The sequence below is a fragment of the Rattus norvegicus genome, chromosome X (assembly GCF_036323735.1).
Source record: "Rattus norvegicus strain BN/NHsdMcwi chromosome X, GRCr8, whole genome shotgun sequence".
NCBI classification, from domain to species: Eukaryota; Metazoa; Chordata; class Mammalia; order Rodentia; family Muridae; genus Rattus; species Rattus norvegicus.
The window spans coordinates 46183884-46247278 of record NC_086039.1 but is presented as its reverse complement, the minus strand read 5'-3'; the positions used below and the strand labels follow the sequence as shown (position 1 = coordinate 46247278).

At 40.1% G+C, this 63395-nt stretch overlaps 1 protein-coding gene and 2 pseudogenes across 9 annotated transcripts; 2 read left to right on the top strand and 1 right to left on the bottom strand.

Annotated features, from left to right (window-relative positions):
• The first annotated feature begins 6227 nt into the window (after positions 1-6227).
• LOC134484124 (prostaglandin E2 receptor EP2 subtype-like) lies at positions 6228-16295 on the top strand (annotated as a pseudogene).
• Positions 16296-16426: 131 nt separating this feature from the next.
• Positions 16427-17574, bottom strand: Ptp4a1-ps4 (protein tyrosine phosphatase 4A1, pseudogene 4; annotated as a pseudogene).
• Positions 17575-41761: 24187 nt separating this feature from the next.
• On the top strand, positions 41762-46928 carry Pnpla4 (patatin like phospholipase domain containing 4). 9 transcript variants are annotated; one of them, XM_006256968.4, is made up of 8 exons: positions 41771-42297; positions 42450-42638; positions 42886-43073; positions 43710-43804; positions 44048-44180; positions 44637-44702; positions 44804-44956; positions 45590-46928. In XM_006256968.4, the coding sequence occupies exons 3-8, from the start codon at positions 42894-42896 to the stop codon at positions 45719-45721; spliced, it is 759 nt and encodes a 252-aa protein (XP_006257030.1). In that variant the 5' UTR covers positions 41771-42297; positions 42450-42638; positions 42886-42893; the 3' UTR covers positions 45722-46928. The 9 variants fall into 9 exon arrangements, with proteins under 9 accessions (XP_038956157.1, XP_006257030.1, XP_008771463.1 ...); NM_001401183.1 differs by having other exon boundaries at positions 42250-42297; positions 42480-42638; positions 42886-42936; positions 45590-45741; NM_001401181.1 differs by having other exon boundaries at positions 42250-42297; positions 42480-42638; positions 45590-45741.
• The last annotated feature ends 16467 nt before the right edge of the window (positions 46929-63395 follow it).

Genomic DNA, 63395 nt, shown 5'->3' with positions numbered 1-63395 from the left:
TGCACACCCAGATACCACTCATACAATGGGGACTAGTATAGAATAAAGTTTATTTAGAAGCATGGGAAGCAGAGTTGAGAAGGGAGTACAGGCAGAGAAAAGGAGGAGACAGAGAGAGAGGGAGAGGGGAAGAAGCTGGCTGGGAACGTGGGAACATGTGAAGAGAGACAGGGGAGGGGAATGGAAGAAAAGGGAAAGGGGTCAAAGGGAGCAAGGGGGTTAGAGAGTCAGAGAAAGTAAGAGAGTCCCTTTTATAGCAAGCCAGGCCTACCTGGTTGTTGCAAGGTAACTGTTGGGTGGAGTGTAGAATTAATGCCAACATTAACAATAATTCTGGTCCAAATGCCAATGTCTGCATCAAGTTCTCAAAAAATCCTTTTATGGTCCATTTGTTCGGACACAACCTGGTTCCAGACCTTGTTTTGCCTCAGGACCCACCTTCTTAGAAACATGCTAGCTTGCTGAAGACTTGGCCTGCTGCACCTGCTGAATGGCCTGCTTCTGTCTTCTGTTCTGCAACAGTCACTGGATGGAAAGATTCATTCTTGGGCAGTGTTATGTTTGAACCTTTACAAAATATATTATGTTTATTCACCTCTCTCTCTCTCTCTCTCTCTCTCTCTCTGTGTGTGTGTGTGTGTGTGTGTGTGTGTGTGTGTGTATACACTTGTCCACATGAATGCCACTGTGCACTGTGTGGCAGCAGTGGGTAACTTTTGGGAGAAGTTCTCTCCTTTGCAAGGATCACACTCAACCTGATGAGCTTGTTGGTCCAGTTTGAGCTTTCACAGAACCCCTACCTCCTCTTTCACCACTGGCCATAAGAAAGAAATCTCTGCAGTGTTACTTTTGGTCCTGTGTGATTTTCTAGGTCCCAACAAACAAACATTTTAATTATAATTCAACATAGTAACTAAATTGCTAAATTTAATAGAAATTACACAATGTGGGCTTTTCTGATTTTGTCTTGCTCCATATTCTTAGTTAACAGTCTTCTATACAGTAGAACAGTCATTATTTGGACCTATTTGGTTTTCTTAAGATACATTTTTAGGAAGATTTTAGGAAGTTTGGATGTTTAATTTGCTCCTCAAATATCAATTTTCAAAGTAGGAAGTGAGTATACTATGAACTTCAAATGAGAACTCAATAGATTTTTTAAAAATGCCTTTGAGTAATTCAAAAGTTATTTCTACCTCCTTCTTGGCAGGCCTCAGAATTCCTGGGAGGCCTATTGTTTTCCTAATGAGAAAGCAGACTATGGTGGAGCAGTGGATGTACTGACACTGTCTCTTCTTTTACTGTGCCTTCAATGCAGATGCCTGAAGCTTGGCAGAGCTGAATGGTAGTTTCCTGTGTCTTCCAGAGGAGAAGAAAATACCATCTAGAATCCTTGCTCAATTACAGGCGAGTGCTTGTCACAAGTTGAAGGGAGCGGCTAAAGATGGCGCCGACATCCGGTGGTCGTTTGTGGTAAACACCTACAGCGCATGTGTTGGCAGACCCCCAGCACCTACAAGGCCAGGGTGATATTTATGCTAAATAGGTATTTCATACTCCACCAATCCCCAGTGGACAAATTTACAGCCACAGTCTGTTTTGTATATAAGGCAAGTGTCTTTGTTGTCCGGGGTCCCCGTATCATCAACTAGGTGTTCCTACAATAAAGGCTGATTGAGAAGGATCCAACGGTGTTGCGTCTTCCTTGCCGGTCGAGGTGGGCGCGACAACAAGTGTCATATTGCCTGTCATCTGAAAGGCAGCAGAGAAGCATCATCATGGTGTCCCCAATCTAAAGACAAAATGCAAATCTCTGGGCATGCTGGTGGCATCCCACACTCCCCCTAATATACTGGCTTATCCTACTGCATAGGACATCATCTGTACTTGGAAATCCTTGGTCTCCATCAACAGTTCTTCAAGTCTCACATCATGTACATTTTCAGATCATCGAGGTCCTTTGCAGTATACTGGTGCTACTAAGGCTGGAGATTGTAAGACATGTGCACATCCAGTGTATCCTCAAAGGCTGCAGTCTTTCATGAGTCCTAGATTACCTTCATGGTTCGGATCTGGTCTGGCTATCTTCTGTGACCGGAGTTCTACTCTGAGTGCCATTCTAGCAGGTGCTCAATGAGGTTCAGATTCAAAACAAGAACCAAGGAACTGATGGTGCTGGAGGATAGCAAATATCCAATAGCCATCAACATAGAAACATAGGTCTCTGTGGACTGTGTTGATGACAGTGAACATCCTTTAAATTTAATCTCCAGGTTTCAGCAACTTCTGCTTGCTACTGTAAATGGTGTGAGCTTTGTCTGGTTGATTAACAGGCACAGATGGAGTTCTTAGAACTCTCTTTGAGAACATTTAGACATGTGTAGAAATCAAGAAGTAAAGATTGAGTGTTTTGGAAGACACAAGTCCTGCAATGGAACCATGCAAGCCCAGTGTTAGCTTCTTCCATGATGTTCTTCTTTCCTTCACGTTTATCTTTGCCGTCTTTTTAAGAATGACCTACAGCAAGTAATTTGCCTTCCAAAGCCTCTGAGTTACAGATCCATAAAGGAAAACTATGAATTTTAGATTTCAAGTAATAAGTATTAGTCAGAGTTCTTCAAAGAAATAGAGCCAAATATATATCTCTCTCAGTATGTGTGTTCTGTGTACAGAGTCATATGATGCAATGTTTTTGTCAATAGTGTATTTCACACTCAAGCTACAAAATGCCTAGGAACAGCTTTCTCAGTCTGTATTTGTGCCCTTGATTTACATGTGCCTCTCTATGTGTACCTACTTGTAAAGCTAGTGTTATGTTTGAAAGAAGTCTCAAAACTGAAGAGCTCACAGTTGAGATTCTTGTCAGCCTCACAGCCTGAGAATCAAAAATGTCACTGAGAGATCAATCCCCCAAATCAAGCTAGGAATCAACCTTCATCTATATTCCTCATTCTATTCAGCTAGCAACTGGCCAGCGGTCTCTCTCTCTCTCTCTCTCTCTCTCTCTCTCTCTCTCTCTCTCTCTCTCTCTCTCTCTCTCTCTCTCTCTCTCTCTCTCTCTCTCTCTCTCTCTCTCTCACACACACACACACACACACACACACATGATCAGTTATATGCTTTAGTCAGGCACATGTAAATCAAGGGCACAAATACAGACTGAGAAAGCTGTTCCTAGGCATTTTGTAGCTTTAGTGTGGATGCTAAGCTCTTTAGGACACTCTTTCATATATAGTCAGACATACTGTTTAGTCAGCTCCTGGGAATCCCATGCCTGACCAAGTTGACATACAATTACTAATCACATATATTCCAAACACAATGGCCTCAAGAACAGGACATGAAAATTAGCAAAACTTTATGTCTCAATTCTAAAACTGATGGTATCAATATATTTTTTGTTAAGAAATCCTACACTGTGTATAAACTAAACTTGTACTGGGATGCTGATGCTACAATTAGAAGAGGGAAGAAGTCACTTTTGAGCTACAAAATGAGGATTTCAATTTACTAAGTCAACCAAATCGTCAAACTGTGGAAGTAGAAACAGAAAATAACCATCCAGTCATAGGTCTGAAACACAGAACACAATTGAACTGCTACCTCCCTCTGTCCAATACTGGAAACAAACAAATAAACAAACAAAAATGGTAACTTGAATATGTGGCAACTGAAAGCACACAGTCCAGAACTGTAAGTGGTAAGATATGAAGTCCTAAGAATTTTAAGACTCAGCTCTGGTCTCTTTCTTGTGACAAGTCCACCTTTAATAGGGATTACTCACAGAGACCAAAAGCCACCTGCCCCATAGACAAACTTCCCTGCACCTGAGATGAGGGGACTCCCTGATTAAATGTTTGCCCTAAACAAAGGTCTGTGGCTTCATACTGGCTGTCTCACATTACTAGGATGCATATCCTAGGGTTTGAGGGGTTGTCATTGAGGAAGTGATATAGACAGAGCTTGTTCACCAGAAACTAAACTGTCCACACACCTCTGTGACAAACCTCTCACAATGCACTATTGAGTTGGGGTAGAGACTAACAAGATAAAGGCAGAGGGGGTTGGAATGTGGATCTCAAATTTTCTCTGGTATCTATTAAAGTCATCAGAGTCTGGCCACCATGTACTCATGTAGTGAAGAGCTAGAGACAATTACATAGAAATAGTGCCACAGAGGCTTTTGCTATAAGGGGAACATGAAAACAGAAAGGGTATAAAACCATTTGGAAAGTAAACACAGTGGAAAGAGCATCAAAGCCTGCATGTCCTTCTCATTCCACCAACCACGTGGGATGAGATGGCACAAGATGGAGATGGCACTTTGGGTGGCAGCATTGAGGGTGCTACTGGCCTTCAGTTTTTGGCTTGAAAGAAAACTAGAACAGTTTCACACACACTCCACCCATGCTCTACAGAGTTTAGCAGTGGAGTGGATAGCTACTGCTGTGGGAAATGAGCCTATAGGCTTCACAAATAAGCTATAGTTGCCTTATTTTACTAGAAAACCCTCGGTCCTCCGGTCCCCAAGCCAGAAGGATGGTGAGCTAAGTTATCAGAAGCAAGATGTATTCCATAAATAATCTTTTCATTGCTTTTTCCTTTTATCAGACTCCTGTGCAAATCTTTCCAGGACAGTCTTTTTGTCCTGCATGAAATACGCTTTTTCTAGTAGATATCATTGCATACATTGTTTATCATGCTGGACATAGGAAATTTAGGAACATTGGTACAGTTTTAATACTCTGTAACTATGACAACAGATGATAAGCAACTATTTCTGTCAGCTCCATTGTGAAACTGGTCAGTTCACAACACACTCTCAGAATAAATCCTTCTGGTGGGCCCTCATGGTTGACTGACTGTGGAGAGATGAATGTGAACAAGCTATCAACAGTTTCTTCCAGACTGAGCTTCAGGAGAGAACACTTGAATGCAGTTTTTTTCCATCTGGGGCTACAAACATGACTGTAGAGGATTACAAGAATTATTCCTATATTTTTTTCTTAAGATTGCTTAAGCAAGTTGTTATTTGTTATAGTATTGACATAGAAAGACAAAATATTGATAACAAAATCAAAGCACTCCAACAACAGTCCACTCGGTGATGTACATGATTGCATTCCTTGGATGGAAAGGTTTGTTTTTCACTTCCTTCCTGTTTTTGTCCCTCCTTTGTTGGGTATCTTCCTGGAAAAGAAATATTCTTAAAGGAAAACAGCAACCTCCCTCATATTCTTACTTCAAGTTGTTTTGATGTCTTTGTCCCTCTGTCCTTAACTTCTTGCAGGGATGGACTTGTAGGACTCGATCAGCCCTACATCCTGGAGGTCCCACTCATGAAAACACGGAGATGGAAATATATGCGATAAGCAAGAGGTTTAATAAATCCAGTACACTGGGGTGACCCTGTACCTGGGACACAGGTGACCCGGAAGAACAAAGTCTCACACCCTTTACACTGTTTCAAGGTATAGGCTTTAGGTTACAGCATGAGTTGGTTATTTCTCATTGGTGGGGCCTATTGTGTTTTTAATTCTTTGCTGTTTATTGTCCTTTGAATTCCCTGGAGGCCCGGGATGGAGAAATATCTTTGGCATGCAGAGGGGGTGGTGAAGGACCCCTGCTAAAGGTGGCTATCTCATTTACTGGAACAGGGTGTTATCCTAAATTCCACCTGGTGTTTGACTAAGGCAGCCTTTGTCCTTAAGTTTGAATCTTACACACTCTTAACTTCAGTTTGGTGAGTTAGTTTGCTTTCCTGTTACTCCAGATTTATTATTCTGTGCTGATTCCCAACCTTCTGCTAGGGCTAAAGACTTCAGAGCTGAAGCAGAGGGCACTGGTTCCACTCCGTCCTGCCTGGGCCCCTGCAACAGCTCTCAGGCAAACTAAATTGCTTGTCCTGATGATACTACTGAACCTGACTTGGGAAGGCTATAGGAGGAATAGCTGCTCCTCCATGCTCTAGCAAACAGCCTTGGCTATGGCAGGTGAGGCACAAGAAAATAGAGGGTAATAGGATGTTGTAGAAAAGAGGTCACCATGCACACCAGCAGAAAACCTAAGCAAGATTGCACTTGGTGAGAATTGGGGGCTGGAAGGGAGCTCTGGATTTCAGTCACTCTCATTTCCATACTGTGCCTTGGAGCACGGGGGCCCCAAGACCCTCCTACATTCTGATACCTGCCTGGAGGAGAGATCATCTCTCCTCCACACCCTAGACCATGGGCAATTCTTTCAATGACTCTAGTCAAGTGTAAGATTACAACAGTCCTCAGTGGTTCTACTCAGACAAGAGAGCGCCATCAGCTCAGCGTTGTTCTCTGCAGAGGGCTCTGGAAAACCTCACTCGCACTTGTTCCACATGCTGGTAACAGAACTGGTGCTTGCCAACCTGCTGGGGACCTGCCTTATCAGCATGGTGGTGGTGGCTTCTTATTTGAGAAACAAGACCCTGGTGGCCCTGGCGCCTGAGAGTCTCACTCATGCCTATTTCCCCTTTGCTACAACCTTCTTTAGTTTGGCCATAATGCTCATACTCTTTGCCATGGCCCTGGAACACTACCTCTCCATCAGGCACCCTTTTGCAAGCTATGCTTCTCACACTGCAGGGGCTTGGCAATGCTGCCTGTTCATCTATGGGGTCTCCTTGCTCTTTTGTTCCCTGACAATGTTCAAATACAAGGGTATGTCCAGTATTGTCCAGGATAAATCCAGACTCCCTAGCAAGCAGAGTAGAGTCAAAAATGAAGATTAACCAGTTCAGTGACTCTGTTCCAGGAACTTGACTGACCACAGAACTGATGATTACTCCAGCCAGTTCAGTGACTCTGTTCCAGGAACTGGCTGACCACAAAAATTGGATTAAAATCTTGAGAACAGTGTTGAGAAACAAGGAGTTTCCCCTTGTGATTTTTCACTGGTATTCTCGACATTTTCCAATGACGCCCTCCGTATCCCCTTGGGTTGCGGTTTCTTTCTTTAAACACCCCTTCTTCCAGCTACTCGGGGTTGAACTCCTCTACCCCTGCGTGGGATATGAGTCTCAGCCCCAGCATGCTGATTCCTGTCAATAAACCTCATGTGACTATAGCAAGGACGGTCTCTCGTGAGTTCTTGGGGGGTCGCAACATCCTGAGCCTTGAGTGAGGGTCCCCCTGCTTTGGGGGTCTTTCATTTGGGGGCTCGTCCTGAATCGGCGACCACACTCATCTCCTAAGACCCACTTGGAGGTGAGATATTGTCTGTGTCTTTGTATTTCTGTGCTGGCTGAATTCTGATTCTGTACTTTCAGTTTTGCAGTCACTCACATCTCAGGAAGAAATGGTGGATGTAAGTCTTGGGAGGAAATTCAGAGTGTGATCGGTAGAAGTGCCAGAAGATCATCGACTGCTGCCTTGGGAGATGTCCCAGGAGGTCAGGAGGGACCCCAGGGACACCTGGGAGATTCCTGTCTGGGTGCTGGTGAGGATACGGTAGTTCTCCTGGATTGGAAAAACTATACACCCTCCCAGCTGTCTGTATTTCTGGAGTGGTTTTGTCTGTCTAGGTGGAGATGGACATCCATTAGCCTGTGTCTGTGTGTGCCAGGTTCGGAGGTATGCTCGAGCAAAGTTTGTGTTTTGTGTTTTGTGTTCTGTGTTACTTTCTGTCTTGAGCTTTACCGGTTTGTTTCTGGGGCCTGGAGAGAGGTTGGAGCCCCCTCATTGGTCACTGTGGGTCCTGTGAGGGGCTTACAGCTGTGATGAGCAGACATGCTGGACGTCACAGGCCACAGCCCTGGAAGACAGTCCAGGAGGAGAAGGTTCATAGGGGACACCCTAGAATGCTGTTGGAAGGAGGAATGATGTGGAATCAACTCCCCTTCATCTGTCTCTGGCTGGGAAGGAGGAGAGAAGTGGAATCCGTTCCCCTTCATCTGTCTTTGGTGAGCTCACAGAAGCTCCCATCTGAATCAGTTCAGTTTTATGGTGATCTCGCAGCATCCACTTGTGTTTTGTTTTTGTGCGCACTTCTGTTTTTGTCTGTTAATCTTTTGATTGTCTTTCTGTGTGACAAACAGATGATGGGAACAGTTACTGTTGGACTGAAGTTAGAACAAGGGCTCACAATCTATCTGTGGAGGTAGAAAGATCTAAGTGGCAGACCTTAGAGCAGGTGAGACGAGTTGAGAGTAAGGTTTTTCAACAGGGACCTTCTGGCCAACCCAACCAGATTGCCTACATCCTGGTTTGGGAAGATCTGATTCTCTCTCCCCCTCTGTGGGTTCGGCACTTTGTTTCACTCTCAGGAATCCACAAGATTGAGGTCTTGGCCCTTCGCAGAACATCTGGAGATGAAATGCGCAACAAGATGGATAAGCCTGATAAAAAGAAGATCTACCCGCACCTCCAGTCTGACCTGCTTCTCTTGGGTCCCCCACCTCCTTACCCTCCCACATTTGCTCCCCAGCCAGCTGTGATGCCCCAGGCAGGGCCTGCTAATGCCCCACCTTCCTCCTTGGCCCCAGTTGAGACTGTTATGGAAGTGGAAGTAGAAGGGGGCGGCCTTGGGTACACCATCGGGCAGGGAAACTAGACACCACTTCCATGCTACCCCTTGTTTAGCTGTGTGACTGAATGCTATTTGTCCTCTTTGAAGGACTACTATTTTCTGGACTCACTTCTTTTATTCTCACCAGCCCACTTGAGATGCTTGTTAGTAGCTGTTACAGGTCCTCTTTACTACTGAGGAAATACAGAATCCTACTAGAGCCCAGAAAGAATGTTCCAGACTCAGATGGAAGGCCCTCACTCCTGCCTGTGGACTTCAATATGCCTGATGGTAGGGAGCGCCAGGTCTATTGCCAGGCTCCAATGGTGGGTCTCCCAGGGGCTGGAAAACGCCCCACCAATTTGGCTAAGGTAAGGGAAATGCTCTAGGGGCAGACAGAATCCCCCTCAGAGTTCTTGGAACGTTTGATGGAGGCTTTCCGTCAGTTCATGCCCTATGATCCTACAGCAAAAAAAAAAAAAAAAAAACACAAGGCCCCATTACTGTGGCCTTCATAGACCAGTTAGCTAAATATATAAAGAGAAAGATAAACTTGAGGGGTTAAGCTAAGTTGCTAAGAGAGTTAGTCTGAGTTGCAGAGAATGTAAGGTTGAAGTGTAGTTCAGGGTGAAAAAGAAAGAAGGCAAAAAGGGCAAGAAGCTAGGAAAGAAAAGACACAGAAAGAAGAAGAAGCTAGAAAGCTAAAAGACAGGAGAGGAACTTATACTGGCCACAGTAGTTAGAGAGACTAGGAAAACAGTACCTGGCAACAGAAGAGAATTCCTGGCTAAAGATCAGTGTGCCTATTGTAAGGAAAAAGGGCACTGGGTCAGAGACTGCCCCAGGATAGAGGGGAAGTCCACCCAGTGTTTTGTGGATACAGGGGCCCAATACTCTGTGCTCCTATGCCCAAGTGGTCCATTGTCCATCAAAAGACTTTGAGTACAGGAAGCTACCGGCAACAAACAATATTCATGGAATACCCAAAGAACAGTGGACCTTGGTGTGGGCCAGGTAACCCACTATTTCATGGTCATTCCTGACTGCCCCTATCCCTTGCTCATGAGAAATTTGCTCTCCAAAATGGCTTGCGTGGGCTGAAATGGCTGGATGAGGTCATGTGTATGCATATCTGCAGACTGTGTATGTGGAGCTTAAGACCCAGGCTGACCCTGTCTCAGTGCACTGGTACCTGATGCTGAGAGATGTGTGGCTTAGTGCCATTCTGCCTGGAACATACTGCTCCTGCCAGTTGGGCACTAACAATTATCACCCAATCCAGGACTTAAACTATGGTAGAGTGGCTGATTTCTGCACTACTGAGCTTAAATCTTACACTTTGAGCTCTTTGCCACCTTCTAGATTTTGGCACACCATTTTAGATTTAAAAGGTACTTTCTTCTGCCTGAGCTGGGTACCCCAAAGTCAAAACTGCTTTGCCTTTGAATGGAATGTCCCAGAGGATGGGACCACTGGTCAGCTGACATGGACTAGATTCTCCATCGGTTGGGGGCAATCTGGTCACCTTGCTGCCCAATCCTGACCTGGAGCCACCACAGCATGAGTGTCATGTACTGGCAGAAGCCCATGGGTGAGGAAAGACCTCTGCCACTGACTGATCGACCCCTGCTGAAAGCAGAGGCTACCTTTTCTACAGACAGGAATAGTTCTCTTCATGAATGTCAGAGATGAGTGGGTGCTGCTATGGTGAACAACACAAATGTCATCTGGGATGGACAAACTTCTATCCCCCAGCACATCAGTGCAGATGCCTTTGCCATCTCTTAGATGCCCTGATGAAGCCAGCAACTGTGAATATTATTCATTGCCCAGGACATCAGGAGGGAAGAGATTCAGTGGCATGGGGCAATAACAAAGCAGATCAAGTGGCTCAAGAAATGGCTATGCAGGACCCTATCCTGGTTGGAGGCCTGCAAGAGACAGCCACTGAGAACTGGAATTGGACTAAGGGATGCCCTCACTTAGAATGTACAACAGAAGAAAAGGCCCAAATTGCTTAGAAGAGGAAGGACAATGGCACACGTGAGGGGAAAACTATACTCCCCAGAGAACAAACAAAAGACTCACGTTGCCAAATACACAAATGGACTCATTTAGGGGATAAGAAGATTATCCAAGTAGTTAAGGTATATGTAATAGAGACAGTAGAAAAAGTGTAAGGTATGTCAGAAAGTGAATGCTTAGCAAACAAACAGGGCAAAGAGACCTAAAGAGTTTAGTGGGAAGTTGAAGTGAACTTCACTGAGATAAAACCAGGAAAATATGGTTACAAGTATCTCCTAGTACTTATAGATACCTTTTCAGGAATAGATAGAAGCTTTCCCCACCAAGCAAAAGATGGCCTTGGTAATCATCAAGAAGATACTAGAAGAAATCTTACCCCGCTTTGGAGTGCCCAAGGAAATTGGATCAGACAACGGCCCTGCTTTCATTGCCAAGGTAAGCCATGGTATTGCCAGGAACTTAGAGGTCGATTGGAAATTACATTGCATCTATAGACCTCAAAGCTCAGTACAGGGAGAAAGAATGAATAGAACTCTAAGAGACCCTGACCAAATTGACCATGGAGACTGGTGCGGATTGGGTGGCACTCCTCTCTTGCTTTCTTCAGAGCAAAATGATATCCCTTCTAGATTCAGTTTTACCCACTTTGAGATCTTATATGGGGCTTCGGCTCCTCTTACTGTATTAGATGATGTTATTGAACCAATATGTCATAGTAATAATGATTTGTATGCCAGGCTAAAAGACCTATAGGTGATAAAGAAAGAAGTCTGATTACAGCTGCCAGCAGCCTATGCCCCGTTGACCTCTGAGACATCTCACCAGTTCCAGGTCGGAGACTTGGTCTATATACGATGACACTGAGCCCAGACACTGGAGCCTCGCTGGAAAGGACCAAACCTGGTGCTGCTGACTATCCCGACATCCGTTAAGTCTCAGCCCTCACCAGCCAAGTACTAGCTGTTAGGACTGGGAGTTCAGACCTAGAGGGACACTCAGATCTTCAAAAAGCTCCCTGGATCTGCATGTCAGATAAGTGGGTACATCAGAGATGTGACTGGGGGTTTGCTGTAATGCCCACTTGAGGAATGTGCTTTGGAAACAAGCATTTTATTCTTGCTCTGGGTTCCATGGAGATAGGTCCCCCAATCGTAAGTGTGGGGTAGGCTTGATTTCTATTGCACATGATGTACCATACCCTTACTATGAAGGCATTGCATATGTTAGTACTCCTAACACTTCTTGGGCCTGTGCCACAAGGATCACAATCTGTATAAGTTTAGAAGTTCTAAAAGGTAGTTATGAGTTTTGTGTGTTGGTTCAGATAGTGTCCAGATTGGAATCCTGATGCTAAAAACATAGTAAGACACAAAAGAGAGTTGGGAATTACTCTGGCAATTATCTTAGGGCTGAGTTTAGGTGCTACGGGGGCAGCTACTGGACATCTGCTATTGCCCTGCAACACAAGTCTTATGGGAAATAGAGAGCTGCCATTGACTTAGATATAGAAAGAGTAAAAAAGACTTTTTAGCTGAATTCCAAGAATCCCTAACCTCCTTCTCAGAGGTAGTCCTTCAGAATAGGAGAAGATTAGACCTGATATTCCTTAAGAAGGAGGTCTGTGTGCTACACTAAAAGAAGAATGTTGCTTTTATGTAGACCATTCAGGAGTAATTAAAGACTCCATGAGTAAATTTAGAGAAAGGTTAGACAAAAGACAGAGAGACAGAGAAGTGCATCAGGGATGGTTGGATGGTTTGAGAGCTGGTTTAGTAGATCTCCTTGAATGACTACTCTGATATCTTCCCTTATGGGACCCTTCTTGAATTGGCTTCTGCTTCTGATTATAGGTCCGTGTGTATTAAATAATCTAGTTACCTTTATTAGAGAAAGAGTGAGTGCTGTTCAGATTTTGATGTTACACCAGCAATATCATGCTTTACAAGGTAAAAAAAATCAATACTATGAAGATACTGAAATCTAGTTCTATGATTAGAACTAGGTACTAGAAGAAGTGGGGAGATGAAAGACCAGGATAAATCCAGACCCCCTAGCAAACAGTGTAGAGCCCAAAATGTAGGTTAGCAAGTTTAGTGACTCTATTCCAGGAACCTGACTGACCACAGAACTGATAATTATAGCAGCTGGTTCAGTGACTCTGTTCCAGGAACTGGCTGACCACAAAAGTTAGATTAAAATCTTGAAAATCATCTTGAGAAACAGGGAGTTTCCCCTTGTGATTTTTCACTGGTATTCTTGACATTTTCCAATGACGCCCTCCCAACCCCCTTTGGGTTGCAGTTTCTTCCTTTAAATACCCCTTCTCCCAGCTACTCGGGGTTGAACTCCTCTACCCCTGCGTGGGATATGAGTCTCGGCCCCAGCATGCTGTTTCCTCTCAATAAATCTTGTATGATTACAGCAAGAACGGTCTCTCATGAGTTCTTGGGGGGTCAGGTCATCCCGAGACTTGTGTGAGGGTCTCCCCACTTTGGGAATTTTTCACTGGGACGTGGTTCTTTATCTAGCACAAGAGGACTGCCTACCTTCAGCAGTACACAAAGGTGCTCCTGCTGCTCATCGTGGCTGTGCTTGCCTGCAACATCAGCATCATCCTCAACCTTATTCGCATGCACCGTTGGAGCAGAAGAAGCCACTGCAGATTGTCTGCCAGTAGCCTGAGAGGTCCTAGGTCTCACTGGAGAAGAGAAAGGACTTCGGTGGCAGAGGAGATGGACCACCTTATTCTCCTGGCCATTTTGACCAACACCTTCGCCATATGCTCCCTGCCTTTCACAGTAAGTCACATTTGTTTCCATGCCCAGCATCCTGCACCCTGTTAAAACTCTTCTCACACCACCCTTTCCTCCTCCAGGCACACACTGACAGCCTGGCTGGTAAATGCCCTCAGGGACAAAAGGTTATTGCCTTCCCCTTTCCTTTTCACCTTACCCACTTCCTTCCTTTTTGTCTTTGCACATGAATGTTTCTACCTTAGCACTTTTTAAAATACTTTTGTTTTTCTTGGATATTTTATATATTTACATTTCAAATGTTATCACCTTTTCCCTCTCTCCCATACCTCCACCCTGTTATCCCTTCTTCTATAAGGATGCTCCCACTCCAACCCACCCACTCCAACCTAAGCGCCCTGGAATTACCCTACATTGGGGAAACAAGCCTTCACAGGACCAAGGGTTTTTCTCTTATTAATGCTGGACAATGCTATCCTCTGTCACATATGTGGCTAGAGTCATGGGTCCCTCCATGTGTACTCATTGGTTGGTGGTTTAGTCCTTGGAAACTCTGCAAGGGTTTGGTTAGTTGATACTGCTGTTTTTGCTATGGTGTTGCAAACCCCTCAGTACCCTCTCTCTTTTCTCTAACTCCTCTATTGGAATCCCCTTGTTCAGTCCAATGTTTAGCTACAACCATCTTCATCTGTATCAGTAGCGCTCTGGCAGAACCTCTCAGTAGACACCCATATCTGGCTCCTGTCAGCAAGCACTTCTTGGCACTTTTAAGGACATTCTACATGGTCCCTTCTTTGGGTTGGCAACTGAACGGGGAGTCCCTTCCAAGATAGGACTCTTGTCATTGTTATAAACTGACCCCTGGGGTCCACTTTGCTATCCTTGAAGTCCAGTCCCTTAGTGCATTCCTTTGTCCCTAGTAAAATGTAGTTGTCAACCCACAGCATTCAGAGGGTACTTGAAGTTTACAGCTTCTTTCACTTGCCTTTAGGAACAACAAGTTACAAAATACTCTCTTGACATCACTGTCAGGAGCACACATACATGCTCCTCCTTCTGTAGCTGTGTGCTTCGGGAGCACAAAGATCAATCCAGTAACTGCTGGAACATCTCAGGGATGAGGGAAAAGCTGCTTGGGGAACTGAGGCAGGGCCAAGATAGAAACATGGGTGTTGTCAATGCAGCATTGACAGTGAATTCTGAAATGACTCTTGAGCTTCTGAGTTAATGAAAAAGTTGTAAACTTCTGGTCTCTCATGAAGAGCCATGGAAGCGGGACATGGGAAAGGATGACATGAATACCTGCTAGTCAAAGATCTGACTTGTAGAAGCCGTAGATGTAGAATGAGGGAACCAAGCAGACAAAAGCCATCTTAGAAAACATCAGGTGACTAGGATTCCCTCCTCATTCGCTGGGGAGCTCCACAAGAATTTGCTGAGTAAGCACCCTATTCAAGAAGTGTTGCAACCACAGTAGGGGTAGGACTCTCCATCACCCCTTCTGCAGTGCCAAAGATATTTCCCTGTCAGGAGCCACCTCCCTGATGGAGCTTGAATGTATGTCATGTACTTACTTGCCCACAGATTTAAAGGTCAATATGATTAGCCAATAAGTTTAAACTGTAACTTTGCTGATGTAATTTGTACCCCTAAAAGGTATGAAAAGGAGGAGGGCAGCAATGGGGGGAGGATGAGGAGGGGAACACCCATAAAGAAGGGTTAGGGGGATGTTAGCCCGGAAACTGGGAAAGGGAATAACACTCGAAATGTAAATAAGAAATACTCAAGTTAATAAAAAAAATTAAAAAAAAAAGGTATAAAAAGGGTGTGCCTTTTTTCTTGGGCATTGCCTCTGCCCCGACTGCAGAATGACATCAGTGCACTGGATCAGTAAACCTCTTGTTTATTATATTGATCTCCTTCTCTGTGTCTCTGTGAATGGGACATCCCGAATGTAGGACTTGGAGGGCTTTTCTCGAGTCTAACAGTGAGGAACCTATCTTAGTTCACTGATAGAAGACTAAGTGCAGAACACTGTGCCTGACATTTTTTGGACAATGTAGAGTTGGAAACAATAGTGATATTGTCCAGTGGTCCCAAGTTTGATAAGTGGTACATTGACCACTGGATACAGATGTCCCATTAGTAAATAAATATCTTAGTCCCGTTTTTGAGTTAAGTATAATATGGTTTTTTTTCTGATGATTTACCAGCCTGTTAAGTTAAAATACTTAAGTTACGTGGCCTTATTTATTTTTAGTAACAGAGTTAGACATTTATTTTGGCTTATGGATTATATTTTAAAAATTATTAATCCACTATTCGTAGGAACAGAAGGAGTTCGGGAAACCCAGTCAGTAGGATAGTCACTGTATTAGAATTAAGCATGTTGGGTGATATTCATACTTTTTCTTTTCATTTCATCATTTATTTAGATGTTGAAGCTCTCATACTAGGTTTTTACAAGCTGGTGAACACTGACAACCTTTTTCTCCCATAGAACTATAACCACACATTCCTAGACCATATAAATATATGGTTGGGCTAACATTAATACACATACACAACCATTTTATTGAGTATATAATAAAACAAATGATCAAGTGTCCAATTATTAAGTTACATACTCAAAAGTCGTATGAAATATCTCTCCTCAGTTCATTAGTAGATTCCCCCTTTTTCTTCTTTGCAGCAGATTTGGAAGAGAAGGAAAAATCCATAATTCAAACAAATTGGAAAACTTCTGATGGATATGGAAAATACAAGAATTCCAGAAATTTTGATTAAGAATTGGTTAGCTACAGCAATGTAGCTACATGAAAACATATCTCTATGTATTAAAAATATTTACTCAATTAAAGAGCATATTCTACATGTTTTACACAAGACAAAGGCAACATATTACTAAAAATATTTAATAGCCTCCTCTCCTTTCTTTTTCAGGCCATCCCTGTAGGTTGTACCTCTGAGTGCAAACATTAAATTGACTATAAGGCATATAAGATTTGTGCTTCTGTAACAAAGTTGATTTTCCCAAACAGGACAAAATAAGAGACAGACATTAAATAATCACTGCAAGACTTAGTTTAAGAAATAGAATGATGACAAAGCAAACCTGATGTATTCTGGTGTAAGTGTGGGAGATGTAAACATAGAGTGAGCAGGCAGAAAACAAGAGAAGCCCTATGGTGTTTGAAATGACTGAAGGAATACACCATGGAAGGTCTAGAGAGGTCTTAGTTCTTGGAATTTTGGTTTTGTGTGATGCTAAAAAGATACAAATACTGTACTGGGTATTTTGGCACCTAATCCTTCTAAATTCCTTATAGACTTATAATTTTCTGGCACAGGAGTACATTTAATGATATTACTCAATTGGTACAAATAATGAGCACATTTTAAATTCTGACCAGCAATGATCTTTTGCTAAGTATACGAACATGCTGATCATAGCCCAAATATAGAGGTTACAATTCTATCGAGCTTGGGGTCTGGTAGAACTGTTTTTCAATATTCCCGTGGAGCTTCAGTAGACTTACTCGGTAAGCCAACACATTGGGTAATTACATATGACAAATCAGCTCCCATCTGAAATTCCACTTCCAAGGCAATGGCATCAGGCACCCCAGTTTTATTGAGTCCAACTGTTGTTTCTATGATCAGGTTGGAATCCTTAAAGCAGAGCCGCATTTTAGGATGGCACTTCTCCAGATACAACAGTTGCTTGCTGTTAAAAGCTCTGTGCTGCTATTGTCTTATAAATTGTACTATACATTCATATTTCATTCCACCTTCAATTAATGCCAGGGCAACAAGCCCCAGAGCCCGGCCAAAGCCTGCAACACAATGGACTGCAATAGAGCAACCAGGTTCTTCATGAAACTTAATCTTTACAAGACTTAACCAGTCATCAACAATCTGGTTGTATGGTGATGCACCATCATCAAAAGGCCAGTCAAGAACACGAATGCCTTCTTTCTGCACAAGAGCAGTGTTATAGGTTGCTTCACATATTCTTCCTATTGGGGTAGTGGCATAATTCTTAACTTCCTCTATACATTTGTTTAAGGTTGCATTGGTTGGATTGTATGTAATAAGAACTCTCATGTGTATGTGACTTCTACAGGAGCATGGTGGTTCATTCAAGCCATGTGAATTTAGTTTAAAAAAAACAGGGAATAGGGTTATGAAATAATAAAAAAATGAATACAGAGATGATTCCAAACCAAAAAAAAGCAAAAGAAAACTGAGAGAGAGAGAGAGAGAGAGAGAGAGAGAGAGAGAGAGAGAGAGAGAAGCTGAAATCTACTACAATATTCAATATACTCCACTTGAAATTCTAAATCGTTGAGCACAGGAAATTAATGTATTTGTCCACTGGCACAAAAAATGTGATATAGTGAGTAGTGGACAGAATGTATTCTATGACTAATTACAATGATTACAATGTTACAATGATCTCATGAACCGCATTGTAACATATGCATTTTTAGGTCTCAAAAATAAAGTTTTGTCATTTGTCTTGGTGGAAATAACTGCTGCACAGAGAGAATTTAAAAAATACAAAATAAAACATTTCCCCAAACTTCAGTTTCTTTTTTTCTCCCACTGTGGCATTTCAGGACAGGACCTCCTGGGGGTGCAGCTGGGTAGGAGCTCTGTCTGTAGCTCCTGAAATAAAGCTGTATCTATCTTTTCATCTTTTCAGATGTGTGTCCAGAGAAACATGCAACTTTCTAGGGCTAGGAAGGGAATAGTGAAGAGGAGAACTTTTTCCTGTTTGGAAGCACATCCTTCTTGTGGCTGGTTTGGAAATCCTGGGCATCCTGTAGGAAGTTCCTTAATTGTTTACAAAACAGTACAGGTGATACATATCTAGAACTTTGCTGTTTTTCTTGGGCAAGGTGCAACCAAGAATTACCATTCTATCAATCTGCTCTATCACACTGAGAGGGCTTTGCCCTGGGAAATGCTGGTAGAATACCCTTTGTGCCCTTCCAGTGCTTCGGTGTGGACGGACACTTAGAAACTTACCTGAAGCTCTCCATTCAGAAATTCAGTCTACCTGAGTGCACTCAGGTTACTGATTAGCCTAGTTATTGGCCATTTTTCCTGAATTACTCTGTTTTCTTCTTTGTGTCGGTATGTACAACTTTGTGTACATTGTTGTGAAACTTCTTTTTATGACGAGTATCTGTTCATTTTTTTAAAAGTTGGGATTCATTTTGAATTAATTGCTATGTTGTCTCAGATAGAAATATACTAATTTTCAAAGATAATGTGATTAAATATATAACTCCATTCCCTTAACCCCAATTGAAAACTAATAAACTACAAAGGAAAACAACCTCTTCTCAATAACCAATCACACTTAATAAGTGCCAATGACTATAAATACCTATAAAGACAAACATACATTACTCAATGACTTTTGAGGTAGAAAGGTAGAAACTTTAAATATGGGTTTGTTTGAATCTGACTGTATGACCTTGGCCAAGGTTTACCTTCATAGTTTGAATATAACATTCTCTATTAGTTCTTAAAAAGGCATTTGCTAGGACTATGAATCTACAGTTACTACTTAAGTGTTTTCCATGGAATGCGCTTATAGCAATATACTAAAAAGGACCAGATATGTTAGAGATAATGCCACGAGAAGAAAACTAATCACAGGAGACCTTAGGTAGTACCTACTGTCTACAAGTGAACAGACTCTGAAGGTTATTACTATTTTTCTTTTCACTAGATTGCTAAGGGCTTGTAAATCATAGTATAAACTGGGCTTGGTTACTTTCAGCACTAGGTAGGCAGAGGCAGGGGGAGTCTCTGGTAGTTTGAAGCCAGTCTGATCTACATAGTGAGATACAGACCAATTAGGGCCTGCATAATTAGACGCTATCAAAAATAAAGACCAAAATAAATCTTAGGGTAAGGTAAACAGAATTTGAATTACAAACAACCAATGTCAACTGAAACATTAGTATGGATATTAGTAGATATTTTAAAAATGTAATTTTCGTTGAACACAACTTGAGAGTATGAGAAAAGTGGTTAAGTGGCAGGTTGTTTTAGTATCTCATCTCCTTGTAAACCATTCACAGATGCAAGTTTTAAGTTCTAGTGTTATCTTTCTTAGGTTGTTGGATTAGTGCCCTCCCTGGTGTCCTTATTTTGCTTAGTGTTCCTCACATTCCAATCAGTATGTTCTTTTGAAATAGAACTTGGATTGAACCTTTTGTGCTCTAAATCCTTGAATAGCTCTGGGTTACATAAAGAATTGTATCTAAGCTCCTCCCTGCCATCAGGGCAGCTGCCAACTTAACTTAGCCTTACCCCATGACTGTCACTATTAGGCTTCAGGATGCTACCCAGGCAGATAGACTGGACACCTCTTCTGGCTGGTGGCATTTGTTCTTGTCTTCTATTGCTGTTCTTTACTTGAGGGAGCTTCTCCTGCTTCCTAAAATAGGAGCAAGTCTGTTTCTCACTGTTGTTTGACTCTTTTGTTTGGTATTAAATTAGACATTTTTTCTTTTACTCTTTTGTATTTATTATCAGACACACTTTCCACTTGTTAATTATTCCCATTACACTCTTTGACTCTCTCTTCCTAACTACAGGGTAGAAATCACATTAGATTTGTTCATAAATTTATCCTTTGTACTTAGAAGTGTGCCTGCTACCTAATAGGGTCTTTGTAAAAATTTCTAAGTGAATGATATTGATTTAACCTTTTGACATCTTGAGTCTAGATCCTGCCTGCTACCATTTACTGATTGCATGACCTTGGACAGGTTAATGAATTCTGGTGCTCATATATATATATATATATATATATATATATATATATATATTAGGAATGGATTATATAGATTAGGAATATAAGCCCAATAATTCACATTGGACTCAGCAGAAGATGCTGTAAGTAAAGCACACATTGCTAAAAATAAATGCTCAGCAGTAAAGGACTTTCTCATTAGAGACAACAATTTTTGTCCTTGTGAAGACCCTGCCTTGAGGAATAAAGTTGGGGAACCATCAAGGATAATTCTTACCATTAGTGTCAGGCCTGCTTATGCAGAAGTCACATGTGAAGACAGGTTTTGGGAATTGGAATTTTATCGTGGAGGGCAGTTGTAGGAAAGGGGCAGGTGCTAAAAGAGGGAGAGGGTGAGCAGCAGGTGAATTAAGGCTGTATGTTTACTTGGGCACTCCTGGGAAACCTTCTGAAGGGTGAGCATCCATGGTCTAAAGGGGAAGGCTGTTAATCCCAGCACAGCAGGGACAAGCAAGAGCTGGGAGACACATTGCTCAGGGCTCTCAGGTGAAGAAGTTTTGCTGAAATGGAGCCTATGTCCTAGACAGGAAATAAAGAATTACCAGATGGTTGGCCAGCCTGTTTCAATCACATATTGAGGCTGCATTTGGAGCAACGCATAGGACAGAGGACAGGTGACTTTTAGAGAAGGAACACAGAATCGACTCTTCACAAGCTGCCCTTGGTGTTCTGGCATTGTATCTTTGATATGTCTTGCCCTCTGCAACTTCTAGCCCCAGGTCTCCACATTTTCCTTTTAAATCAAGCTTTAACTCTATTACCTCAGCCTGTTGGGCAAATTGCCCAATAGAATTGTTTCTAAACTCAAATTTGGCTCTCTAAAGTCTAAGGCTTTGTTTGAGCAATTCACTTCTTGTGAAATTCTTTCTGAAAGATATTTATTCTTCTTGTCAGTTAATTCAGTTGATTACTTCAGAAATACCATCCTCCCTTTTCCCACCATGAATTCATGATGTGCATATATACGTATATATGTATGTGTATATACATATGTATATATGCATGTGTGTATATATATATGCATATGAAAGCTTGCATGTGTGTGCACTTGAATGTGCATAGGCAGGCCTGAAACTGGTGGTACGAATTATCCTGATGGCTCCCCTACTTTATTCATTGAGGCAGGTTCTCTCAATCCAAACCAGAACAGGCTCATACAGCTTGTCCTATTGGTCAGCTTTTCTGTCTCTTCCAAAGCTAGAAGAATTACAGGCAGGTTATCAGGTTACCAGGACCAGTCAGCATTAAATGAGAAATAAGCCTGGATACCATCTTCCAGAAGCCCCTGATGGCCCATGCTGTAACTAGACTTACTCTAGATGCAAGAATTTACAAGTAGGACATATCCAGTGTGCTTATTTGGTATTAAGTTCCTGGCTTGATGTGGAGTCATTAGCATTTAAGAAGGTTGTTTTCCAGAACACCTGGCTGGGAGTTAAGAAAGAGGGCTGGTGTGTGTGTGTGTGTGTGTGTGTGTGTGTGTGTGTGTGTGTACCTGTGCCCTCTCCCAGAACTGCAGAAACCATTCTTCTTCCTGTGCCTCTCAGTTCATGAAGTTCCCTTGGATGCCTCAGCCATCCCTCAAGTCCTGCCTCTATGCATATTCTGGAAGTAGAGCATAGTAGCTCAAGCCTGTGTGTGTAAAGGGTGCCCTCGGATGTGTGTAAAAGTTCTGTATTCCACGACAAAAGTAAGGAAGTAAGACCAGTTTTAAAAAAAACAGTATGGCCCGAACACCAAACATTTTGTGTGTCTCTGTGTGTGTGAGCATGTGTGATGCATATACATCCAAATCTTTGCACACATGAATGGAAGAAGAAAGTTGATATTGAGTATCTCCCTCCATCCATCTCCACTTTCCTCATGAACCTTCAGCTCACCGATTCAATCTAGTTAGCCAGTTTGTTCCCGAATTCTATTATCTACAAATGCTGAGGTTATTGGTGGGCTGCTGTGCCCCCCTACTTTTGTGTGGGTTACAGGGCTCCAAACGCCATTCTTCTCTCTTGTGAGGTAAGCAGCATATCTGTTGAGCCAACTCTCTGGGTTTGATATATTTTTTGGTCATTTCTTTGTTGTTGTTGTTGTTTTTAAATGTTGTCTTATGTATGTGTATGGTGTGCACGCATGTTTAAGTGTGTGTGTGAATATGTGTATGTGTTAGTGTAAATATTTGTGTTAGCATGGAGAAGCCTGAGCTTCATGTCAGGAATCATTTTCATTTGGTCTTCTAGTGTATTCTCTGAACCAAAGTCTCTAATTCAAACCTGGAGATCACAAACAGGGCCAGTCTACCAAGCCAACTTGCCCTGGATATCCCATTTCTAACCTTCCAAGACTAGAATTACAAGTGAAATTCACCCCAAGTCCACCCGTTATTTATATAGGTTCTAGCGACTTGAACTCTGGTACTCTTGTTTGTTTGGTAAGCATTTTAATAGCAGTCATCTTTCCTGAGACTGGAGGTACCAATAATTCTGAGCCATTATGTGTGTGCTGGGAATTTAAACCGAGTCCTCTGGAAGAGCAGCCAATGTTCTTTGCTACTGATCTATCTCTCCAGCACTCCACAGACATATTTGAAAAAATCTGTGGCAGATTCTAAATATAGAAACAAGAGTACTTATGGTCAAGATGATGGAATTTCAATACAAGGTAGTGGGAACACAATGCCAGAACATGCTTTGAACTCGGGTATGCATGAAAGAAAGAGGGCTCCATTTAACATATCTGTTATATGTTAAATGAGGTGAGTCCAGAGATTCAGAATGCTTCATTGAAACAGATTCCAAAGCATTGAGTACATCTGTAGGAGTCAGACTAACAGAAGGTTAGCCCACGGGAAACAATGCAACAATGAAACAACAATGTAACAATAACGACCAGAGGATCTCAAAACAGGCTGGCATTGAAGAACTGCAAGAGTCTATCCTGGCTGAAGGGATAGCAATGACAGAGGCCCAGCAGAGGCATGCTAGTGCTGGCTCATTGCTAGTTCTGGGAGCCAGTTATGAAATAGCCAGTAATTGTTTAAGCTGGTAGTTATACCATTGGCAGCTCGAATGTACAAGGAAGACAATATTTACATCATGACAATTGGTAGATTCTACATTCAGTGCAGTCTCCTCTCCTCCCTAAATGGGAGGCTGGCATGCATGATCACAGCAGTATGCAATCCTTTCTCAGGGCCCTTCCCAGTAGGGGATGGCTAGTCAGCACAGAATGCCTGATAAGCAACATGGACAGGTTTCCAAATAAGGTAGTCACCACTGTTCTGGGTCCTGCTCTTCAGAAAACAATCCAGGGAGGGAGATCTGCTAGCAGGAAGTATAGCCAAGAGCATTTCTGAGACTAGAGTTTGAAGGGCTGCTGAGGAAGCAGTTTGGGGAGGGACAAAGGGTTGAATCATGATGCAGGTGTGTCAAATTCCTCCAGAAAGCTGCATGGCCAATCAGAGCCCAGTATGGCACACAGGCTGCCCTTGGTGGGGGGTGGTGGTTAGTGGAATGATAGTGAAGTCTTTCCCACCATGGTCCAACCCAGCCCAGTACTGCACAGAGGCTGTCCTTGGAGTAGGGGTGGGGGCAGTGGAATGATAGTGAAGTCTCTCCCACCAGGGTTTCTGAAGGAGGATCAGTACCCAAAGGAGAGAATGGTCAGGTTAAAGGATATCCTTGCAGGTGGTGGGAGAGTTATCCCCAGATCTGGTATGAGTGAAGAGATGTGAGACCCTTGGGTATAAGAAACTGTGATGAAGGAACAGGCCTGAACCCTAAGACCATGATGAGGATTCAGAAGGGGTTTCCATATTGCAATGGCTGTCAACTGTACAGGGTTTTCCCCTGGCTATATTAGGCAATGTCTGGAGACTTGACAGGGAGATTTGTTCCTACTAGTTAACAGTTACTGGGGGGAAGGGAAGTCATTTTTGTTTAGTGGGTGAGCCATTGGGAAGTTGCCCCTTTCCCATAAATAAAGCTCTATCCACTCTCAGGCCAATAACCTTAATTAAACTCAGTGGGTTACAATCAAAACCAGGGGAAAAAAGGATATGAGAGTAGATGGGGAGCAGTGTTAAGGAAAAGAAGACAGGAGGAGGAGGAGGAGGAAGAGGAGGAGGAGGAGGAAGAGGAGGAAGAGGAGGAAGAGGAGGAAGAGGAGGAAGAGGTTGTTTAAATGGAGACAGAGAAAGGTGACAGGGATGGAACTTACTCAAGGACATGTACTGCCAAACAGCTTTTAAATGGGGCTGGAGAGATGGCTCAACATTTAAAAGTACTGACTATTCTTCTAGAGGTCCTGAGTTCCATTCCCAGCAACCACATGGTGGTTTACAACCATCTGTAATGGGGATCTGATGCCCTCTTTTGGTGTGTCTGAAAGCAACAAGAGTATACCCACATACATGAAATAAACACATTTTTAAAAAAAAGTTTAAATGTCTTCACTGAGTGCAATAAAGAAACTTTGTGTGCGTGTATGTGTGTGTGTGTGTGTGTGTGTGTGTGTGTGTGTGTGTGTGAGAGAGAGAGAGAGAGAGAGAGAGAGAGAGAGAGAGAGAGAGAGAAATTAAGAGATGATGTTTTGGAAGTAGACATAGCTCTGAACTCCCTCCCCATTTATAGGTCAGGGTTTACCAAGAAATAGAAGTAAAAGGATAAATTATAAAAGACACCACCACTGGGGCTGAAGTCTTGGTCAGAGTTTGATGAGTGCTTAGCATACAGAAAGCCCTGTAGCCCCAAATGAGTAGACAAAGAAATTATTGAAAAAGCTTTAGCAGGACAGGGGAAGCAAAGAAGACAGGGCAATGAGGTTTGGTAATCCCAAAAGGTGAATGGGGAGTTGGAATTTAAGTCCCTGGGAAGCACCATGCACAAAGCATGCACTGTCTTCTTTTTAACTGTTTGACCAGGAATGACATGCTTCAGTCTAGAAGTGACTTGACAAACTTTTCTCTACAGGACTCCATAGGAAATGCTGCTGGTTTTGGAGGCCAGAGGGTCTGGGCTGCACTTCCTACACAGTAATGTGAAAGCAGGTTGATGACCGGCAAATGAATTTGACAGCATTATTCTGATATGTTTTTACTTTGCAAAAGAAGTGGGATGGATTTGTGTCTTAGTGGTACTTGGCTAAGCTTGGGCCAAAATCATGAGGAAAAGAGTATGAGAAATGAGTACTAGGATTAAAGGCTTAAGACACCATAGCCAACTCTATCATCTGGAACAAAGGTAGGTGCTAGAGGCTGTGGATGAGTGATGTGAACATCAGTGGCTGGGTGAGTGTGAGCGCTGAGATGATGGACTGTGGGTGTGTGCTACAGTGAGCTCTCTCATGCCAGCCAGAGATGAGTCTCAGCTTTTGTGGAATGTGAGCTTGCTTTGTTGGACCAAACTTAAATGAAAACTTTTGAGTTGTTTTGTCCTGCTTGCTCGATTGCTTCCATGGTTTGCCTTCCTCTCTGTGAAGGATACCCAGAATGCCCTGGAGAATCAGAATAGTGCGAAAATCAAAGAACTTTTTGATAAAGTGCAAGGACTACAAAACAGCCCATCTGGACTGACTGCCTTCCTTCCCAAGAAATGGATAATCACAGCAGAGTTAGTTGACCCTCCCTCCTGACCAAAGATGTTACCCTAAGTAATGCCCAGGTCATTTTCCTCTTCCATTGCATACTCAATAAAATCAAATAAATGAATGAAGTTTCTGGTTATATATTTGTCAGTGCAAGGTGAATTCTCCCTCAACATCTCTACCTGCCACCCTACCCCAACATACCTCTCCCTATAGTTATGTTGGGGTCTGCAGGTCTGTGTCTGTCTATGAATTATTTTAGCAAGCCTGGTGCCCACAGAGACAATGAGAATTGTGTCAGTTGTCCTGGGACTAAAAGAGCAGCCAGTATTTTTAAGTCTCTCCAGTGGCTATTTTTCTTCCTGAAAACAGACATGATATTAGTGTGAATGTTTTACAATTCACTGTCCTTTCAGGTCATTTTATAATGACCCACACATTGCTCTCATCTCAGGATAGCCCTACCTTGTGGCAACTAACTAAATAAAACAATACACTCATATCTAGGCCTTTGGAAATGGTGGAATTGTTAACACAACCTAACAGAATGAGGAATCCACTCATTCACTCTTATCCAGCCTCCTGCCACCACAGCAATTTCCAGGCTGATCACTATTTACATGATTTGGTGTTTTTAATTTATGTTGAATGTTTAGGTAAGTAAAACTGCCACAGAAATGATGTATCTTAAAATCCTAGGCAGTTCTGTTCATATATATATATATATATATATATATATATATATATATATATATATATATATCCTAGCACTGATGATAGCTTCACATAACCATATAGGTGGCTCAACTTTTTCCTTAACCTTGACAGTCCAATTAGGACAGAGCTGCACCTACCTAGCTAGCTGGGAGTGATTGGCTGTTGAGGTAAATTTTAAAAAGCTCACATGGCCTGGTCTTGCAAGTTCCCACTCCACGCACCAGTGGAAGGGGAAGCCCTTGGTCCTGCCAAGACTGAACACCTAGTGAACATGATTGTTGGGGGGAGGGTGGTAATGGGGGGAGCATGGGGAGGGGAAGCCAATATAGAAGGGGAGGGGGAGGGGTTAGGGGGATGTTGGCCCAGAAACTGGGAAGGGGAATAACAATCGAAATGTAAATAAGAAATACTCAAGTTAATAAAAATTTTAAAAAATCAGTATGGTGGTTTCTCAGAAAATTGGGAATTCCACTATCTTAGGGTCCAGGAGGCATATACCCACAAATGCTCTATCATACCACAAGGACACTTACTCAACTCAAAGCCATCAACTATGTACACTGTGGCTTTATTCATAATAGCCAGAAACTGGAACCAACCTAGATGTCTCTCAGTCAAAGAATGCATAAATAAAATGTACATTTACACAAGGGAATATTAGTCTGCTATTAAATAACATCTTACAATTTGCAGGCAAATTAGGGGAACTAGAAATAAATCATTCTGAATGAGATAACTCATACCCAGAAAGACACACATAGTATGAATTCGCTTGTAATTGGATATTAGCTGTAAAGTAACAGATAATCATGCAACTTGATATGCCACGTATGCTTGATATTCCTAGGCCGTCCCATTTCTAAAGGGGAATGGAAGAGGAATGGATAAGGGTAAGAAGGGGCATGGACTGGGAAGAAAGGAGGGAGAGGAATCAGTTCCTCATAGGTATATTATTGAATAAATTACTAAATAAAAACAATGACAGCTGTAACTCTTGAAAAAATGTTTTAAGCTGCTAAAACTTTGAACAGTGTGGATTATTAATAAAATATGTTCCAATAAAAAATAAATCCACCAAATTGGAACTGTTATGGGCGGATGTATCTCAACAAAAGATAAACAACTTTAAATTTCATATTTTGTGGATTTCCGATGTTTTTGAAAACCATCTATCTATATAAGGTAATAGGGACTGTTGTCCATTAACTATTCTAATATATTATTTTGAAATAAATAAAATATATTATCTATCAATAAACTTAGAGCCATGAATTTGCTATTTGACCCTTAACTCATATGTTTAATCAACTCAGAAGTTTATAATGGCATCAATAGAAGGACTGGGTCCAAACCTTGTACATTTAAAATTTTGTAACCAAAAAAGAACCAAAAAAAAAGAACTAAAATTTTGTAACCAATAAATTCTATACCAAAGTAAAGATATGATTTTAGCTTAGTTATCAAATGAAATTATGACTTTACAAATCAATCTAGCTAATTCCTCCCTGTTAAATTATGGCCGTTTCTAAATTCCTCATAAAAACAACCTTAGAATAACCACTTTCAGCCCCCCACCCCAATCTACAGAATCAGAGCACTGACTCTTCAATAGTTTCTTTAAGTTTTACATAGGCTTTGAGACATCCTAGGACTGAAGGAGTGGTAGGGAAAATGGAGTAAATGTTGTAGCCTGATGTGTCTGTCTTGATTGAACCCAGCTAAAAGTCCTAGAGATCAGGAATCCAAGCAGGTATGTTCTCCAAAATGTAATTCTCAAAACAAATGTTTAGAATTGAGATATCTTTTTGTTTGATTCTCTTGAATTTAGTTCTTCAACAGTCTCTATCAAATCTAATCCATATGACTGTGGAAGGTGTCCAGAGCCTAATCACCCTTTTTAAAAAACACAAAGACAAAACCTTTCCCCAAAATACTGTGTTCCTTAGTCTTTAACCAGAAAAGTTTGCATCTTGCAGTATCTTCCAGATCAATAATATAACCAAAAAAATCAAAGTCACGCCCATTATGAAGATTAAACAGTTAAAAAAAAAGAAGTAAGCTAAACAATACTGTATGAGCCTGTTTAGGACTTTCTAGTCTGTCATATCAGGAAATTAACCCAAAATTCCCATGGAGCCAACTTTAAGAGAACCTGCACTTCTGTTGTGGTAAATATCAAAAAGAATCACGAACCCTCGCTAGCTGGCATCATCCAGCCATATAGCCTTTAGCAGGATAATTTATAAAAAAATTAAACACCTTCTATCAATTCCAGTACCAATAACAAATAAGCAACTTATCAAACTAGAACTTTAGCCCAAAATACATTAATTTGTCAACCCCTCTACCTGGAGCCTCAGATTTTTATTTATTTTTATTTTTATTTATTAACAATTTCCATAATATATGTCTGTATTTACTGTGCCTGGGGTACAGACTTCTATTTTTTAATAACCATATTAACTTATAAATATCACAAGTCTCTACTTGGATTCAGTGACTAATTTTCCCTGAGTTTCGAACTATGTGTGAAAATCCCCAGGTGATTCAATTAACCTCTACTCTCTTCTTCTAAAAACAAACTTAATCTGCTTTCAATGACACCTGTCATTAAGAAGTAGGCAGCTTGTCTAACTAGGATTTTAACCCAGATTTCCTGTGGATCCCGTATTAGAAAGAAAATTAGTATCTTGTAAGACTTATCAGTGTCCCTAACCAACACCTGCTAAGGAAGCAGGCAGCTTCCATTTTGTAGTGCTTATAGGAGCAGCCCAGGTGACCTAGAGTCTGTGAGCAGACCCCATTCTATTCCTTTGTTTAAGGTTCCTTTGTTTAAGGTTCCTGTGTTTGGGCCACCCTGTGACTCAACATAGCACTGGTACCCTCTTACTTAGAAAATAAAACTTTCTTTCAACCCTTAGGGTGATAGCCTTAACTTACAAGTGGATTCTTGACCCACACGTTGTTTTACCACCTGTTGCAGTATAAATAATAAAGGAATTTCTTTTATCCTGCACTAGTGCTGGCACCATAGGGCCACATGGCATCTGTGGGATATTTTCATCTCTATGAACAAAGCTTCTCACCTGCTAGGCTCCATCCCATATCACACTGTCAATTAAAGGTGAATAAAATGTATAGATGTAACCCTTCACTGTGCATGCAGATATCAGAGTTCTGGTCACATGCAAATAAAGAAAAGGACATTAAAGGAAACAGTACAAAACTCTCATTTGTGTTCAAGAAAAGGTGTATAGGCCTCCTACTTACCTTGGACCTATTTTACTCCATACATGGAGGGAAACATCCATATAATTTTATGTTTGAAATACCTCCTTCATTGTTTCTCAGGCTCAGAAATCAGTAGTTGGCTAAAATCTCTAAACGATTCTTTTCCATTATCCAGGCCCTCTAGTTCTCCATAAAAGCTATTCATTGAACTATCTCAGAGTTCCATTGGCCTTCTGACTTCTCCAACATCCCCTCAGTTCCCATTTTGAGTCTTGTCATTGTGACACTACCTGCTCAAAGGGATAGCCAAAGGTAATGAAATCAATTTGGAAAGGATTTACATGATTTTCCCACTCTTACACCTATCTGGTTAGGCAGCATTTTACTATGGATTCTGCAGACACTTATCCAGAGGCAGAAGCTCCAGAAGATAGTGTATAAGGGATTCACTCAGGCACTTAAGAACACATGAAAATTGAGGTTTCACTAGATCTAAGGCTTTTTCATTCCCTATCTATCCTTGATATTCTTAGCAATATTGTGAATGCAGGATCAGGGTCCAATTACCAACTAACTTGGGCCTGGAACTGGGAATTCAGGAAGGTAGGTATTGGAAAAGTGATAGTTGATGAGACGACAGAGAAGCAAATGACAGTGCCTGTTGAACTTTGCTTGCTGATGTCTACTTTAATTTTCTGGTTGTATGGAAGATTGTGAAGATGTAGGAAATTAACTTTTTTGACTTATACAGAGATAAGTTTATTAAGAGAAAAAAAGAAAATGAAACAGAAAAACATCTAAGACAGAAAGTAACATGGCATCTGGTAGGTGTGGCTGCTCATTTATTTTTTTCTCTCCATCTTTATAAACTTGGGTATTTCTTATTTACATTTCAATTGTTATTCCCTTTCCCGGTTTCCAGGCCAACATCCCCCTAACACCTCCCCCCTTACTATATGGGTGTTTCCCTCCCATCCTCCCCCCATTACCGCCCTCCCCCCAACAATCCCGTTCACTGGGGGTTCAGTCTTGGCAGGACCAAGGGCTTCCCCTTCCACTGGTGCCCTTACTAGGCTATTCATTGTTACCTATGCAGTTGGAGCCCAGGGTGAGTCCATGTATAGTCTTTGGGTAGTGGCTTAGTAGTGGCTTAGTCTCTAGAAGCTCTGGTTGGTTGGCGTTGTTCATATGAGGTCTCAAGCCCCTTCAAGCTTTTTCAGTCCTTTCTACAAATTCCTTCAACAGGGATCCTGTTCTAAGTTCAGTGGTTTGCTGCTGGCATTCGCCTATGTATCTGCTATATTCTGGCTGTGTCTCTCAGGAGAGATCTACATCCGGTTCCTGTCGGCCTGCTCTTCTTTGTTTCATCCATCTTATCTAGTTGGGTGGCTGTATATGTATGGGCCACATGTGGGGCAGGCTCTGAATGGGTGTTCCTTCTGTCTCTGTTTTAATCTTTGCCTCCCTATTCCCTGCCAAGGGTATTCTTGTTCCCCTTTTAAAGAAGGAGTGAAGCATTCACATTTTGGTCATCCTTCCTGAGTTTCATGTGTTCTGTGCATCTAGGATAATTCGAGCATTTGGGCTAATAGCCAATTATCAATGAGTGCATACCATGTGAGTTTTTCTGTGAATGGGTTACCTAACTCAGGATATTTTCCAGTTCCATCCATTTGCCTATGAATTTCATAGAGTCATTGTTTTTGATAGCTGAGTAACATTCTGTTGTGTAAATGTACCACATATTCTGTATCCATTCTTCTGTTGAAGGGCATCTGGGTTCTTTCCAGCTTCTGGCTATTATAAATAAGGCTGATATGAACATAGTGGAGCACGTGTCTTTGATATATGTTGGGGCATCTTTTGGGTATATGCCCAAGAGAGGTATAGCTGGGTCCTCAGGTAATTCAATGTCCAATATTCTGAGGAATCTCCAGACTGATTTCCAGAATGGTCATACCAGTTTGAAATCCCACCAACAATGGAGGAGTGTTCCTCTTTCTCCGCATCCTCGCCGGCATTTGCTGTCACCTGAGTTGTTGAGCTTAGCCATTCTCACTGCTGTGAGGTGAAATCTCAGGATTGTTTTGATTTGCATTTCCCTTATGACTAAAGATAGCTGTTTCTCAGAAATTCGGCATTCCTCAGCTGTGAATTCTTTGTTTAGCTCTGAACCCCATTTTTTATTAGGGTTATTTGTCTCCTTGCAGTCTAACTTCTTGAGTTCTTTTTATATTTTGGATATAAGCCCTCTATCAGTTGTAAGAATGGTAAAGATCTTTTCCCAATCTGTTGGTTGTCACTTTGTTCTAACAACAGTGTCCTTTGCCTTACAGAAGCTTTGCAATTTTATGAGATCCTATTTGTCAATTCTTGATCTTAGAGCACAAGCCATTGTTGTTTTGTTCAGGAAATTTTCTCCAGTGCCCATGTGTTCGAGATGCTTCCCCACTTCTTCTTCTATTAGTTTGAGTGTATCTGGTTTGATGTGGAAGTCCTTGATCCCCTTGGACTTAATCTTTGTACAGGGTAATAAGCATGGATCGATCTGCAATCCTCTACATGCTGACCTCCAGTTGAACCACCACCATTTGCTGTAAATGCTATCTCTTTTCCATTGAATGGTTTTGGCTCCTTTGTCAAAAATCAAGTGACCATGGGTGTGAGGGTTCATTTCTGGGTCTTCAATTCTATTCCATTGGTCTATCTGTCTGTCTCTGTACCAATACCATGCAGTTTTATCAGTGTTGCTCTGTAATACCGCTTGAGTTCAGGGATAGTGATTCCCCCGGAAGTCCTTCTTTGTTGAGGATAGTTTTAGCTATCCGGGGGTTTTTTGTTATTCCAGATGAATTTGCAAATTGTTCTGTCTAACTCTCTGAAGAATTGGATTGGTATTTTGATGGGGATTGCATTGAATCTGTAGATTGCTTTTGGTAAAATGGCCATTTTGACTATGTTAATCCTGCCAATCCATGAGCATGGGGGTTCTTTCCATCTTCTGTGGTCTTCTTCAATTTCTTTCTTCAGAGGCTTGAAGTTCTCATCATACAGATCTTTTACTTGCTTGGTTGAAGCCACACCAAGGTACTTTATATTATTTGGGACTATTATGAAGGGTCTCATTTCATTTCCCTAATTTCTTTCTCGGCTTGTTTCTCTTTTGTGTAGAGGAAGGCTACTGATTTATTTGAATTAATTTTATACCAAGCCACTTTGATGAAGGTGTTTATCAGGTTTAGTAGTTCTCTGGTGGAACTTTTGAGTTCACTTAAATATACTATCATATCATCTGCAAATAGTGATATTTTGACTTCTTCTTTTCCAATCTATATCCCTTTGGTATCCTTTTGTTGTCTGATTCCTCTGTCTAGAACTTCAAGAAGTATATTGAATAAGTAGGGAGAGAGTGGACAGCCTTGTCTATTCTCTGATTTTAGTGGGATTGCTTCAAGTTTCTCTCCACTTAGTTTAATGTTATCTACTGGTTTGCTGTATATGGCTTTAACTATGTTTAGGTATGGGCCTTGAATTCATATTCTTTCCAGGACTTTTATCATGAAGGGGTGTTGTATTTTGTCAAATGCTTTCTCAACATCTTATGAAATGATCATGTGGTTTTTATCTTTGAGTTTGTTTATATAATGGATTACGTTGATAGTTTTCCATATATTAAACCATCCCGGCATGCCTGACTTCTTAATGTGTAAATGTCACCCAGGTGGTACTGGTTTTGAAGGCATGAAGGGTCATGAAGAGCAGTTGAGGCTTGGTGTTGTGAAAGGCCATGAAAGGCTATTGGTGGAGCTGCAGTCTCAGTTGTAGTTGATGGCCAAGGACTAAAGGAGTCCTGTAAAGGAGTTGAGGCTTGGCACTATGAAGACAGCCTATGAGAGGCTATTGTTGAATCTTAATTGCAGTGGAAGATTTCAGCTATTTAGAGATGGTAGTACCATTTCATGATCACCAAGAACTGCAACAGGAATGTAGTGTAGTCAATGAGAGACTAGAGTACTACAGACAGCAAAGCTGGAGAAATGCCCTGGGCCATTTGGAGGACCCCAAAATAACATGTGTAGATTCCAGGCACTGAAGCAAGAGGCTGTAATGTTGAAACTGCCTTGAATACCCAAAGATGTTAAATATCAGAGCTATGGAATACCTACACAGGAAAACTGCTAACAGGTGGAGCATCAGCCCAGGAGAAAGAAGTTTCCTGCTGTCATCCAAGATGAAAGGAGTTGTATATCTGAAGAACAGTTTAACATTAGACATGGAGATTCAGAGTTTCGAGTCTGCCCAGCTGGTTTTTGGTTTTGTTTGGTTCAGTTTTTCCTCCCTGTGACATTTTGGAATTGTAATGTATATTTGGTGATGTTTAATGTATGTGATCTGCTTCATGATTTTTTTAATCTATAGTAGTATCCAGTTAAGTCATTAAATGAACCCCTAAAAATACTTTCGACTTTGGACTTTTATCATTGTTGAGAATGCTATAGACTATGAAACTTTTGAAATTGGAGTAAATGCATTTCATATTATGCTAGCCTAGGTATGGCCCCCCCATAGACTTATATGTTTGAACCACCTGATAGGAGAAGAGGAAAATGAATGTGGTGGTATGAATATGCTTGGCCCAGGGAGTGGCACTATTTGGAGATGTGTTCTTGTAGTTGGTGTGTCTTTGTTGCAAGATGTGTGTCACTGTGGGGATGGGCTTTGAGATGTCTTATTCCTTTGTGTCTGAAAGTCAGTCTTCTCCTGTCTGCCTTTGGATCAAGATATAGAACTCTCAGGTACATCAGCAAAATTTCTGCCTCCATCCTTCAATGCTTCCTGTCAAGGTAAAAATTGACTGAAACTCTGAAAGTATAAGTAAAACTTAATTAAATGTTTTCCTTTATATGAGTCGCCTTGGTTATGAGGTGTCTTCACAGCCATGGAAATTCTAAGATAGAACACAATGTAACTATGTAAGTAAGTGTAAATTCATACTCGGAAGGATACAAGGTCATTAATGTAAATATAACACATCATAATTTGAAGGGTATAAACTAACAAGTGCCTTGCACAACTTCATTATAGGAAGTAGCAGGATATGAGATCATCAATGTGAATATAGAACACCACAGTAATCTGAAGAGTATTTGATTATTAATATCAATGTATGACACCATAATTGAAAGTAAAATGTCATCATGTAAATATATGAAGTCATGAAAATATATGTATATAATCATGAATACATGATTGAAATCAAAATACCTTTTTTATTATATTGTAATTGTATTGAAAGAAAGACATATACTTTCTTCTGTGATATCATAATGATTTTGATGTTACAGTTTGATAATTATGATGGCATTGAATTCTATTTATACTGTCATGATCTTCTTTATGTATTGTGATATATTTATCTTGTAGATATCCTATCATTTTAATTATAAATCATGTCCTACCAAATGTGAAATTCTAGTCAATCTATTATGAGGCCATGACATTCCATTGTTTCTCTCATAGTTTTTGAAGTATGATTTCAGATATTTATATTGATGTCCCATTGGTTCTGCTTAAGATGCCATACTGAGCCAATTAGTATATCAAAGCTTATTCATATGTATATCACTTCAACCTATGTTGTCATATATTTAAATTGATGATATCATATCCTCCAAATTATGATGTCATATTCTGCCACATGTGATGAGGATATTTTAATTAATGATACCATGTCATTATATTGATTGTGTCATATCCCTCTACTGGGAGCCTGCCTATCTTGGAATAGGCTTGAACTCAGACACACCATCAGATGTGACTTTAAAGAAGGATGGTCTCCAGATGTAATTTTAAAGATGGATGATCTCTGACATTCTAGCTTGGTAAAATGTCATCAGGTAACTATACTGAAAGCTTGCTGATAATTACTAAGCAGTTCTAAAAACATTCTTGCTTTTTCTATGGTTAAAAACATTGACTTCTTTTCTCTTTAACTCTGTGCCTTATTAAATTTTATAACTCTCTGTGTTTTATTTAGCTCTCTTTGCTTAAACTCTAGAGAAACTCAACTCTTTTTATGACAATGTGCTTCATTAAGCTCTAAAATGTAACTCTTATCTCTTTATTAACTTTGCTTTAATAAGCAGTAATATCTGGCAATTAACACATACTGTTTAGCAGTAGCAAGTTAAGTGAATCAGTCAGAAGCCTCCATGACTAAACTGGCTAATTCTTTGTAAACAGAGAGGAACTAATGAAATGAATTAAGATTCTTTATACAGGTAAATATGTAGACACATATACATTCAAGCATTCATACATGGTCCCTGCCCAACTATCTGTCACAGTCAACTGCACAAGTATTCATTCATGTGTACATACATACACATATACTTACACACATCCATATAAACAGACATACACATTTGGATGGATGGATGGATAGATGGATAGATGGATGGGTGTATGGACAGATAGATGGATTTGTAGGTGGGCAAAGCTCCCCAAGCCAAACCATTCAACCAACAATTTTTCCTCATCTGTTCTTTTTATATCTTCTTAGACAAAAATATCTTTCAAAATTTCTAAAAAATTACCTCAGAGGAAAAACATGTTACATAGAATGAGAGTTACAGAAGGATGTTGATATTAAGTTCAAAGCAGTGTTTCATTTTAATATACTCATTATAAGGTCAAAGAAACAGTTTTTTTTTAAATCTTTTCTCTTTTTAATAAAGATTTGGCCTTTCCAGCAAGCCCCTTAGTGACTATACTATCTCACCAGCTCCAAATAGCTGCACCTTAATGGTCAAGAGATTTTGTTTTGTTAAAATACAATTTAGCAGCTCTTCATCAGGTCTAGCTATGCAGTTTGAGCTCTTCAGACATCTCCCCAGGCTGTGCTGATGCTGCCATGTTTTCACAGGGATACTTCCTTCTACTTTGCAATCACATCCTGAAATTTTTAAAGTGGTATTAAGTGAACAGAAATACTTAGATTTTTATACACTTTCATCTAGTCCTAAAATCATTTAAAGAAACAGTTTTTACATTGACTTGCCTTATAGTGTACACTGGTGACTTTATCCCTGGACCTAATGTTTGTCCTTTAACATAAAATTGCCCCAAATCTATTTTTCCTTTTATCATAATTATGGAAGCAGGGTTTCCTCTTATTATGCAGCCTTTACTAACGATTTCTTATGATTTGTATGTGCTCAGCACAGGGATTGGCGCTATTAGAAGGGATGGCCTGATAGAATAGGTGTGGCCTTTTGGAGTAGGTGTATTACTTTGGGTGTGGGCTTTAAGACCCTCACTCTAGCTGCCTGGAATCCAGTATTCTGCTAGCAGCCTTCAGATGAAGATGTAGAACTCTCATCTCTGATTACACCAGGCCTGTCTGGTGCTCCCTTCTTGATAATGGACTGAATCTCTGAAGCTGTAAATCAGCCCCAATTAAATGCCCTTGATAAAACTTGCCTAAATCATACTGTCCACATTGGTAAAACTGTCACTAAGATTCTATTATAAGGACTGTGCATATATTTTCTTCTAACTTTATTACAAATTAGGTTTATTTCTATTTCTAACTAAGACAATTTCTAAAGCTGTCTTCCTAAAATTTTTTGAATCAATTCAGGAACTCTATAGAATCATTATCTATTTGTCAACATAGCATCACTCTGAGTTAGTGCATCATCATAGGTTTGCAGAAATTTGCTTAAAATGGTGGGTCAATACATAGTGAGTGTTGCATACATAATAACAGGAAAAGCATATTAATAGCAGGAATCTTTGATCAAATGTAATCTCCCCGGCCTTTTTTAAGTAAGCAAAGCCATCACATTTTAGTCCATGGCAAAATCATCTCAAGATTACCTGCTATATGGCTCTTGGCCTCTGTCCATTATGTATTATATAATTTATTTAACATATCATCCTCTTCCAATTACAATGCCATATTTTGCACTTGTAAAGTCAATGTCTTTCTATTAGAATGACAAATATCATTGTATATAATATATCATATTCTTTAAAATGTAATGTCTTGTGATTGCACTGAGGATGTAATACCCTCTCTTTTCTGATATTTTACTTTTTTAATCTGGACTTCATATTCTTCCAATTTTACATGTTTACATTGATGGTGTTATACCAACTCAGTATGATGCTATAGGCTTGAAATTATGATGTCATGCAATTCTGTGTATGATTTAATGACATTCTAACTGTTTATAGATTTATATTGATAACTTTGTACCACATCAGTTATGATATCACATTATTACATCAGGATACTGTATTCATTGTGTCATGCCCTTCCAATTATGATATTAATGATGTGATACATTTCCAATTACAGTCTCATATTTTTAAAATTATGCCACATCAATCATTCATGTCATATATTTATGACATGTATTATGATGATGTAATTTAACTCCAATTTTGATGCCATATATTTCTATTTATATCTATTGAAGGGTACGTGTTTTGTAGGTCATTCAAACAGGCATAGAAACTGAGACACACGGAACTTTGTCTAATTCACTAGTTTTAAGCAAGATTCTATAACTGCCTGGAAGTCTTTGTTTCTTATCTTTGTCACATCACTTTCTTTACAATTGTTACACATCTATTACCAGTCTTAGAACACCAATCTGCATACTAAGTACACTGTTCTCAACACATTTTGTTCATAAAGAAGATATGCTTAAATTCTGAAATGCTACTTGACCATGAACACAATCTGGTGTTTCCTTAAAGTGAGAATTTTTATTTAACATATCATTCCCTGCAAATTACAATGTCATATTTTGCCACTTATAAAGTCATACTCTTTCTATTAGAATGGCAAATCTCATTCTACTTAATATATCATATTCATTAACACATAATGTTACAGTGTTACAGTACATTACATAGGGTGAACAAAAAAGAAAGACAGAAATAAAAAAGGTAGAAATCATCAAGATAGAAATGAAAGAGAAAGAAAAAGGTAGTAGGATTCTATTTCTGCCTGAAGAGATTTCTTCTGATCCTCTTACAAGACAAAAGATACAGACTTCTGTTTATGAATTCTACACATACATTTAGTTATACAAAAGTCCTAATCTGTATGGTATGCTTTTGCTCACGATGCCTCGATGTAGTAAAGAGAATGTGTTTCACTCGCAGAAATGTCATCTGACATGTTATTTCCATGAACTCAGTCTACTCTTCTCTTAAAGTCATACATTTAAAAGTAAGCCAAAAAAGAAAAAGCAAGAAAAAACTGCAATCACAAAAGAAAATCAAAAAGAAAACAGATGCAGAACAGAAAAAGAGTAAGGGATAATAAAAAGGGATAAAAAATGAGAAGTGGGAAAGGAAGCAATGAGTTAAGAGAACAGAAGTGAGGAAAAAAGAATGAAATAAAAGATAGATACCCCAGATGTATAAATTAAATTTCATTTAAAAGCACTGGAAAACCTTTTACGTGTGTGTGTGTGTGTGTGTGTGTGTGTGTGTGTGTGTGTGTCTGTGTGTCTGTCTGTGTGTGTGATGATATTTAGGAAAAAATATCCCGTCAATCTGAAAGATATATTGTTGGTTTTGTAGGTACAAAAGGTAAGGAGAGAATTTTAACCACTGTATGATCTCAAAAATATCTTGGATAACCAATTGTTACCTTTCATTGGAAAGATACTCTAATTTTCTCCAAGTCTAAGAGTTTTTCTAGATTTTTGTGTAGGGTTAAGGTCTCCTTATGATTTCTCATACAGTTTGTCATATCTAATGTTGGATATTTCAGCTTAGATTTATGCTTCATTCTGTTAAAATTTAATCAGGGTGGAGAAGGGGAAGTTTTGGAATGACCAAAGTAGGGGAGGTGAGAAGAATCATACCATAATATAAAAATAAAATTTAAAAATGCACTTTGATTTGAAGAACTATGTGGTCTCAATTTCATGGTAAAAGAATAACCATAATTTCTTTAGTCAACTTCATATAGGACAAAGAACAGCTACTGAAATTAAACAATGCACCACGCAATTGGCATTTGTCTGGTTCTGCTAGGATGGTAGACAGTGCACCCAGAATGTTCCCCAAGTACCCAAACCACAAGTGTAGACACTTAGCCTAAACTGCTTTGTATACTGACTGACCATGGTTAACTTTAGAACTAGGATACTGTTTTCTATCTAAGAGATCCACTGATTTTAAATCTTCTTGGATTTCCGAGATAAAAGAAGCCTTTACCACTGAGTGGAAAAAGCATGTTCCTCTCAATTCAAGGCATGACAAGAAAAGAAAAAAAAATACTGTCTGTATCACTAAGAAAATTCTGCTCCTGGGTAATATTTCACATAGTAAGCCAAGCTGCTTTTAATTTAGGTCCACTCACAGGTTCTTATGCTGAACTAATCCCCTCAGTAAACTTTATACCACAAGACATCCAGATTTCAATTCATTATCAGAGGAAATACTGGACAAAGTCATGTCTCTCAGCTAAGAAGACAGCTGAATTGGGTTGAAGTTTGTGTAATATTCAAGATAAACTAAGACACAACTCTACTGAAAATGACACCACCGTACATGTAAAAAAGATAGAATCCTTTTTGTAAGCTGGAATGAAAAACAGATGCATCAGAAGTAAAAATATTATTGACACTAGGTCATGAACAGTGCCATACCCACACAATATACAACAGCAATATTCTTTGGAAACTGCTGAAATTCTCTCAGCAATGGTATTGTCATCAGATTCTAGGTTGACCCACTCTGCGATCAATGTTCTGTAGTGATACTGACAAAATATATCATGAATTATTGGGGCCAGAAGATAAATGAAATTGGACAGATGCCAGAGTACAGAAAAAACACCTGCTTCTTCAGCCAGGATGAGTCAAAGCAATAGTTTGTGAATCTGCTGAGAGCATGTACCCAGTGTAAAATTCAACTTCTTGATGATACCTCTGAGAAATTAAGTTTTGCAGAATACATTTAAGTTTCACTATATATGTATATATATATATATATATATACATACATACACACATATATATTCTATTATTTACACGTATGGTGGTGTCATTTTCATATAAACTATATGCATATAGTTTCTTTTACTGTTATAATAATCCATCCACCACCAAGACTCTGAGTACCTTGACCACAGAGTGCAGACTTTGCCATCAAGTACTCTGAATTCTAGTAGCAATTCTAAACCAGCTCTTGAGCTTCGTATCATGGTTGATTGGGAGCATCACAACAACATATTTTGACATGGAAGGCTGTAGAGCATATTTATATTTGCATAATAAAATACACAAAGATACCCTGCCTTCCCACCTTCCCGCCTTGTTATTAGCCCTGAAAATTTTCACTGCTGTTGGCTAGGCAACCATTATTATCTCATGGTCTCTAACAGTCCATGACAATTCCCTTTGCCCCACCTTACCAAAAACACATCACTCCTCAATATATGCTTATTTAATCTCTCAAAAATACACTTATATGTCTGTGAGTTGTCAATTTTTTACTTCTTCTGAAATAGAGGTACCTAGTCTAGCTACAGTAAAACACACATACAGGATACTAAAAGGTAGAGAGACAATATCTAATTTAATAAAATCACAAATGTAAATGGGGACAACAGATTTTTAGGAAATACAAAGAATCTTTAGGTTTTACTTCATAAATCTATACTCCACAAAGTCAGAAAATCTAAATGAATGAACAATTTTATTAATAGATTCTACTTACTAAAGTTAAATTAAGACCCTGTTGTGGGTCTGCTTCTGTTCCACTGAGAGGCATGGCTTCTTGGAGGGGTTGGAACACAGGGCATCTGACTGTGTTTATCCCACACTAAGAAGAAAGTTTAGAGGACTAAGAACCTTCATTATAAAAAAAGTTAACGAACTCTCATACTAGCAATTTAAAAGTACACCGGAAAGCGGGTGTGGGGGGTGGGGTGGGGTTAACAAATCCAAGAGGATAAGGTGGGCCCAAGGGAGGAAGTGGGAGTCTCATTCAGAAGGAGAAACAAAGGTCATTAGATGTTTATTAAGAAAGGGAACTGGGTAAGAAGCCAAACTTGAAACAGAGCTCTTTTTACAGCTGCGGTGGTCCACAGCCTGCCTAAAAGAGAACGGGAGGGGCGCAAGAATATGACTTCTGAAAGCCCCGCGGACTAAACTTGAAACAGTGTTAGTTTCCGAAACCTGTCGGCGCAGTGCCTGCCGGGAGGGAAGTAGATGGGTCACCGGATGATGATGTCTTAAATCTACGTTGCGCAACACTTAGTTTGAAATGTTTGAAACAGCGCTCATTTCAGGACCGAGGCACCTGCACGCTGACCTCCGGGAAAGGAAGGAGAGGGCCGCCGGATTATGACCTCATAAGCCGCGCGCTTTGACAGAACACCGGAACTGTGATCTATCTGTGAAGCCGAGGTGTGTTGTCTGCCCGGAAGGGGCCAGGAGGGGCGCGCGGCGATGACGTCATAAAGCCGCGCGGCTTTATAATCGTACACTTAAAACGGTGCTCATTTTCGTCCGCACGTCAGCGCTGCTCCTAAAGCCCTGAAACACGAAGGCGCAGAACGATGACATCAGAAGATGTTACTTGCAGGTAACAAGTACTGCGTCCAACCATTGCGGGGCGGTGACGTTTCAGAACGGTGTCTTCAGTGGGGGAGAGGAGCAGGGTGGGAGGCAGAGATGCCGACGCGGAGCGATGATGTCATAAGGACTAAACCGACCGTGCGGGCGGTGCTTGTTCAGAATCCCAGAATCTACCCTGGGCTTCCCTAGTGAAGGAGTCGCTCTGCGCTACCACATTGGGTGAAGTCGCAACCACAGGCACCGCCTAGGCTGGACCCCGCCGCATCGCGATTGGCTCAGCCGCCCAGAGTGACATCTGCCTGTGACGCCGTCTTCTAGGGATTGGCTGGAAGTGCTGTCCCCACAAAAGTACTGTGGCCAGGCTGCAGCAGGGCGGGGGCGGGAGCGGGGCGGGGGGCGGGGCCTGGAATGGAGGACTGGACGTCCCTAGGCCGAGGGGCGGGACTAACGGATGGACCTGTGGGGGAGACAGCTATCAATCACAACTCCCAGTCATTCAGTCACTAGCTATCAGTCACAGAACATGGATGTACCAAGTGTGAACACATATGAACGTATGTACTAAATACACTACACGTATGTATTTCTATCCTAGCCACTACCATGAAGCAAGTCCACCTCTCTTTCTCATCCTGCGGATTTCTGGGTATTTACCACCTGGGGGCAGCGACTGTACTGAGCAAACGCGGGCGGGGCTTGCTATGCAATGTCACAGGCTTTGCAGGGGCCTCAGCAGGGGCACTGGTGGCCACACTGCTGCTGACAGCACCAGAGAGGATAGAGGTGAGGGGGGTGGGGTTGTTGTGTTGTGGGACGTGCACACAGTGTTACTTGTGCATGTGTGATGTGTGTGGGACACACATGTGATACATGAAATATGTAGCATGGTGTACATACAACATACGTGTAACATATGCAGTACAGTATGTGCAGTTTGATGCATACTCTGAATATGTTACATTTCATGTGATGCATAATGTCAAGTATGATAACATGCAGGTACATCATGTCTCTGTACTCTCATCTGATTATGATGTCTGACATTACATCATTACATGTTGTGCTGCACTGCTAAGTGCACCTCATATGAAATGATCAGTTTTGTCTGCAGAACATGAGATAGCATGTAATAACATGTACGTTATGACATGTGGTACATTGCACTGTATACATACATGTAGTGAAATGTATATAATCACACATAGTAGGTTATGATACATGTTTACATTTACTGAGATAGCATATAGTAATGTATGTTATGACATGTGGTTAATATGTACTTAAACGTGTAGTGCATGTAATAGAGGGTATCATATATGACACCCAACACAGATACCTTATAGAACAAGCACATAGTACATACCTTCGTATGACATCTGTAACATACATGGTACATGGCGGTGTGACTCTCCCCCACAGGCATGTACCAGGTTCACATTTGCCTTTGCGGAGGAGGTCAGAATGCAGGCACTGGGGCCCTTGACACCTGGATATGATTTCATGGCCCGGCTGAGGTGGGTGTGACCTCACGCATGTCCTGGCTAGAGCTGAGGTGGGTGTGACCTCACGCATGTCCTGGCTAGAGCTCAACATAGGAGTGCGAGGTGTTTGACCCTGTGTCCTCCCATGGTTATGTCCTCAAGTGCCCATGGGCTCATGTGTCCTCGTGTGTCCGTGTGCTTGTGAATCCATTTTCTCACATGGATGTGTCATGTGTCCATATGTTCGTGTGTCCTCACATGTCCTCATGCGTACAGGGGTGGCATTGACGAGATTCTTCCCCAGCACGCCCATGAGCTGGCACGGGAACGGCTTCATGTGTCAGTAACCAGCGCAGTTGGACAGAACTACCTGGTGTCCAACTTCACATGCAGGGACAACCTCATCACGGTAAGGGCACGTTCACATAGCTCAGGGCATCACAGGTGGGGTCAGCTGGCTTGGTGGCTCAGGGGTATGTTCACGTGTTAGGTGTGTGGTCACACTACTTGGCATTTTCATGGTCCGTACACAGCTCAATCATGTTCACAGGACTCTGCACACAGATCATCTCCCCCTACTTTCCAAGGCCTCCTTTGTCATCAGGCATGACAGTGGTTATCTGTCACTTTCGTGTGTAATGTGAAACCACAAGATGACACATGGGTCATCCGTGTGTACACATAACACATGCATGATATGTGGTTGACATGTAAATAACCTGTTCATAACATGGGAATGGTATGTGGATGATGGCCATAGAACATGTGCATGATATGTGGTTGGTGTGTCAATGACATGTATATGATATGATTGGGTACCTTTGACCCTGTGCCCCTGAGCTCTCCCGTGTTCTCATACACAAAGGTTCTCCTGGCCAGCTGCTTCATACCCTTCTACGCAGGACTCAAGCCCATGGATTGTGCAGGGCAGGTAATGTGGGCAATGTGTAGGAGCCATGCAGATGGCACAGGCATGAACATGGGATGCAACACATGTGTGACATGAATGCTTGCATTTGCCATTCTGGACAGCTCTGTGTGGATGGTGGCCTGACCAACAGCCTGCCTGTGCTGCCCACGGGACGCACCGTGACCTTTTCACCCTTCAGCGGACGGGCAGATGTGTCGCCACGGGACTTGGGGTGGCCTGGCATATATGTGAGAGTCGCCAAGCAGGATGTCATGGTGAGTCATGGTGTGCTTGTTGGGTGCAGTGTACATGGGTCTGGCACAGTCAGTGTGACCCACGTATGCATGCCACATAGGATGTCATACAAGCATTATGTGTGTTTTATTATATATGTATTGTGTGTTTGACATGGCCGATTACATTTGGGTATGTAATTTGCATCATATGTAGATACGTACTATATAACAACACTGTGTGTGTACTGTATGTGTAATGTTTACAGTGACATGTATGTACACATTATAGTTGTGTGTAGTTCTTGCTACCCATGCTTTAAGCTCCAGGTGGACTATGCTACCAGATTTCCTTGGATCCACAAATAAAAATACCATACACACATAGACGTGGACTCATGTGAGCACACACATATCATATATGAAGATTTACATGTGTATGTGATATGTATGTCTTATATGTTATTAAATATGTGTGTAATATACATGTCACGTGAACACACACAGTACATACATGAATCATAAATGTACATAACATACATGACACGTTTGTGCAGGCCTTTAGTTCCAGCACTTGGGTGGCTGAGGCAGGGGTATTGACCCTTGGTGTCTGCCCAAGTCCTTTGCTCTGTCTTCATATGATTCCCAGCTAGCATGTCCTATTTCCACCCGCAGGTGTCCATGGCTAACCTGGTGCGTGTGCAGCAGGCGCTGTTCCCACCAAGCAGGGGGATGATGGAGGCGATCTATGGCATGGGGATGACCGACACGGTGCGCTTTCTGCGCAGGGAACGCTGGTCTCAATAAATGCAGATGTGTGTAGCCAAGGCTGGCCCAGACTAAGTGTGCACATGCATGCATGTATGTGTGTGAGAGCATGTGTGGGTGCGTCAGTGCTAGCCTCAGACTCAATGTGTGCATGCATGCATTTGTGTGTTTGTGTGTATCTGTGATGGTCTAGGCTGGCTACAGTGTGTAAATTGTGTGCATGTGTGGGCATTTGCATGTATGTATGTGCATGTGTATTTACCCAAGGCTGTCCTCAGACTCAGTGTACACGTGTGTGTGTGTTCGTGTGTGTGTGTGTGTGTGTGTGTGTGCATGTGAGTATATGTTGAGTGTATGTGAATGAGGGTGTATGTACATGTGTGTCTTTGTACCTGTACACACGCATGTGTGTCCATGTCTGTGGGAGCACATACACATTGGCCTCTGCCTCACTCAGGCGCTGGCAGGGCCTCTCCAAGGATCAGTCTTGCTACCCTCCTGTCTGAGTGTACAACATGGCATCAGCAATGACTCGCAAAGGAATACCTTCAACTCTCACATGGACACCATATGTCTGCTGCCGCACACGGTCCATGTTGAAATTGCTGGGCATGTTGGCTGAGGATAGCCCCAGCATGAGTGATGGGGCTGGGAGTCACTCATATCAGAAGTATCCAGTGTTTTCTTAGGGCTACCCCCCACACACCCTACATTGTTGCACACGTGTGTGTTTCATGTATATGTCTGTTACATATATGTGGTTCTAATTGCCAACATGTCTGTGTTTGATTTTCTGAGATATACATATATGTGTATATGTGCATATATGTATATATATGTATGCATAGGTATGTACATGTGTGTATATATATGCCTATGAATATTTTATAAGCATGTTTGTGTGCATAAGTATCTGTAGAAATACATGTATATAGGTATGTATATGTAATATCTGTGTATGTGTGTGTATGTATAATTATGTATATATGTAGTTAAAGTATGTGTATATATGTATAAGTATGAATGCATATATATGTATATATGTATGCCTATGAATATTTTTGTAAATGTGTATGTGTGAATATCTGTGTACATAATGTATGTAGATATGTATATATAAGTATGTATGTATATGTATAACTCTGTATACATGTAGTTAAAGTTTGTATGTGTATGTATGTATAAGTATGTGATATGTCTCTCCTGCTCTGCCTTCCTACAAAACATGAACCCAGTTTAAAATGAAGACTGTATTTTCAGTGTCTACTTGCTCAACCCTTCTACAGCCTTGCATGCTTGTGTGAATGGTCATAATGATCTCTACAACTAAAAATGCCCCCTTGGCCTTCCAGGAAAGAAAGAACCCCCATATCTGAGTAGGGAAATTTGCCTCTTTATTTCAGAACTCCCTTAAAAATCAAAGTCATGTGTGCATAATTAAGACACTTGCCTCAATATAATATTGCACATACAAAGCCCAGCCACACTGAATTTCATCTCTGTCCACTTAAGGTATATCTGAATAAAATCCATCATCATGGCCCTACCATGAAACTTGGCAGTGCTTCACTATCTTAAGCCATCATGGTCGTAGATGCGTGCCTGTGTTGAGATAACAGAATTTCTTTGGTGTTGAAGCTTGTAAAAGAGTCTCATTTTCAACTAGTTGTGGGTGTCTTCTCTCTCAATTTAAACTTTGAAGCTTGTATACAGACTGTCTTATGCTATCGGGTAACCTATCTTAGGTCTTAGTGCCGTCTCAGTCTACATCACAAGGCTTCCTTTATGGGTTGATTGGTAGATTGATTGATGATTGTTCCTTGCAACCATGTGACGTTATGAAAGTCTGTAGGTCATACTTACTTTAAATTTATGAAATACATGAAGAAATCCTGGCCTCACTGTAGCTTACTCTATGTTGTGCCCATGACAGTAGCCCTCAAGATTCTCACTGTGGTATCAAGCAACAATTATAATCTCAGTCTGTTACATTCTAATATCCCTAATCTTGCTGTACCCAACCCAAACTCCCATGACCCTTCAATATAGACTCAAATTCTCCAAAGCACACACTATCTCTGTGAGTTGTAACATTTTCATTGGGCAAACCTACAGCTGCCAAAGATAGCTGAGATATAACATGCTTACATGTGAAGGCATCACTTCACTATTTCAGTATACTGATGGACTTTCCTCACCATTCACAGAAGACAGTTTTCATATCTATGTAATGGAAACTAACACTACTCTTGTGCCTCTGTCTGTCTTAAACTAATACCACTATGAGGATGGAAGTTTTCTTTATCTTGTTTACATTATGAGGAAAGTGCTACATAGCCAGGGTGCTTACAATAAGAAGGAAAAGGGATGTGAACAACTATTGCCAGACCATCCACACACCATGTAATTTGACACCCAAGTTGACAAATATATATGCTTACAGAGATTCTCTATCACGTATAAATGATACAAATATATTTTGATTCCACAGAAATGGCACTTTTCACTTGGCACATGATTCACTTCTCCAAGTCATATGTTAGTACCGAGGACTGAGAATGCAGAAGCTAATTATGTACTGTTGGGATCGTTGGATATTAGAGGGAAAAAGATTAACTACTTTCTTCAATTCTCGTTTTATCTGTTTATAAATCAGAGTCCAGGAATCCCCTTTGCTTTTGACAACTCAGCTCCCTGAGACATCCCCTTTGGTCCTGACATCGGATGTCCCTATATGTAGGGGGTTCTTCTGATGTTAAAGAGGTATTCCCTAATTGGTTTGTGATCTGTCTGTAAAGAAAGCCATGAGACAATTGCTGGGCAGAAGGTACAAGTAGGATGTTAGGATCCTAGGGGAAAAGGCAAATGCATGGAAGGAGAGGAAGTGTTTTTACCATTCTTTGGAAGGAGCAGAACACAGCAGCCATATCAGGTCTCAAGAAGAGCTGGGGCCTAAGTCTACCACTACAGGCAGTGGGTGTTCAGGGGTGTTTGACATGGGCTGGGTGGGACTAATGACTGAAATTTAGGGCATTTTGGAGGAGCAGAAATAAAAATACTATTAAGAGCACGACTTTCCAGGTGGGCGATGTTGCATTAAATAATAATAATAATAATAATAATAATAATAATAATAATAATAATGCACCATTCCATGCTAGCACTATATACTTTCTGGACACAGTGGTCTCACTGCCCTCCATGGCTAGTCCCATGCAGAGATTCCCCGCCAATCTCACAGCTACTTTGCTGTGGACTCTGCTTACATTCCCAATCATCTGCTCTATGCGATTATAGTCAGAATGCTCAGTTACCTGGTGTCAGATGATGTCATTACGTAGGTGAAGGCAGGTACAAGATAGAATGAGGCCTGTCATTGGACGAGAAGGAAGGATGGTGGGAGAAAAGTTTGAGGGAAGAGGAGGAGACTGGAGTGGGAAGGCAGAGGAAGCTGTGGAGAGAACTTGGAGGCTGGTGTAAAGATTCCACTCTGTATTTACAGGTTGTTATGAATGTTCTTAAGGGATGGATGTGTACAGGGCTTTGTATGTTTAGGTGGGCAATTATATGTTATCAATTGGATCAGAGGTTGTTGGGTTGTGTGTTCTTTCTTGTGGTGAATTAAGTTTAAGAGAGTATGTGGAATCTGGGACACCAAGCCACCATGGAATTCAGATGTATATTTCTGGCATGGTGACAGTCTCCATAGGGAATTGGATGGGTAGAGAGATTGTTGACAGGCTCAGAGAGAGGCCATTGGCAGAGTTATATGGGATGGAGCAGAGCGGGTGAGAGGCTTTGCTGACTGAGATTAAGAAATCTGTCAGATATCTTGGGGCACCGGGGTGCCAGACCTAGCGGGGAATAAAAGACAGTTTTATTTTCTATTATTTTACAACAACAGTTGGCGAACTAATGTGCTGGGTGAGAATCCACTAGTAATCCTAAGAGTTGAGAGAAAGTTTTATTTTCTAAGAGGAGGCCAGCTCCATGTTGAGTCATGTGATATCTCAATCGCCAAAATTTAAACAAAGAAACAGAAACAGCCTAGGCTGGCAGGCTGTAGCTACACCTGCTGTGTGATTAGCTGTGTGATTAGTAGTTACAACTCAGAGAGTTAGAGATTAAAGCTGCTTTTTAAAGAAAGTCTTTCAGGATATTCATATCCCTTCTAACTTGGGCTCCATGGGAATTTTGGGTTGAAATCCTAGTTAGACAAGCTACTTCCTAATGACAGGTATTAGTAGAAGCTGATTAAGGTTGTTTTAAAAAGAAGAGAGTAGAGATACTCTAATCACATGGGAATTTTCATCCATGGTTCCAAACTTAAGGAAAAATTAGTCACTGACTCCAAGTAGAGAATTGTGATGTTTATTAGTTATTAAGGTTAAATAAAAATCTGAGACTCCAGGTAGAGAGCTTGACAGATCCATATATTTTGGGCTAAAGTCCTGGTTTGATAATTTGCTTATTGATATTGAACTTGATAGAAAGTGTTTAGTTTGTTTTATTAATTACCCCGCTAAAGGCCATATGGCTTGTTGATGCTGGCTAGCAAGGATTTGTGGTTATTTTTTATATGTACCATAACTGGAAGCTCAGATTCTCTTACTGTGGGCTCCACAGGACTTTTGGGTTAATTTCCTGTTATGACAGATTATAAAAGCCTATCAGGCTCATACACTATTGTTTCGCTTACTTCCTTTTTTAAAATTGTTTAATCTTCATAATGGGTGTGACTTTAAGTTTTATGGTTATATTATTACCCTGGGAGAGCATGCAAGATACAAGATTTTTTGGTTACAGATGAAGGAGCACAGTATTCTGGGAAAAAGGTTTTGGGTTTGTGTTTTTAAAAAAGTGTGATTAGGCTCTGGAAACCTCACAGAGTCATAGTGATCAGATTTGAGAGAGGGAGACCGAATAAAAAACTAGATTTAAGAGAATCAAGCAAAAAGATAACTTGATTCTAAACTTTTCTCTTAAGAGTTGTATTTTGCAGAGTGTACCTACTTGGATTCCTGGTCTCAAGGACTTTCAGCTGGGTCCAGTCAAGATACACATCAGGCTACAACATTTGCTTCATTCTTCCTACCCCTTATCCCCAAGGATAATTCAACACCCATGTATAGCTTGAAGAAGTTATAGAAAAGTTGTCGCCCCAAATCGCTGGATTTTGGGGGACTGAGTGTGGTTATTCTAAGGTTGTTTTCATGAGGAATTTAGAAATGGTTGTAATTTAACAGGGAGGAATTAGCTAGAATGAGTTGTACAGCCATAATCTCATTTGGTAACTATGCTAAAATCATATCTTTGGTTTGGTATAGAATTTATTTGTTAAAAAAGTTTAAAAGTACAAGGTTTAAAGCCAGTCCTTTGATTGATGCCATTACAAACTTCTGAGTTGATCACACATGTGAGTTAAGGGCCAAATAGCAAATTGATGGCTCTTAGTTGTTAGAGTACTTTCAATATAATAAGATAATTAATGGACAACATTATATAGATAGATGGTTTTCAAAAAAACCACAAAATATGAGGTTTAAAGTTATTTATTTATTTTTTTGCTGAGACATATCTGCTCCTAACACTTCCCCTTTGGCATATTTAATGAAGAAATTGAACATCTCTACCTTCAGGTGAGGCAATATTTTGACTGAGATTAAGATATCTATCAGATATCTTGGGGCACTGTGGTGCCGGACCTAGTGGGGGATAAAAGACAATTTTATTTTCTACAACAACAACCCAGTAAAATCAAGACTCTAGAGGCTTAAAATTTATCAATCATATTATAGCAATAAATTCTTACCCCACAAAATCACACAATAAACTCAGAGCCAATTGATATTGATATAAACTGTCCACCTAGATAAGACAAATTGTCCTGTAATTATACATCCCTTATATTCATAGCTACCTGTGGCTATTTAAAGCCATGTGGCTCTGGGTCATCCTTCTCTTCCTCCATCTTTCTTCCTTCTCCTTTCTGTCCTATCACTCCTGCCTCTCAAAAACTCTGTGCTTACCCTCCTTTTCTACTGTCCATTCACTGGCTCCAGCCTTGTCTTTCACCCGCCCTCACCTGCTTACAGACAGCAATCAACAGGGAGATAGTTAAGGCTCAGCAATTGTGTCCTAAGGCAAATTGAAAAGGAGCGATCTCTCTCCCCCTCCCTTCCCTCTGTCTCTGTCTCTGTCTCTGTCTCTCTCTCTATCTCTCTCTATCTCTCTGTGTATGTGTGTGTGTGTGTGTGTGTGTGTGTGTGTGTGTTTGTGTTACCCAAGAATTCAAGGGAAGCTGGGTGGAAGCTGTGAGCATGGCCAATTCTTAGAGTAAAGGTTGGTAAAGCATAAAACGATACACTATACCTGTATGTTGACATGGCCTTATTTCTCATTCAGGGGACAATGACTAATGTAGCAGGAAATGCAACCATACTAAAACCACTCATGTTACATGATGTGTGCATTCTAGCCTGGCACAAATTCAATAAATCAAGGACAATGACACAAAACATGGACAAACAAAATTGTATTGTTTGCTGACTTTGAAACAACATTCTATCTTCTCATGGAATTTGAAACTTATGGCCATTTTCCTTGAAGAAACAGATGTTTGCTAAAGGATACTTCACATCCATGAATTATGCATAATGGTTAGTCAGTATAGCATTATTCACTGCTTTGCATTAATAATGTTGATGTGCTTTTTCTGAACAAATATGGTCTGACAAAAAGGAGAAAGGAGGAGAGACGGTGAGATAGAGGTAGGTAGAGACAGGCAGAGATGAATAAATGTACAGTTGTTTTTCATTAGGTAGAGATGCATAACATATATATATATATGCATATGAATTATGGTATAACAATGATTAATAGCCCATGGATGTTCAAGGAAAGAATTGTACAAAGTTTTCTTATTATAGTAGAAATGTGTTTATGGTAATTATCATATAACACACCCAAAAAAGAAAAAGCTATAATATAAAGAAATGTTCTCTTCACTTGCAAAGAATATTTCTCCCAATATCATCATTTCTGTTTTGTTTTGGTGCTTTACATTAACTTATTTATTTATTAAATTTACTCCTTCCCTTCTGGTCAGTGCCCTGAGCAGACCTTGACTGCTGGCTCTGCACCGAATCCCAAAATACCCAGAGGAAACTCGTCTATCAGGTACTCTAACTTGTCCATAATCACAGGTGAGGAGGCCACAGCATCTGCCCCAACACCCGGAGTAACTGGTTCTCGAAGAATCTAGGGATGCAAGGACTCCCACACAGGCAGGGTCACAGGTCCCTTCCTGTCTGAACAGTACCCTGAGCAAACTTTGGCCACTGGCTTTGTACCAAGTCCCACAAAACCCAGAGGAAGCTTGGCAGCTAAGTGCTCTAACATGCCCAGGACCACATTTGAACATGCACCTGAAGCAGAACTGGGAACAGGCTCTGCACCCACACCTGCAACACTCAGAAAAAGAACCTCCATCCCAGATACTCTGATATGGCCAGAAATGAACCCACACACCTATGGTCACGTGATCTTTGACAAAGGAACTAAAACCATCCAGTGGATAAAGATAGCATTTTCAACAACTGGAAATTGTTCAACTGGCAGACAATATATAGAACTAGCATGCAAATCCATCCATTCATATCACCTTGTGCAAATCTCAAGTTGAAGTTGATCAAAAACATCTGCATAAAACTAGATACACTGAAAGTAAGACAAGAAAAAGTGGGAAAGAACATGGAACCTATGGCTTATGCTCTAAGACCAAGAGTAGACAAATGGGACTTCATAAAATTGTAAAGCTTTTATAAAGCAAAGGACAATGTCACTAGGACAATATGGCAACCAATAGATTGGGAAAAGATCTTTACCAATCTTACATCTGATAGAGGGCTAACATCCAGTACATAAAAGGAACTCAAGAAGTTAGGCACATAAGAGCCAAATAACCCTATTAAAAATTGGGGGACAGAGCTAAACAAAGAATTCTCAACTAAGGAATATCGAATGGCTAAGAAGTACCTAAAGAAATGTTCAACATCCTTAGTCAACAGGGAAATGCAATTCAAAAACAACAACAACAACAAAAAAAAACCCTGAGGATCAAACTCACACAAGTCAGAAGGGCTAAGATAAAAAAAAATTAGGTGACAACAGATCCTGGTGAGGATGTGGAGAAAGAGTAACACCTGTCCATTATTTGTGGGATGGCAAGCTGGTGCAAAACTCTGGAAATCAGTCTGCCCGTTTCTCAGAAGATTGGAGATAGTACTACCTGACGATCCAGCCATACCACTCCAGGGCATACACCCAAATGATGCTCCAACATGTAACAAGGACACATGCTTTGCTATGTTCATAGCAGCCTTATTTATATTAGCCAGAAGCTGGAAAGAACACAGATGATCTTCAACAGAGGAATGGATACAGAATATATGGTACGTCTACATATACTACTCAGCTATCAAGAACAATTACTTCATGAAATTCATAGGCAAATGGATGGAACTAGAAAATATCATCTTGAGTTAGGTAACCTAGTCAAAAAAGAACACACATGGTATGATTTCACTGATAAGTGGATATGAGCCCAAAAGCTCAGAATAGCCAAGATACAATTCACAGACCATGTGAAGGTCAAGAAGAAGGAAGAACAAAATGTGGATGTTTCAGTCCTTAGAAAACAAAATACTTATGGAAGTAAAAAAAATAAATAATAAAAATACAGCCCTGACTAGAGATGGATCCAAGACAATTCAAATTTTTCATCTATATAAAATATGACTAGTGCAACTGTCACAGTCAAAAGGTAATATGCTTTTTTCTTAGGGGCCCATTGGTGTTCTCCAAAGAACTTACCAAAGACCTGAAAGATTCTAGCAATTCTTCTGGCAGCTAGAGGAATGGTCTAAATAGACTCCATGCTTTGCTCTGAATGAAGTATTAATGCCATGAAACATAGTTCATCCACTTTTACTGTCCATTATCTATAGGTATTTTTACATATTTGACAAAATTCAATGAATTAGATTCAGTGTAGAACACCTTTTGCTTTAAAACTTCAACTTATCAATTGTCACTCTATAATGAATGTGCAAATAATGGTGAATTTCTGAAACTGGTTTTTAAAATGATTTACAGAAATTTGAATGCAGTGGTTTTGTTTCACTTCATTATGTTTCCTACTGGGTAAATTTTACCCAGTTATTATGGCTCTAAAGCAGACTAGCATCCTTTTATCAAGCATGCTTCATTTTTCATGGGGATCATCATCATTGCTTTTGTAAGTATGGGTTTGGTGCTTGCATACTTTCCTTCTGTTTCATTCATGATCTCATACTTTTCATTCCATTTCAAATACTTAGTTCACCACTATATGAAAACTCATATAATCTCTATCTCCACTGATACAGTGAGTCAGTTGAAAGGTTCACTTCACCTTTTGTAAAGCCTGTTTAGTGTACACAAAGCTATTTTTCTGAACATAAAAGGGGACCTGTACCAATTAAATATTTTAAGAGATTCATTCTTATTTCACCTCATAACATTTGTTCCTTCTATTTTCAGATAATTATCAGATATCTTAATTGGTAAAACAGTAACAAAGGGTTAAGATGACAAGTTCATTAGAAATAAACCTTGATCTAGCTGAATACAAATGATCACTAGGACTCAGAATTTAATGCTTCAAATTGTCTTTGCTTAATTCTTGTTTCCCCCTTTTCTTTTAATGCAAAATTTTTTACTAGATGGTGACAAAATTTTGACTGTAGAAAAAATTTTGATTGTAAATGTTAATCCTCAACTTATCATTTGTGCAACAAGAGACCATATACTTTGATATTGTATAACTACAAAAATGATTTAGAACACTAAGCCTGATGATTCATGGCTATCATCTCAGCATTGTAACCAGGAACAGGAGGATTGTTCTAAGTTTGAGGCTGGCCTATTAGGCCAGCCTGGGCACAGGGTTTTTATTTGTCTCAAGAAGGAAAAAAAAGAAAAGAGAAGAAAGAAAGAAAGAAAGAAAGAAAGAAAGAAAGGAAGGAAGGAAGGAAGAAAGAAAGAAGGAAAGAAAGAAAGGAAGGAAAGCAGGAAAAAGGAAGGAAGGAAGGAAGGAAGAAGAAAGAAAAACAGAGTATTGTTGGGATGGCTACTGTTATATGAACTCTTTCTGGGGGAAATACAGAGAAATAACTACTGAATTTATCTACAAGATGAATCACTGATAACAATCCAAACTAATAGTTCTATCCATGTGTACTTTGATGAACCAGTCAGTTTATTAGGCTTACTTACAGAAACTTGAATGTTCTAGTTTTTTTCTGTTGGGGAGATAAACACCATGACAAAATAAGATTGGTGGGGGCAGTACTTTAACTTACACTTTAGAGTCTAACATGCAGAATAGGAACTCAAAGCAAGAACCTGGAAGTAGGAACTGAAGCAGACTCCAAGAGATAACCAGATGGCATGAGGCAAGCATAATTACATAAGCAACAAAAACCATATTGACATGGCCACCTCAGAACTCAATTCTCCCACCACAGCAAGTCCAGGATACCCCAACATTCTTTTAAAGAAAGATTCAAATCTAATTTCTCATTTCATGGAGATGATAGAGGAATTTAAGAAGGACATAATATCCCCCTTAAAGAAATACAGGAGAACACAACGAACCACATGAAAGAATTGAACCAAACCACCGAGGATCTGAAAATGGAAATATAATCATTAAAGAAAACTCAGAAAGAGACATCCCTTGAGATGGAAAACCTAGAAGAGAGAACAGCATCACCAACAGAATACAAGATATAGAAGAGGCATCAGATATCAGTGGTGAAAGATACAATAGAAGATACTGACACGGCAGTCAAGGAAAATACAAAAAGAAAAGAGTTCCTATGTCAAAACATTCAAGAAATCCAGGATACATTGAAAAGAGCAAACCTCAGTATAATAGGTATAGAATAGGATGTAATTTCCCAACTCAAAAACCAGCAAACCTCTTCAACAAAATTATACAAGAAACCTTCCTTCACCTAAAGAAAGAAACGCCCATAAACTTACAAGAGGGCTACAGAACACTGAACAAATGAGACTGATTAATAAATCCCCCTTCTCACATAAAAATTAAAACACAAAATTCCCATAAAAAAGAATATTAAAAGCAGTAAGGGAAAAATGCCAAGTAACATATTAAGGCAGACCTATCAAAATTATACAAGACTTCTCAACAGAGACTCTAAAAGCTAGAAGATTTTGAGCAGAAGTCATATAGAGACTAGGAGAACACAATGCCAGTCCAGGTTACTATACCCAGCAAAACCTGCAATTACCATACATAGAGAAACCATGGTATTCCAAAACAAAACCAAGTTTAAACACTACCAGTAATTCAGCCCAACAGAGGATAATAAAAGGGAAAATCCAACACCAAGGAGGAAATTACATCCAAGAAAATTCAAGAAATTATTCTGTTTGGAAAATTTAAGAAGAAGAACACACAATCATAATTTCACCTCTAAGAACAAAAATAACCAGAACCAAAAATCATAGCTCCTTAATATCTCTCAACATCAACAGACTCAATTCCCCTATAAAAAAGACATGGTAAATCAGACAGGAAACAGAGGATCCAGCATTCTGCTGCATACAGGAAACACACCTCGATGACAAAAAGAGACATTACCTCACAGTAAAAGGATAGAAATTTTTTCTAAGCAAATTGTCCCAAGAAGCCAGCTAGAGTACCCTTTCTAATATATATATATATATATATATATATATATATATATATATATATATATATATATATATATATATGTATATATATGTATATATATATGTATATGTATATGTATATATATACACACACATACACACACACACACACACACACACACACACATGAATGAGGAAGTATACTACATAACCATATAACCATCAAGGGAAAAATCCACAAAGATGAACTCTCAGTTCTGAACATCTATGCTCCAAATGCAAGGATACCCACATTTGTAAAAGAAACATTATGAAACTCAAAGCACACATTGAACCTCAGACAATAATAGTAGGAGATTTCAACACCCCACTCTAACCAAGGGACAGATCATGGAAACAGAAATTAAACGGGGACATAGTGAAAATAAAATAAGTTATGAACTAAATGGATTTAACAGATATTTATAGATTATTTCATCCTAAAAGAATATACTTTCTCCTCAGCACCTCATGGTACCATCTCAAAAATTGACCATATACTCAGACACAAAACAAACCTCCACAGATACAAGAACTTTGATTTAATCCCATGCATTCTACTGGATGACTACAGACTAAAGCTGGTTTTCAGTAGCAAGAAAACAACAGAAAGCCCATAATTATGTGGAAGCTAAATGAATATCTACTCAATGATAACTTGGTCAGGTAAGAAATAAATATATAAATTAAAGAATTTTTTAGAATTTAATAAGTATGAAGGCGAAACATACTCAAACTTATTGAACACAATGAAAGCAGTGCTAAGAGAAATATTCATAGTCCTGAGTGATTCCATACAGAAATTGGAGATCAGACACTAGCAGCTTAATGGCTCAACTGAAAGCTCTATAAGAAAAAGAGTCAAATACACATAAAAGGAGTAGACAGAAGGAAATGATCAAACTCAGGGCTGAAATCAAGCAAGCAGAAAACTATACAAAAAATAAAAACCTTGAGGTGGTTCTTTGAGAATATCAACAACATAGATAAACCCTTAACCAGACTAACAAGAGGGCACAGAGACAGTATGGGAATGAAAAGAGATACAATAACAGAAATTGAGGAAATTCAGAAAAATCATCAGATCCTACTACAAAAGTCTATACTCAACAAAACTGGAAAATTTAGATAAAATGTATGATTTTCTGGACAGGTACCAGGAACCAAACTTAAATCATGATCAGATAAACAGCCCAGTATACCCCAAGGAAATAGAAGGAGTCATTAAAAAGCAGCAAGCAAAAAAGCCTAGAGTCAGATGGACTAAGTGCAGAATTCTATCATGCCTTTAAAAAAGCTCTAATTCTAATAATTCTCAAACTCTTCTATAAAAAAGAAACAAAGGTAACACTACCCAATTCTTTCTGTGAAGCCACAGTTATACTGATAACTAAACAACACAAAGACCAACCAAAGAAAGAGAACTACACACCAATTTCCTTCATGAATATCAATGTAAATATACTGAATAAAATACTCGCAAACTGAAGCCAAGAAAACATCAAAATTGTCATCTACCATTGTCAAGTAGGCTTCATTCCAGGAATGCAGGGATGAATCAGTGTATGGAAATCAGAAAATGTAATTCGCTACATAAGGAAACACAAAGGAAAAAACGCATGATCATCTCACAAGATGTTGAAAAAGATATTGAAAAATACAACACTCACTTATGTTAAAAACATTGAAGAGATTAGGAATTTAATTTTCATATCTAAATATAACAAAAACAAACTACAGCAAACCAATAGACAACATCAAACTAAATGGAGAGAAAATCAAAAATCCCACTAGAATTATGAAGAAGACAGGGCTGCTCATTCTTCCAAACTATTAAATACAGTACTTAAGTCCTAGCAGGAGCGAATAACAATAAAGGGGATAAAGGACACAAGTTGGGAAGGAGAAAATCAAGATATCACTATTTTCAGATGATATGAAAGTATAATAAGCCATCCCCAAAAATCTACCAGAGAGCTCCTACAGCAGATAAACAACTTAAGCAAAGTGGCTGGATGTAAAATTAACTCTAACAAATGAGAAGCCTTCATCTACTCAAAGGATAAAAGGGCAGAGGAAGAAATTAGGAAAAGAACACCCTTCACAATATTCCCAAATGATACAAAATACCTTGGTGTGACTGTAACCAAGCAAGTGAAAGATCTGGATGACAAGAAATTCACACCTCTGAAGAAAAAAAATCAAAGAAGATCTCAGAAGATGGAAAGATATTCCACGCTCTTGTACTGATAGGATTAATATACTAAAAGTTACCATCTTGCCGAAAGAAATCTACAGATTCAATGTAATCCCCATCAAAATTCCAACTCAATTCTTCATAGAGTTAGAAAGAGCAACATGCAAATTTATTTGGAATAACAAAACACCCAGGATAGCGAAAAATATTCTCAACAGTAAAAGAAATTCTAGAGGAATCACCATTTCTGACCTCAAGCTGTATTAAAGAGCAATAGTGATAAAAACTTTATGGTATTGGTACAGAGACAGGCAGGTAGATGAGTGGAATAGAATTGAATAACCAGAAATGAATCCATAGACCTCTGGTCACTGGATCTTTGACAAAGGAGCTAAAACACAGTGGAAAAAATATAGCATTTTCAGCAAATAGTGTTCTACTGGTGTTCTGCTTGTAGAAAAATGCAAATCACACCATTCTTATCTCCTTTTACAAAGCTCAAGTCCAAGTGAACCAAGGACCTCCACATAAAACCAGATATACTGAAACTAAAAGAAAAGAAATTGAGGCTTCAAACACATGGTGCGAGGAAAATTTTCTGAGCAGAACACAAGTAGCTTATGCTTTAAGTTCAAAAATAGACAAATGTTACCTCATAAAATTGCAAAACAGCAACCCACAGATTGGAAAAGATCTTTAAGAACTTTATGTCAGATAGAGGACTATTATAGAAAATAAACAAGGAACTCAAGATGTTGGACTCTAGAGAAAAAATAACCCTCTTCCAATTCAATTCTTCATAAAGTTAGAAAGTGCATTTCTCAAATTATTTTGGAATATCAAAAAACTCATGATATCAAAAAGAATTCTCAACAATAAAAGAACTTCTGGGGGAATCACCATTTCTGACTATTACAGAGCAATAGTGAGAAAAACTACATGGTTTGGTAGAAAGATGGGTGAGTAGAACAATGGAATAGAACTGAAGGCCCAGAAATGAACCCCCACAAATATAGTCACTTGATCTTTGACAAAGGAGCTAAAATGATCCAGTGAAAAAAAATAGGATTTTCAATAATTAATGCTGGTTCAGCTGGCAGGCATGTAGAAGAATGCAAATTGATCCATTCTTACCTCCTTGTATAAAGCTCAATTCCAAATAGATAAAGAACCTCCCTTCTAAACCAGATAACCTGAAACTAATAGAGAAGAAAGTGTGGAAGAGCCTCAAACATACTGGAAAAGGAGAAAAATTTCTCTACATAACACCTTGACTTATGCTCTTAGATCAAGAATCGACAAATTGGACCTCATAAAATTTCAAAGCTTCTGTAAGGCAAAGGACATTGTCAATCGGACAAAGTGGCAGCCAACAGATTGAGAAAAGATCTTTATCAATCCTACATGTGATGGAGGGCTAATATCGAATATATACAAAGAACACAAGAAATTGGACTCCTAAGAATCAAATAACTCTTTTAAAAAGAGGGATACAGAGCTAAACAGAATTCTCAATTGAGAAATATTGAAAGGCAGTGAAGCAACTAAAGAAATGTTTAACATCATTTGACATAAGGGAAATGCAAATCAAAACAATCCTGAGATTCCACCTCACAATGGTAAGAAGGACTAAGATCAAAAACTCAGGTGACAGCAGAGACTGGCAAGTATGTGGAGACCGAAGAACACTCCTTCATTGTTGGTGGGATTGCATGCTGGTAAAACCACTCTGGAAATTAGTTTTCTCAACCTCAGGAAACTGGATATAGTACCACATAAGACCTAGGTATACCACCCCTGAGCATATACCCAAAAGTGCCCTGACATATAATAAGGACACGTGCTCTGTTATATTCATAGCCTTATTTATAAGAACCAGAAGCTAGAAAGAACCCAGATGTCTTTCAACAGAGGAATGGATACAGAAATTGTGGTACATCTATAAAATGTAGTACTACATAGCTATTAAAAAAATTGCAATGAAATTCTTAGGCAAATGGACTCAACTAGAAAATATCCTAAGTGAGGTAACCTGATCACAAAAGAACACACATGAAATGCATTCACTGATATGTGGATATTAGTCCAAAATCTCAGAACACCCAAGATACAATTAAAAGACCACATGAAGCTCAAGAAGAAGGAAGATCAGAGTGTGGACAATTCACCCCCCCATCTCTATCTCTATCTCTATCTCTATCTCTATCTCTATCTCTATCTCTATCTCTATCTCTATCTCTCTGTCTCTGTCTCTATCTCTATCTCTATCTCTATCTCTATCTCTATCTCTCTGTGTGCATGTGTGTGTGTGTGTTTTATTTTTTACTTTTATTGAATATTTTTATTTACATTTAAAATCCCATTTCTGATTTCTACTACAGGACCCTGCCATCCCATTCCCCCTCCCCCCTGCTTCTATGAGAGCATTTCCTCACTCCCTCCTCATTCACCACCGTAACAATCCCCAACAATGGGGAATTCAGTCTTGATAGGACCAAGGGCCTCTCCTCCCATTGATGCCAGACTAAGCCATCCTCTTCTATATATGTGGATGGAGCCATAGGTCAATCCCTGTCTTCTCTTTGGATGCTGATTTAGTCCCTGGAATCTCTGGGTAGTCTGTTTGATTGATATTGTTGTTCTTCTCATGGAGTTGCAAACCCCTTTAGCTACTTTAGTCCTTTCTCTAAGTTCTCTGTTGGGGTTCATTTACTCTGAGAAAAACACTCTGTCATTGACTCACATCTCCAGCCTCAATTTTTTTCTTTTTTAAGTCACCAAAATCTATTCTTCTCTTTTCTTTTTTATTGGATATTTTCATTTAAAATTCAAATATTATCCCCTTTCCTGGTTTTCTGTCCATAAATCCCCTATCCCCTCCCAACTACCCCTTCTTCTATGAGGATATGCCCCCACCCAGCCACCCACCTGTTCCTACCTCCCCACCCTGACATTCCCCTATACTGGGGGATTTAGTCTTGGCAGGACCAAGGGCTTCTCATCCTATTGGTGTTCAACAAGGCCATCCTCTGCTGGATATGAAGCTGGAGCTATGGGTCTGTCCATGTGTACTCTTTGGATTGTCCTTTAGTCCCTGGGAGCTCTGGTTGGGTGGTATATTGTGGTTCTTATGGGTTTGCAAACCCCTTCATCTCCTTCAGTCCTTTCTCTAACTCCTCCAATGTGGACATCATGCTCAGTTCAATGGTGGGCTGTGAGCATTCACCTCTGTGTTTGTCAGGCTCTGGCAGAGCCTCTTATGGTATAGATGTATCAGGCTCCAGATAGCATGCATTTCTTGACAATATTGTCTGGGTTTGGTGGCTGTATATGAACTGGATCTCCGTGGGGCAAGCTCTGAATGGCCTTTCCTTCAGTCTCTGCTCCAAACTTTGTCTCCATATCTCCTTCTATGAATATTTTTGTTCATACTTTTAGGAATGACTCAAGCATTTGCACTTTGGTCACCCTTTTTCCTGAGCTTTATGTAGTCTGTGGAGTGTTTCTTGGGTATTCTGAGTTTTGGGGCTAATATCTGCTTATCATTGAGTACATATCATCTATGGTCTCTTGTGATTGGGTTACCTCATTCAGGATGATATTTTCTAGGGTCAAATCACAAATTTATGGCTCATAATTTACTCTTAGGGTGTTTTCAAAGTATCCTCATCATAAATAGATGAGAGTAGTTAAGGGACAACAACAGTCCAGGTTACTTTATATAGATAGATGGTT

Excerpts from the sequence above, each read along its gene's own strand:
- Pnpla4 (XM_006256968.4), top strand. The coding sequence starts at position 42,894 with ATGAAGCAAGTCCACCTCTCTTTCTCATCCTGCGGATTTCTGGGTATT. Across the intron at positions 44,181-44,636 it reads GCAGGGACAACCTCATCACG|GTTCTCCTGGCCAGCTGCTT; the intron begins GTAAGGGCACGT and ends TCATACACAAAG. Across the intron at positions 44,957-45,589 it reads TCGCCAAGCAGGATGTCATG|GTGTCCATGGCTAACCTGGT; the intron begins GTGAGTCATGGT and ends TTCCACCCGCAG.